The sequence below is a fragment of the Musca autumnalis genome, unplaced genomic scaffold (genome assembly GCF_047663935.1).
Source record: "Musca autumnalis isolate F117 unplaced genomic scaffold, ASM4766393v1 scaffold_5, whole genome shotgun sequence".
Taxonomy (NCBI): domain Eukaryota; kingdom Metazoa; phylum Arthropoda; class Insecta; order Diptera; family Muscidae; genus Musca; species Musca autumnalis.
The window spans coordinates 144371219-144443307 of record NW_027412088.1 but is presented as its reverse complement, the minus strand read 5'-3'; positions in this window follow the sequence as shown (position 1 = coordinate 144443307).

The following is a 72089-nucleotide window of genomic DNA, read 5'->3' as shown; positions in this document are numbered from 1 at the left end:
CAATTGTAAGAATTCTTTTAATTCTGAGCCCTTCAACTGAAATTCGAAAAAAACTCAAAATCATAGTAACTAAGCCATTTGGTCCTTGGGTGGTTTTTAATACTTCCGCATATTCTTGCATTTCTAATCTCCAATAATCAGCGTCACAATCAATTTTAAGTGGTGTAAACGACATTTTTGTAATTACCTTATTGTCTCATTTGTTAGTTCTTTATGAAGCACGTCCTTCCATAAAAAGTGTTTCTCGAAAATCGATTATAACTTTCAATGTTAAAAATAAATAATAATTTTCAATATTTAATTATTATTACTATTTTTTCTCCACGGGAACTTCCATGTCATTTGCATGTTAAGCTTTAATTTAAATAATCTATTTAAAATAGTTTCATTTTTTGTTTTATTTTCCTGCTTCATCGCCTGAATAGAACGAAATATTTTTACACGCACACACATGGCAATGTTTGCAGCACGCAATTGATGAAATTCCGTTTGGAAATTTTAGCCCTCCCCAAAAGACCCCAATACGATGAGAGTTCAACAATAAACATCCCCTCCAACAAAGGAAAACAAATTGGAGGCAAATACTTTAACCGCTGACCACCACCGCCAGAATATCGGACGAAAAAAACTAATCTTTTTTTTTTCAAATACCCATAGGGTAGGAGAGGAAACGCGCACCGTTTTTTTTTATTAATTTTTTAATTCAAACTAACTTCCGTTATAGCTCCACGACAAATTCCGTACCGTTTCGAACAAGCGCCACTAACAAACTGAACAGAAAATAGGCGGGCTCCATTGAAAATTCCAACGGACTGACTGAAACAGAAAAAACACAGCAGAGAGGGAGAGAGTACGAGAGAGAACCCTGCAGCGCAACCCAGTAATGACGTTGACGCCGCTAAACAGACAAACTAATGGTCTGAGAGCGTTAGCAGCGCAGCAAACAGGCAAATAGTCGGACCACAGTTTATGTATATTTTTTTTGTTGTGACGCAACTATGGCAACAGAAGCAATCAACAGCAGCAAACCAACAGGTTTGATCAAATTTGTTGTTGTCCAACTAATACAATAAAAAAGAATAATGGAATAAAAAAGTACACATCGTGGTGGTGTTGGTTGGTATCATAAAAAATGTTTGCTTGTCCTTGCGTTTGGTTGAATGATCTTTGGAACTAACCATAGAATGAAATTTGTTGTTGTTTTGTGTAAAATCGTTTAAATTTTAAATTCACCAAGTCAAAGGGAAGTTCGGGTAGCTGATATGAATTTTTAATACATTCGTAAAGGAAGGAAGTGGATTCTGATGGAACTTTAACCTTACAAATTGTAAGAAATAACTGTGAAATCTTAAAGGACTGATAGAGACAATCAAGATGGAGATAAATTGAAAAACAAGATGGAGATAAACAATGACGAGAAGTGTGGTACTTAGTCCAATGATGAACACGAAGAGAGCATTTGTATGGCGAACGTAAAGGCGAGTGCTCTTCTGGTTCATTTATGACTCTTTGTTGTAAATTTAGAAGCTCTAACTACAAATTTCTTAGGGCCAAAATCTCATCTCATTGCTTAATTTCACGCTTTCCAAATGTCAAGGAATGTTAGTGTCATCTTGCTTTTTCGCGGTCGTTCCCCGCTATAATTTGGCTTCGACAAAGCGAGAATTTTGATTTTATTGAGGCCCTTATGCCGTTGAATGTGTATATCAAAGATCCCATAGAGGGTTTGAGACTAGTGTCGTAGTCCCCGATTGACTATAACCGGAACTAATTTACAATATAACCTTTCTGGAGTTTTGGAAACTTACTTAAAGCAAAATACTCCACAAATGACTTTAAAAGATAAAGATAGTAGAAAGACAGAGATAGTAGAACCAGTTGTTTGCATAAATCATCGGCTCGTAATGTTAAATATCAGGCTAAAGAGTCACAGTTGTATTCGATCCCCGTTTACCATATTTATTTTACATTTTAAATCAGCCAATGAATTTGCGATAGCATACATAGTTGCCAACCAGAATGGGCCTGTTGGTCGCCGGACTATAAAAAGCATATGAAACCTTCAAGATAAAACTTGGCATCACTTACGAAATCGTCATTTGGTTGCCTTTTCAACGGTAACTCTAAGCTCAATGGAAATATTGTGGTTGGCATCTTAGCAGGGTTTAGCACTGAAATGTAGCGGTGTAAGGGACTCAGTATATTTGAATATACCTCCTAGGATGAAGGTTACTGTGAAATACTTCACAACGAAAACCTTGCTATGAAGATCTTTGAACCTTGGTAAAGTTTAGCTTTAAATTATTGTGGTGCTAAGGACTCGGTATATTCGAAGCATGACATTCTTGCTTAAATCATTTCTGATAAAAGAATAAAGATCGGCCGAGGCAATGGCTGATAGACAAGGTTGTTTTTTGGCTTTTACCAGAAACTACTTAGACAAGAAAGCCATCCGTTTATGTTCCGATGCTTTTGTCTGTGCAGTGACCAAAAAATAATTCTTCTTACTTAACCAATTGCAAAGCTGATCCATGTTGGAGTTTGTGAACTCTTGAGGGCTACTATTAACTCCGAATTGTAACAGAGGTAGCTGCGCTGTAGCTCAAATTGCCTAAAAACTAGGGTAATCTTCGAAATACTGGCGCTTCTTAGAGGTATAAAATTTTATCTTTAAGCGAAGGATATCTAAAACTAACTCCCCAGTAGCACCGGTATTATGTGTGTTGCCGCCAAAGTCTGATGAATTACCATAAATGTAGAGGGAACTCCTTAAGCGAAGGGCATCTGAAAGTCTCAGGACTTACCATAAATGAGGAGAGAACTCTATCGTCTATAATAATTGGAGTCCTGTTTTTTACCTACCAATTGTGATACCTAGTTTTTAGAATTCTTGGATCAGATAGATGTGTATTTTTAAAAACAAAATCCTTCAGACGACATATCTCTATCATTAAAGTGGCTAAAAGCATCATCGGAATATTGGATCGAATGAAGTACCTTGCATTCTTAAAAGCAAAATCTTTCGAACGTTATATGCCAACCATTGAAGTAGGTAAAAGAATAATCGGAATATCGGATAGAATCTTTCACAACATAATTCGACTTTTTAAGATCAGATAGATGCGCATTCTTGACAACAAAATCTGTTGGATGGCATATGCCATCAACGGAATATCGGATAGAATGAAGTACTTTGGTATCATCATTTACAACAGAATTTTGTTGGGCCGGATAGATGTGCATTCTTAAAAACAAAATTCTTCAGACAAGATGTCCCTACCATTAAAATTGGTAAAATCATCATCGGAATATCGGACAGAATGAAGTACCTTGGCATCATCTTTCACAACAATATTAGATTCCTTTGGATCAGATTGATGTGCATTTTTAAAAGCAAAATCCTTCAGATGGCATATCTCTACTACTAAAGTTGGTAAAATCATTATCGGAATATCGTGGAATATCGTATAGAATGAAGTACCTTGGTATCATTTTTTAAAACAAAATTCGACTTCTTCTTAAAAGCAAAATTATTTGGTAGATGTACGCCAACCATGAAAGTAGGTAAGAACATCATCGGAATATTGGATAGAAAGAAATACCTTGGTACCATCTTTCACCAGAAAATTATACGTTTGATTATACGTACGATAAGTGGAATAGAAGAATTTAATTGGATAGGTCACATGTTGCGAAGGCCAAGCAATAATGTCTCAAGAGTATGGTAGTAATGGAACTCGAAAGGTAGTCGACAGTTCTATAGACCAAAGAACACGTAATGCAAGGTGATCATAAGTGTTCCAACTCATTTAAAAAAAGCAACAAATTTCCTTAGGATATAAAAATAATTGATTACGATAAAAAAAATTATTACGATAGATAGAATAAAATTAAATTAGTCTACCATACCAATTGTTCCTTAAAAAGTCCCCCCGCGAAAGCTTCACTTGAGTAAACATCCCCAAATTGATTTTTATCGAAATGTGTAGTTTTCTTCTTGTTTCAAGTTTGATTTTATCTCCATTTAATTGATTGATGTTATCATTGAACAACATTTTATTTGGGGCTGTTTTAATGTGCGTGGGCCTACCAATGTTGTTGTTTTATTTGAAAAGTTATCATAAAAAATTCAAAAGATCTTTTTTGATATAAAATTGAAGTAATATTTTTATGATATCATTGAAATTTTGATAGACAGATGGTGATTTTATGTGTTATGCTGAAAGAAGTCTATTTCTTTGCAAGGGTAGGAGGAAGTATCATCATAAAAGTGATGATGTTGAAAGACAACAATAGCTAATTTAAAGTAATATACATTTGTTTATATTTTATAGATTCAAACAATTTCTAATATCTCGAAATAAATCAGAAGAGCTTGGCACAAATATCAAAAAATAATGTCAGAAATAGAATACAAAAGGCTTTAACACCATGAAGAGCAGAAATCTGTCAACAAATTAACAACAAAATTTCAAAGGCGTAACTCCACATTCCTAAGTAATTGTATAACTTTCTCCAATTAATTAGTTTTAGGCCTTATGACCTCTCTAATGGTAGTCGTTTCGACTGGAAGCCTTCGGAATAAAAGTCGATAAATATGTAGAACAGGTTTAAAAAAGCTGGAAGTGCATTCTTAACCATCCATTAAAGTTGATAAAACCATCATAGGAATATCGGATAGAATGAATTACCTAGGTATCATCTTTCGCGACAAAGTTCTACTTTTGCCGAATGGGGTTGTCCCAATTTGATGCGGTTGATACGATTCGGAGGCAGATATTTCTTATTGAAAATACAGAAAAGTTCCAAGTTCTACGCCAAATTATGCCCTAATGCTATAAACGTCGGTTAGGGGCAGTCACTTGTAAACATTAAATTTGCATTTCCAAGGCCTCTACCAAATTATGTACCATTACTTCTTCACAAGGAAGATTTTTGGGTAGCAGAAATGAAAACAATAATGCAACGTCTTAACGTAATATTCACAAATGTCTCAAATGAATTTGTATGGAAATTGTCCATCACAAACATTATCAACTGTGAAAAAATATATATTTTTTCATGAAAATATGAGAACTAAAGTTAAAAGCCAAATTAGAATCTATAAATATTTCGATTTTACTTGCGAACAAATTGCCTGGATTTATTAAAGCAAGATTCGGATTGATCAATTTTAATGGTATGGAAGAAGTTTTGCCTTGTGCAACCTTAACCAAGATTAAACAATATTGCATTTCTCGGGAGAATGTCCTGTTTTGAAAGTGTTTAGAATATACATAGCTTATAATACGGTTTTATCGTTTTAATGGGTAACTCTGTGTCGAGTTGGCAGAGCCATCGACAAATCTGAGCTCATGTGCTAACATCCTTTATCATTGATGGGAATTTGTAAAAATCTGGACTTTGACATATCAATTTTATATTAATAGGTATATTGTAAACAGATTTCAAAGATTGGGATTTAACCATATTTCTGAAAGGCATGTAATGTCAATTCCCGAGTTTCCGAAAATATATATATTTGAATTCTTCAACTTTTTTAGCAGACTTTGGGCGAATTTATGTGACAAATCTTCAAGCCATTTTGTTTTTTGCTTGGCCAATATTCTAACTAGATTTTTAGTGACGTCTTTGTAATCTCTATTATCGCTAAGTTTAGGGGTATCCTGATGATAGGTTTGGAGCAGTTTTTTAAGAATTTTTTTAGAGACAATTATGGTATATCCAAAATGGTAAATCTATCGCTAAGATTTATAAAAAATCTGGACTTCGACATATTTTAAACAGATTTTAAAGGTTAGGGTCTTAGTCATGTTTCTGAGAGGCATTCAATGTCAGTTTTCAAATTTTTGAATATATATTTGAATTCTTCATCTTTGTTTTCAGACTTTGCAAATGTATGTGGCAATTCATACAGTCAGTTTTTTGGTTGGACCATATTCTAACTAGATTTTTAGCGACTTTTCTTACTAGACGTTTTGTGATACTTTTGGATCAGTTTTGGAATATACGTGGAATCTGCAATATAGTCACATTCCGGAGAAGTAATAAAACTATATTCATATGTTTGTAAAACTTATGTGAAGTTTAAGAATATTTCGGTGCTTTTCAAAGGATCCTAATAGTTTCCCATTAATTCTACTTATGTCCCAATCATGTTAAATTTTCTAGCTGCACTTAAAATCTCGACAGCTTCACATTCTCAGACTCTAATCTGACTCAAATAATCATAATAAAGTCCCTGTTAAATCATATGTTACCTTCAAGTTTATGGATTTTGATTCTTTCTTAGTACACTTCCCATCTCCGACATTAGAAGTAAATATTGTGTCTTCATAATTTTTTCAAACATTTCAATTTCTCTTCCAGAAGAAAGGATTTTAGGACATAGTATAAAGTTTACAATACCACGAAAAATTCCGTTATTTTCAGAGGTGTTGTATATAAAACACTGGCTTTAAGGTGCGAAAAAAAAAATCTCGCAGCAATACTCAGCTGTTTCTTCGGCTTTGGAAATCTTTTTGGAGAAAAGTGGGCGTTTGTGTATTTCGTTTGCTTTTTTGTTTGTTCAATAAAATATCACATCTGTGTTTAGCACTTTTTTGTTAATTATTTTATTTTAATTTAAAATTTTTTTTTGTGTTATATTCCTTTGGTGTGAAACACTTCTTGTTTATATGTTACGAAAGTGAAAACTTGTTCTATTTTTGTCTTTTCTTATTCATTTCCATTTTATTTTGGAGTTATGTATTTCTATTTTGTCTTATTGGAAATTATTTAGTTTACGGAACCGTAAAAATAGTTTTAAATATTTTTTTTAGTTTTTTTTCACGCTTTCGGAGCTGGTGAGCCATGTCCGTTAACGAAGGCTGAACACGATCAACTGTAACGGAATATGAAAAACCGAACACTGACTTGACAAAATGTGAACGCAACTCACTATAGGAAAGACAACGGACGGAACGCAACGTGAAGACCACGACGGCATACCTGCTGCTGCTGTTGTTGCTAATAGCGGATAGTGGTGGTGCGTTAAATTGCTATCGCACAAACTGCCAACCGCAACCATTTAGCTAGCAGACGCAGTACATGCTAACTCTCTGCAACATATACAAAACCACAATCCTGTTGCATGGCATATGCCCCCAACTCCCAAAGGCAAGTGATAGATAGGCTCACTCTCTCGCTGCTGCTCCCTTCAAACACTTTAACAACAAAAAAATTGGGCGCCAAACATTTGGCTCCATGTGGTTTGTGTTCTTTATTTTAGAGGTGACATTGTTTAGTTGACACTTATGCCACCACATTAATTCGATTTCTACAAATACGAGTGTGTGTGTGCAACCTATTCTAACTTCACATAACATTTTTGTTTTTTTTCTAAGGCTTTGGGTGACCACAAACCTAAATGTGTATCATTACATCTGAAGCTCCACTTAGAAGAAAAAAATTCTACCCCACACTCCTTCATGTTTGTCGCTCACTTGACCAACTTCTTCTCATCCGTTCCTAAACGTCAAACTATTTGTCTCTTTCTTTTCTATAACCAAAATTACATATTTGTCACCATTCCTGCTGATTAATTCATTCTCTCTTTCTAATGGAACATCAAACATGTTGTAACCTCGTGTTTTAAGTTTGATCTGAGATAGATAGACAAGAATGTCACCTCACTGACACACTGAGAGTGCTTAGTTGCAGCGCAGTCGTTGTTGTCGACTCGCCTCTGCCTTTATTGGCGTTTGTATGACTGCATTATGTTGTTTGCCCTCCTAGCTGACCACAACGACACTATATTTTTCCGTTAATTTCCTGATCATATGTTTTTTGTTAGTGGGGCTATAAGATGTGTTGTTTTCTACTACAAATTTTAAAATCACATAAGAATAAAAAACTCCAAAATACGCCACAATTATGAGATTTTGAATCTAGAACTCTGCTGTTCTAAAAAAAATGTTTTAAACAATGAGTGAAATGGTTTTTGAAATTTAACAAATAACGGACAAAGACTGTTTTGTTGGCTATTCGGTAAAAATAATATCAACAAAAATATGGTAGCAGTTTGGATTAACGAAGAGTTCTGCGAATTCTACAGTGGGTGTCACTGAAAATGATCCAACCTGAAATAAAGATGTAAACGTTGATAACTTGGAAACACGTCTAGATTTTTTAACAATTCAAAAAAAAAAAAAAAATTAGCAGAAAGCAAAAAATGGGCATTTTAGAATTGAGCATTTAAAATGTTTCTAAAAACTATTATTAAAAAAGTGCAAGAAAATTTGTTCTGTGCCCTGACTTTTACCCCTATCAGGACAATGCCAGACTACTCTAATATAGGGCAAGTCTGGCTAGTACAGAACTTCCCATATATCGTTATATTGTTTGTACGTACTCCGGACATAATCCTTAATGATTTTTCATAGTCATTTATTGGAAAATAACTTCAAAAACTAGAAATTTCTAGCCAAATTGCCTACAAAGGGACACTAATCACGAACCTGACTAAATAACGCCAGGAATATTATTCTTTCTGCCGGAATCAAAGGCACTGAAAACGAAGGGAACTAATTATTCCACCAAATGGCATAAAAAGCCAACAATTTGGAAATTCTCAATCGATTACTGTAGTGCATCATTTTAAAAGCTCAATTTTAAAATACACATTTTTTGTTTGCCGGTTAAATTTTAGTATAACGGTAGTGAAAACGGAATATTTTTGTATGCCATCTTAAAGAATTTTCAGCCTACAAAATTCTTTTTTAAAATGTTAAAAAATCTCAAATCATTTCGAAGTTATCAACATTTACATTTTATTTCAAGTTGCATAATTTTCAGTGACAGCCACTGTACGTAGATACAGTTGAGAAATAAGGAGGAAGAGAGTTTTTTTTTTTTTGAAAAACTGTAGTGATGCACCACCATAATCGATTAATAGTTTCCAAATTGTTGGCTTTTTATTACATTTAAATAATCAGAATGGTGGAGTAATTGGTTATCTATCGTTTTGAGTAGTATTTTCATTGATTTCGACAGAAAGAATGATGTTCCTGATGTAATTGTGTCACGATCGTAGTGTCCCTTTGTAGGCAATTTGGCTAGAAATTTCTAGTTTTCGAAGTTATTTTTCAACAAATGGCTGTGAAAAATCATTAACGGTTATGTCTAGGGTACGTACAAACAATTTAATGATTTACATATATGAAAAGTCCTGTATCAGACAGTCTTGCCCCATATTAGACTTGTCTTAACGGCATTTTCCTGATAGAGAAAAAAATCAGGGCTTTGGAGCCGGAGTCTAGCAAATTATGCTGGAGTCGGAGTCGTTAAAAAAAGCTCGATTCCGACACCGGGCAAAATTCTTTTTTCTACATTTATCATAAAATTTTTTTATATGATTTTTATATATTAGAGAGATGAACATTAATTATATTTTGGTGGATCGTTTATTTATTTTATAAGAAAACTATGAGGAAACATGTAAGCAAAGGATGTATTATAATTGGTTTTTCAATCGATTTCTTAATATACCATCAAATGTATGGCAAAACTTATATGTATACACATTGTAATACTCTTTTTAGATCCCACAGGATGTCAATGTTCCTGTTGTACATGTTAAAGGCCCCTACTTAAATGACGATCTAGTCATTGCTGTAATATGTATATTTCACTTATAAAAAACTTTCTTAATTGTATATTTTTTATGTGGTTTTGATTTTTAATTGCGAATTTAACTCATATTGACCAACATTTTATGATATTTTGAGGAAACTGAAAAACTTAGAGAACCAACCTTAAGGTCGCAGGTATAATATGAAATAACGCTGTAATTATATCGTCCTCTGTAGCTTTTTTTGCAAATTTTTACTCCGCTCCTGGAATAACGTCTAAATATTATTATGATCTTCAACAGGAAAAAATGTGTTTATATGAAAGGAAAGATATATATTTTTCTGTCGCCACGATATGGATCACAATGTTATGTTAAAAAAAAATTACGTCCTTATCCCTCGTATATAGTTGACTTTACCTATCAGGAAAGGTCGAACAGTCACTTGGCTATAATTTTATGTACTATGTACGTATGTAATATTTTTTTCTTTCAGTAAGGACCTTTAACATGTATAGCAGGGACACTGTGATATGCAACTTATCTCTTGATATCGATGTCAAATGAATAATACTCAAGTTTTGTAATCAAATGTGTTTTTGAGTATTCGACTGTGACATCTGAAATGTATACTTTATTACATTACATACCTTCCTATATAAGAATGGCATTATGTGGGAAATATATTGGGATCAAAGTGTAGCCCTTACCGATTAAACTGAGAAATATAAAGCATTTAAAATATAATTTTTTATAAAATTTAAATGCAAAATATTTTTGGACATAAAATTGGTTCGCTTTCAGTGTGAGTCAATTTAGTTACTAGTGATGATGTGAAAGTATTTAGGGCGTGAATAGGACCAAAAACATAATGCTTTATGGGTCGTAATAATTGTCCGATTTCTGGTATCTTATTATAATTGTGAAAAAATTCGTGGAAAGCTAGTGTCCAGGTGTAGTGGTGCAGGGTACCATATGATCGGCTCCATTCTACTGTTGCTCTCACTTGTTTTGACTTATTTGTTTTTTATAGAAGCCCTGCAAGTCTTCTGCTAGAAGTCCTACTGGTCTTCTCATGGTATCTTCTATGAGAGGACCTATTAGATTACTATGAAAGAGCTTGTGCTCTTCTATAAGAAATTCTACTGACCATTAACATGAAGACCAACATAAGTCCTACAATCTTTTATGAGGAATCGTACTGGAATTCAATGAAGAGATCGGAACAATTGCTATGAAAGGAGCTACAGGTCTTCTACATTCGTCTGCTGGCTGCTGTTTTACCATAAATCTCGAAAGTTAAAAATGTGAGGACTTAAGTTAAGTACTACGTACATTTGGATTGGATCCAGTTTGAGACCTGGGGCTGGATTCTTGTTCTATGAACTTTTAAATTAAACAAGTGAGCAAAGGCTATAGTCGGGACGGGGCCGACCATGTGATACCCTACACCACTACCCCTGTGCATAAACTTTTCACTGGTAAACATTTCTTTTAGGGAATATAATCCGACTACCACCAAAAATAATATGCCTTTTTCTCTCTGGGACCCCCATAAGCAACCAAAATTTCGTGACCATCCGATCAAAATTACGACCTGTAGCTTGATTGCGAAGGTAATATATTGATTGTAAAGGTAATATTTTCTTCTTCCATTGACAGGCTTTGCCGTTGGAATACCCCTACTAGAAGCCGATATATTCACAAAGAATAAAACTTTGAATTTGTCTCCAAATGAGTTTTTCCCCATTCCAACTATCCGACTATCACCAAAATCAATAGGCTTCTTCCTCTGTGGGGCCCCCATCTACCCCCAAAAAATTCGTCACTATCTGATCAAAATTCCAACTTGTAGCGTGATTACAAAAAATGGAAATATTGGGTATATTACTGAATTTTGCAATATCTCGGTTTGCTAACTTACGCCAACGTACTTTGCAGCAATATAAATGGGATCTTTTCTTCTTCTATTGACGGGTATTCCTTTTGGAATACTCCAACCAGAAGCGGAGATATTCGCATAAAAAAAACGTTGACTTTTCTCCACATAAGCTTTTCTCTTTTATTATCCGACCATCACCAAACTAAATAAGCTTCTTCCTCTGTGGGACCCGCATCAACTCCCAAAAAATTCGTGATGATCCGATCAAAATTGCGACCTGTAGCGTGATTACAAAAAATTGGAAATTGCCATATCTCTGCTATTTGACCACCTACGACAACCTGCATTACATCCTTGTAAAAGTGATATTTTCTACTTTCCTTGCCAGGTTATGCTTTAGATATACCTCTTAAAGAAACAGAGATATTGGCTTTGAAATAAAACGTTGACCTTTTCCCAAATAAGTGTTTGCCCATTCCGACCCCTGAATATTATCCGACCATCATCAAAATCAATAGGCTTCTTTCTCTTTGGGACCCCCATTAACCCCCAAAATTTCGTGACGATCCGATCAAAATTGCGACCTGTAGCGTGATTACAAAAAAGTCGGAAAATTGGATGCATTATCGACTATTGCCATATCTTTGCTGTTTGATCACCTACGACAACCTACTTTACATCGTTGTGAAGGTGATATTTTCTACTTTCCTTTCCAGGTTTTGCTTTTGATATACCTCTTAAAGAAACAGAGATATTGGCTGTAAAATAAAATGTTGACTTTTCTCCAAATAAGTGTTTGCCCAGTCCGACCCCTAATTATTATCCGACCATCACCAAAATCAATAGGCGTCTTCATCTATGAGACCCCCATTAACCCTCAAATGTTCGTGACGATCCGATCAAAATTGCGACCTGTAGCGTGATTTCCAAAAAAAAAAAAAATAGAAAAATGGGATGTATTACCGACTATTGCGATATCTCCGTTATTTGGTTACCTACGACTTTGCTTTTGAAAAGTTTTCAACCAAAGCTGTGATATTCGTCAATATAATTAAAATCGCAAAAATGAAAATTGGGGTTTTATATGCTACTATTGTGATATCTTCGTTGTTTGATCACCTACGAGCACCTGCTTTACATCATTAGAAAGGTGATATTTTCTACTTTCATTGTCAGGTATACCCCATATAGAAGCTGAGATATTCGCTTTGGAAAAAACCGTTGTCATTTTATCCACCTAAGTTTTTTGCCCTTTCCGACCCCTAAATATTATCCGACCATCACCAAAATCAATAGGCTTCTTCCCCTACGAGACCCCTATCAACATGCAAAATTTCGTGATCAAAATTGCGACCTGTAGCGTGATTACAAGGTTTAGATGGACAGACGGACAGAAGGACGAACGGACACACTTAGCCAGATCGACTCAGCTCGTCGAGACATTCATTTTGGTATATATAAGGTATAAACATATTTTCTTTATAATACACGGTGTGCCTTAACCAAATTTAAATGGAAGGTGCTTACACCTGGAAATTTTTTGCAGATTCTCAAACTACAATGCTCATAGATGAGAAATATCAAGAAACAAAAAAATCGCCGGAGGGATTTACGTATAAATCGCGATTTAAGTTCACATTTTTAGGGGTTCTTTAGGTTTTCACGATTTAGGTTGGAAACCGCGAGTCCTACGTAAATGAGCTTAAAATTCTGCACAAGATCGACCTTTATGATATTTTCGTAGGTTTTACCGTTTTGAGATATAGAAGTTCAAATTAAGACAATGCACTGACTGTATCGCCTCCTTATAAAACAATGTCATTACTGCAATTTCCCAAATTAAACTTATATATCTTGAAAATGGTATAACCTAGGAAAAAATAAATCATCCAGTCTTGTAGAGAATTTTCACACCTTCAACATTTTTTTAGTCCCATTTTGATTTATTTAAAAATCCCTCCGGCAATTTTTTCTGTTATTTTATTTTTCTTATCTATGAACATTGCTGTTTCAGAATCCGCGAAATCTTCCCATGTATAAGCGGTTTTCATCAAAAGTTAGTTAAGGCATGATATTGTTTTATAAGGAGGCGATACAGTCAGTGCATTGTCTTAATTTGAACTTCTATATCTCAAAAACGCCAAAACCTACGAAAATATCATAAAGGTCGATCGATTTTCACAGCTACAACATTTTCTTTATGTCCATTTACATAGGACTCGCGGTTTCAAGCAAAATCGTGAAAACCTAAAGAACCGCTAAAAATGTGAACTTAAATCGCGATTTATTTGAAAATCCCTCCGGAAATTTTTTGTTTCATGATATTTCTCATCTATGAGCATTGTAGTTTCAGAATCTGCTAAAATTTTCCAGGTGCAAGCACCTTCCATTTAACATTAGTTAAGGTGCACCGTGAATATTTTTCATTTGACATTTATTCCCTTTATAAAAGTTTTCATTTCAAATTGTCATAGAACAAGAATTGAGCTTCTGGTCTTGAATTGCTTTCCGCATGTAGTATTTATGAATCGGATTACACTTATATAAAATTACAACTTTTGTCATTTGAAAAGTGTATTAGACAATCCAAGGAAGATTTTGTCTGCGAAATCAATATAGAGCTTTAGGGTAGGTTATTCATATTTGACACAGAATTTTTGTCCAACCAAATTAGCTTAAAATTCACATATGGGTTCCTGTTAGGTACATAACCTCTTTGCGGAAACTGTCAACATAATTCCAAATTTGTGTAGCCCATTAGGTTTGACATATTTTCAAAGCTTATAGATTTTCTCATAGGGGAGGGTATACAAAGTTCCTTAGAGTCAAACTTTACGTCAGTTTTACCTGCTTTAAAATGATACTTGTTCATACGAGTACATATATTTCGAGAAAACCGACTGAAACATTCTAATTTGTTTCTGTTGCTACGTTTCGATGTTAGATACATAATCAATATGATACATAATCATATTGCATTACAGAATACCTTAGGGAAAACAACATATTAGCAAGTATAGTAAAAAGTTGAAAAATCGTGAATTTTTCATTCATTTTCAGTAGTATAGGAAACTTCCCTCGGAGTCGGAGTATTGAAAAAAAACTGACCTGGAGTAGGAGTCGAAGGAAAAATGGCTCGACTCCGATGCCCTGCATAGAACACAAGCTTTTGCACTTTTCTTTGCAAATAGTTTTTAGAAACTTTGTTAACAATGTCGTGAACATGTTTGCTTTGTCCCGTGAATTTAGCTTGAATTTGATTGAAAAATTTCAAATGAGACCAACATAATGATCGGGATAATAGTTTGGATGTTATAGCCAAAATAAGCACATATTTGTGTAACAAAAAATAATTTTTGGTTTGAAAAAATAGTTTTCACATGCATTCTAAGTTGAAAGTATTAGCAAAAATCTATAGGAGTGCTTCTTTTATTTTTCTTGAAACTCCCAAGAAAATGGGAAAATGCTTTTCGATACCGTATGCTAAAACTTTAATACCTTGTTGGTCAAATATAAAACGAAACTTGCGATTTTTACCAGGTACAAACCAAACTTACAACATTTATCTGCATAGGAAACTTCGAATATTGTTGCAGATGGACTGCTGCATATTAGCTATTTTCATCCATAATTCGATAATAAATTGTCATAGTTAATCGTATCCATCACATTTTTCTTAAGTATTTCGGAAGTTTGTCCGACTTTTTATTCATACAAAATTTTAGTGCAAAAATAACAAAACAAATTTCTAATTTATTCCGTCATTTAGGTATAAATGGCGCCTGTCATTTATACCTAAATGACGGAATATATTAAAAATTTGTTTTGTTATTTTTAAATCATTTTTTAATATTTGCATATAAAATTAAATATGAACTTTGCATACTGTATATTTTGAAAAAAGTCGGATTACATTAAAAATTTTGTAAGTTGCTTTTAAATTTCCTGGATACTGAGTAACATTTTACAAGTATTATGCAATCTACTCACTGACGTCCCTTCGTGTTAACTTTTTAGTGACAATTTTTTTTTTTATTTTTTATGAGCTCTTCAAGTGGTGTCTTAGGACACGCCGTTCGGACTCGGCCATAAACTGTAGGAGCCATATCATTGAGCTTAATGTGAATCGGGGTGCATTCATCGATATGAGAGAAGTCTCCCTTGTCCCGCATGGGATGTTTGTGGAACAACTATTATTATTATTAAAAAATTTATTAGTCCTATTTGTTCCTTTATATCTGTGTGAAATATTTATTATTTTACCAAAAAAAAAAAAAAAAAAAAAAAATACATTTATTAACATTTTGTTGTTGTTTTATTTAGGAATTTATCTTAAACATCTTAAAAACTTTTTCGTTTTCGTTTTTGAAAACGGCTTACCAATTATTGTACCAGCCGGAGAATAAATAACAAGAATAACAAATGTTTCACACTTATATAAAGGAAAATTTGTATTGACAAATTAAAAAAAAAAAAAATAGAAAAAACAGTAATTATTCGAATCTCACTACCAAATAGGACTTACAATTTTGTAATTAATCGTAGTTTACGGGGGGAACTACAAAAGTTTTTCGGTCTAGAAACTGGCGTTTGACATTTTTTGGAAAGTTTGACAGTTTTAAGCCTAAACGAACTCAGAACAGTTTGACATACGATCATGTGTTGTGTTGATTACAGTGACTTGAAAAATCATTTTGCAAAATAATATGTAATTTACTTGTGAACACTTTCGTTCACTCATTTTTCACTAATTCGACGTGGATAATCACGGCAAGAGTTCATCGATCAAATTAAATCTGTGTATGTCGATAAAGGGCCATCCTACAGCATTATGAAAAACTAAAAAACGAAGGTCGTGAGGGTCGACAACAACGGCCGTTGTGTGAACGGATAATGCAAGATCGTATGATATATACCGTGAGATAGAGGCACTCTTGGGCATTTTTTCCACCAATTAACATTTGATATTGCATGAACACTGGCCGCAAAAATGGATTTTTCTTGCTAGATCCAGCAAAATTGGTTAGTCGCCCAAAGGAAGGATATTGTGGTGGATTGGTGCAAAGACATTATGAATAAAAACAATCGCGGTGCTTCAAATGCCATTTATAAGATCATCACAGACGACGAATCTTGGAGCTATGCTTAGGAGCTCGAATCAAAACCGGAATCGACCGTTTGGGTCTTCGAAAGTGAGCCAAATCCAACGAAAGTTGTTCATGTAAAAAACACTTGGAAGCAAATGGTCGCCTGTTTCTTCGGCAAAACAGCCCGCTGCTTGAGAAATGTAGGACGGTTAATGCTGAGCGGTACAATTTGCTTGCCTGAAGTCTCCTGGGAAATTCGAAAAACGAACAAGAGATGACGAATCATTCTGCATCATGACAATGCGAGCTCTCACACCTCGATTCAAACCAGCGCACAGTGGTCGAAACCACTGATCTAGCGGCGCGAAATTAATAACTTGGAAACGAATGAAGATATCTTTCTGAAATTTTGCACAAACTCAATCTGTGTCTGTGGGTAATTATGTCCTAAATATGAACAACATAGGCAAATATTTTGGTATAGCCCTGATATTCGATATTTTGAGGATTTAAGCCACCTTTTCCTTCCAAATTGGTTGTAATTTGGTACTTAAGGTTCCTAGTGATCACTAAATCTTTCCACCAAAAATTGTGGACATAGGTCCACGTTTGGGTATAGGCCCCTTTTAAGGTGCCTCCCGACTTTCAGTAGTTTGGGAATTTAAAGCTACATTTTCCGACCAAATTAGGTGTAATTGGGGTTCCCAGTGGACACAAAAATTCTCCACCAAAAATTACGATAGGTCTATATTTTGATATAGCCCCCATATAACCGTACCGACAGATTTTGGGTATTTTGAGGATTTAAGCTATTTTTCAAGTCCATTTATCAGCAAGATTTGCAGCTATTTGCAGCTAAATTTTGGTTATTCGGAATCTAGGGAGTCCAATTTATTTATTAAAAAGTAATTGGACCGAACCTCGGTGGACCTTTGTAGTTACGCTCCATCCAAGAAAAGTATATTGCACTAAAACATACAAAAAATAATAATTTTTGAAAATTTATTGCTTTATAACTATGTAACTCCAGGCCCCAAATTTAACTTAAACCCTCCCCTATCAATAAAAAAATAAACTTTGTTTAGTTTTATTACGAATTTATTTAACAATTAAACAAATATGAGATCAGGTTTTTAGCAACAATTTTATTAAAATCTGATCCGTCAAAATTTCTTGCACTTGACACTGAATAACTGAGTGAATAACAAAAAAGTAAAAACAAAATCTTAGCCAGCAGAGTGTCTGTAATCGATATAATGAAAAACATTTCGCAATTTTATACTTTGATTTTTTGACTTTCGCGCCGCTAGATCAAAGATTTCGTCCTCTGTGCAGCGCCTGTTTGACCGGACAAAATGTGGAATTGATCATAGGTCATAGGCGGTACATCCCTGACTGGGAATCCAATGAGTTTATTGGATTCCAAAATATCCAGCAAAAAGGCGTGGTCAACGATTTTCGTCGCCAGCGGATGCTGTAAAAGTGTTCAAAACCATGTTTTGGATGTGTCTCAATTGGAGTGGAAAAAGTGCTTTAATAATTGGTTGGAGTGCATGAAAAAATGTATAAATCATGCTGGAAACTACGTAAGAAAACAATAAAATTTCTTTTGATGGTAAATATTCCCGTTTTCATTGTTAGGCAAGATAGTTATTGTGCAGTCCTCGTAAGTTAATCGGTTTTGGTTGCGCGTGAATTCTTCAACGTATAATAGTTTCAGCTGCTGAGGATTGTTGACTTAACAAAATTTGTGGGTAGAGAATTTTCACTGCTAAAACTGTTTCTTTAGTCCCACTTCGATAGGACTTACCGTTTGCAAGCAACATTCTGAAAACCTAAAAAAATCAGCAAACAATTACCAGGTGTCGGCGGTTTTCATTTAGTTAATTAGGGGCGTTGTCCCAATTTGAACTTCTATATCTCAAAAACGGTAAAACCTAAGAAAATATCATAAAGTTTCATATTGTAGAGAATTTTCACTGCTACAACATTTTCTTTAGTCCCATTTGCCAAGGACTTGCGGTTTCCACGTAAAATCGTGATAACTTAAAACAAGTAAGAAAGGTGTTAAGTTCGGCCGGACCGAACTTGTTATACCCTCCACTACGAGTTATATCTAAGAAAAATGGAACAATTAGTTTCCTTTCGTTCGTGAAGAAGATTAAATACCAAATTTCAGCAATTTCAAAATACTGAAATTCGGTACGTACCGTTCTATGGGGGCTATATCAAAACTTAACTTACTTCAAAGAAGACTAAATACCAAACTTCCGATATTTCGGTAAGATAATGTGGGTAAAACTTTCAAAATAACGAAAATCAAGAGGTTCGCTTCTATGGGGTATATAGAAAGACTAGGACTTATACTGATAATTCACTTCTGGAATATTTTATAACCCAATATAAATAACAAATTTCAGTCATTTCGATTGACGTCACAAATAGACGTCAGGTACCGTTCTATGGGGGCTATATGGAAACGTCGACTTATACCGACGAATTTCAGTCGGAAAGGTTTTTACCTCCAACGTAGCCTAAATACCAAATAACAGCCATTTCGGAGGAATGTTGAGGCCACAACTTTTAAAATAGCCAAAATCGGGAGGTATTGTTCTATGGGGGCTATGTGAAAGCGTGGACCCATACCAACAAATTTCATATGGAAGTTGTATACCCCAAATGAAGACTAAATACCAAATTTCAAAAATTGCGGTGGAATATTGATGCCACAAACTGCAAAATACCGGAAATCCGGAGGCACCGTTCTATGGAGCCTATATGAAGGCGTGGACGTATACCGACAAATTTCATATGGGAAGTTGTATACCCCCAACGAAGACTAAGTGCCAATTTTCAGCCATTTCTAAGAAATATTGAGGACACATCCTTCAAAATACCGATAATCGGGAGGTATTGTTTAATGGGGGCTATGTGAAGGCGTGGACCTATACCAACAAATTTCATATGGAAAGTTTTATACCCCAAATAAAGACTAAATGCCAAATTTCAACAATTTCGGTGAAATATTGATGCCACAAACTGCAAAATACCGGAAATCCGGAGGTACCGTTCTATGGGGGCTATATGAAGGCGTGGACGTATACCGACAAATTTCATATGGGAAGTTGTATACCCCCAACGATGACTAAGTAATAAATTTCAGCCATTTCGGAGGAATATTGAGGCCACAACCTTCCATTTTCCCACCAGCGATTTTAGTTGGTCACTATAGGGGTTTTAGGGCTTTAGGGCCGCAGACGGTTGTTTGTTATTTCATTCTGCAATATTTTTCCATAAAAAATACTGAAAGTACTTTAAGATGTGTTCCTTAAGACCATATTGTGATCTTTTAAAAATGTTTGGTAAATTTCTTAACACAATTTCATTTCATATGTTTTAATTAGCTCAACGTCGGATCCTTTAGAATGAGTTAAAATCGTATCTTCAAAAATAGAAAAGAAAGTGAGAGTAGGGTTTCTATTCGATTAGCATACGATTTTTGTTTCACTTCAACAGAAAGGCATGTTATGAAGGGGCAGAGCTGTGGAGTGAAATCAATAAAAAGAAAATTTCCATATGAAGAGGTTGCAGATAAATCGATGGCGATAACATTTCATCGTTAATTTCTAGTGTTCGTTCCCTCTGGCTTAAGAGCCTCTAAGCAAGGGGGTGGGTATCAGCTTACATTTCTTTCAGTTCAATTTTGTAGATAATTTCCTAACCGGCGATAACAGAGGAGAAGAACAATTTTTATTAGACGATTAAAATGAACATAAATTAAAAATAACTACTGGGACGGACAACAAAAAAAAAGGAGCATTATCTCTACCCGATAATCTATGGTAATGATTATGATTCAAAAGAAAAAACTCACAATAATTAAAAGAAAGTATTTTTCTCTGACTTTTGAAAGAATATATTGAAGATTTTGGAAAATTGTTTTGTTTTTCGATTTTGAATGTCAAACTATTTACATAATTTCCGATTTCGTGTTAACCAAATTAACTTTTCTCTTTCTGTTTTAGAAATATCAACATGTTTTGTTGTTTGTGTTTAATTTGCATAATGAAATTGCCTGCCTGCCTTTTCACAATGAAAATTCTATAAATAAATGAATTAAAACAATTTTTCATTTTTTTCGTATTTCTGCTGTAGATAAAGAAAGAAAGGCATCAACAACACTATTTGTTGTTGCTATTGCTGCTGTTTTGTTGTCGTTTCGCCACCGAGCTTCGATTACTGTCAACCGTATTGACATTTCGATGCAAATTGAAAACAAAAACCTAATCAAACAACACTCCTTGCAAATGATATGACACAGGGGACTGACTGTCTGTCTGACCGAATGGCTCTGGTTGGCTCTACTAGCTGGCTGCCCCGACTGAATTTTAAAGAAGAGGGTAAACACATTGTTGTACTTGTCGCCGTACGTAATAATAATTGTTGTTGCTGCTAACTATGACCAAACTGCAACGCCAATGCAGTTCAGGTCTTTCCAAGTGAAAAGAGACGACAAACGAAATACCACAACAACAACGCCAACACCATCGATGATGATGATATCGGCAAACAACATTAAATAGTTTAACGTTTTATTTGATTTAAGCATTTCACTAAAAATTTGTACTCGATGCCCATCCAAAAGCAAATCGGTAGACAGACAGTCGTACATACATATGTACATATGTATATTAAGTGTGTATGTAAGTGTTCATTTAGTTTAAAGGGCGGACAGACAGCCACAAATAAACGCGTACTACAACTACGAATTACTTACTAGTTGAAAAAAATGCAACAACACCAAAATCCGAAACCAACCAACAACTAACCATCGTGCACCACAGCACTAGCAGCAGCTAACAAATCTGCCTAGAATACCCAAGTACTATTGCGAGTAGTAGTCGAATATGTCTGAAATGCATCTAAATGCCGGGCGCGTCACTGTCACACACAGTGCCACACTCACTCAACTCACATAAACGCCTGCTTTTTTGATATAATTCATACAACATGCACTTGGATATTAGGGTGATACGAAATGGAAAGGCTTTTTTGGCTATATATAGGGTCAAAATTTGGGCCAACATTGAGCCATTCGGGTCATTATCGAAAGAAGTATGGCGAATAAAATTATGATGACCCTCAAAGACTACTAAAAATGTTAGTGCGAGAGGTGTGTGAACGGCAGGCCCGAAAAATATTAGCTTTGTTCCCTTACTTTTTTAATGGTAAAAGTGGGAAAAGAGAAAGCTGTCAAAAATGCTCTCTCATGACCAGCTTTACCCGAAAAGTAAAGGAAGGGAAAAAATGGTAGGTCTGGTAACAATGTCAAAAAGAAACATACAAATTTAATTTTTTTATTTCACTTTTTTTAATTTTCTTTTGTCAGCGTTCGCTTTTTTCTTTTGTTTTTGTTAATTTTTGTCTTCAATGTCAAATAATCGTAAAAAATGTCGAAAAATCAGTTCTACCATTTTTTACTCGAAGAAATTTGTCTGGTAGCCTGTGGTTGAAGAGAAAGCCATTTTTGTTCTCACTCTCTTAAAAATTGCTTCCAGTTTTTCCATTTTTGTGGGTATTCTCAGGCAAGTAAAGGAACACAACTATTATATTGTAGGCATGATCACAGCGACTACCCGTATTTAAAATTTCAATGCGACCGGATTAAAGCTCAAAAATGTGACGTTGTGCAAAGTATGTACCTGAAGGAATGCATCGCCTCTTGGAACTGGTTCTAATTTTAGACTTACAAAAAAGTAACCAGAATCAAAAGAACTACCTTCGATCAAGAATTTTAAAATAATCTTCGAGCATTCCTTAATCTGCACTTGAGCGAAAATGTTTAACTCTTGTTGGGGAGGTACCGGATGTCCTTTCCGATATAGACGTTCTTGGAACTTGATTTAAGTTGGAAAAAAGGTATCATTTGTAAAGGTTGACCCGTGTCAGTCACCCCTTCGACAGTTACAGTCAACACCAGCTATTTTATGTTTTTTATACCCTCAGAATTTATGCTAACGAGGGTATATACACTTTCATACGGGCAAAATGTGCCTCATCGAAATAATGGTTTTAGACCCCAAGTATGTTTGGCCAAAATCCGATTCAGCCAATTTGGAGTTTATTTAGCCATGTCCGTCTGTCTGTCTGGCTGGAGAGCACGATAACTCTCGAACTGATCAACCGATTTGGTCCAAAATTTCACTTCGTCATATTTTGTCCAAACTTAGTTTGAGTTCGAAGATGGGCAATAGCGGCCCACAACTTCCGGTACGTCCCCCCAATATTTAAAAATGTAGCTAAAATGGTATGCATGATATCTCTTGAACGGGTCAACCAATTTGGTCCAAACTTTGGATCTTCTAATATTTTGTCTAAATTTAGTTTATCTCGGCCCGTATCGGTCCTCTCCTTAGGGTACCCCCCACAAAAGTTCAACATTTGTGTCTAAGTGCAGATTAGGGTCTGTTCGAAGATCCTTTGGAAATGTATACCGATGCTCTTCGTTGTTGTCCTGTTTACAGCGATATTATGTTTTCGTGGACAAGTCCATGCATCCTGGCATACTGGTCCAAAAGTTATACGATGACCCACTGAAATGACTAGTGGTCGTCTTCCCAAAATAGAAAAATTTCAGAAAAGACTCTAAATACATTCGAACTGTCCGTAGATGAAAGTTTCAATTCACATAGGCTTAGGGTATATCTCTGTCGGCAAAGGCGACTGATACCTTTTTACTTGTTTTAGAGCATTTGGAGCATTATATCAGTCAGCACGGATAAAAAACACTATATCGCCGTAAACAGGACCACAATTAAACAATTCAAAACGATACTCAAACTGGAAGGTACCGACTTCACTCGGAGGCTAGCGGTCCATTGTGCTCATCCTGAAAACAAAGACAAAGAGGATAGGTGGCGGAAAGGAAGAGGGGATGACAAATAGGACGAGAGTAGATAGAACAGAGAGGTAGGGAAGAAAAAGGGAGTTAATTGAACTTAGGCTAGGATGACCAGCATTGCAGGGATCTTCAATACGTTAACAGGGCCGTGGGATCTATGGAAGAGAAGTAAGAGATATACAATTTGCCTAGAGATTACTGAGCTTGTCAAGGAACAAGCAAAGCGATGACTTGCCTTCAGGATCATATTTTTCAACAATTGCTACCAGAAGATCATCCTCACAGGTCTGGGTGGCTCAAGTGGCTACTCACCAGAATGTTTTGTTGGTTTTTGGCCTAGCCTACCTTTGCAGGCTTTTCCAAGTTGAGCTCCCTTAACTGTCTCTCAAGCGGCCAACTTCGCGTACTAACCCGGATGAGTCGACAGGCGTTCCACCATCCCTTTAGCCCCTGGCTGTGGATCCTAAGTACACCTGACCCCCGTCACGCACGACAGTTGTCAAGAGGTTGTCTTCTGACCATTAGCCAGTTTTGAGGTTGATGGACCGTCAGTAGTAGGGTGACGTAGGGGATGAATGATACCAAGGAACGGTCTTGACCGGCTTTAACATGGCAAAGCCCAGGACTTATCTTGGTCCCTCATTCATCTCAAGTGGACACTGACCTCCCCGTGGTGTCACCTGGGGAGCTGCCTTTAACACCTGTTAAAGGTAGTGAGCTAATATGTGCCGCGCGTTCACCCATAAAAACTTGGGTTGGGCGTTGGGCTAGTAACTCACCCCGTCAAAACAGCTTACAATGAAAAAACAAAGAAAAAGAAGAAAAACAAACACCTCTAAAGTTGACGACCCCCGCAAACGTATTAAGGACCATGATCTGCGAATCTGCACCTGGAATGTCAGGACTCTTTACAGAGTAGGTGCAGTATACGCATTGGCGGATGTACTTAACAAGTACAATGCTTATATTATCGCCTTACAGGAAGTGCGATGGAATCGGGCAGACGTAAAGATCACAAACGATTACGCAATGTATTATAGCTGCCATGAAACGAAGCATGAACTGGGTGTTGGATTCATGGTAAACCGGAGGCTTAAAAATCTTGTATCCAGTTTTACTCCGGTTGATGAAAGAATTGCCACAATCCGTAAAAAGCAAAGTTTTTTAACATCAATCCGAAGAGACCGAAGAGAAAGACGAACAGACCAAGGATATATTCTACGAGCGCCTAGAGAGAGTATATGACCTCTGCCCTGCCCACGACATTAAGATTGTTCTAGGAGATTTTAATGCTAAAATTGGAAGGGGAAATATATTCGGTCCCACGGTCTGCAAATTCAGTCTTCATGAGGTAACATCCGACAACGGAATGAGGCTGATTGATTTTGCAGCGGCAAAGAACATGGTAGTGAGCAGCACCAGATTCCCAAAACAAAAAATCAGATTGATCATGTTGTGATAGATGCAAGACACTCCTCCAGTGTGTTAGATGTCCGATCGATTCGAGGTGCGAACATCGATTCGGACCATTTCCTTGTAGCAGCCAAGGTACGCACTCGTCTTAATGTTGCGGCAAAAGTGCGATTTAACACAGGACGGAAGCTGGATGTCGAGAAGCTGCAAACACAACAGACAGCACAAGCCTACTCCGCTCAACTGACACGCATGCTGGAAAACAGCACTCCTTGTCCCGATAATGTAGAAGCACGTTTGCAAAGAATAGCCCACTCCCTTCAGACTGCCGCAAACACCATACTTGGGTACCAAAAACCTCCACCTTATGGTACGATCAGGAGTGTTGTAAAGCTACAGAAGAAAAGAACGCGGCATATAGAGCAACACTGCATTCAGTAGCAACACGAAGAACGAAAGAAACTTATCGGGAGAAGAGGAGAGAGGAAAAGCGTATTTTCAGGAGAAAAAAGAAGGAGCAAGAAAAACGTGAGCGTGAGAAACTCAAGATGTTCAGGAGTCAGAATGAAGTCCGAAAATTTTACCAGAGTGTAAAACACCAGACTGAAGGATATGGTGCAGGCACATTCTCCTGCAAAGATGACCAAGGGAATCTGGTAACTGATACAGATAGCGTACTGAGGATCTGGAAGGAGCACCTTATGAAGCTTTTGGTATCGAATATGGATGGCGATGAAGATACCCCAGAACCAATCATAAATGACAATGTTGAATGTCTACCACCTAGCCAAAGCGAGGTTACGACAGCCATTAATTGGCTAAAAAACAATAAGGCAGCAAGAGCTGATGGACTTCCAGCCGAATTGTTCAAGACCGGTGGCGAAATGCTGGTAAGGAGTATGCATCAGCTAATTTGCGAAATTTGGCAGGAAGAAAGCATACCCAACGATTGGAACCTCAGCCTACTATGTCCCGTACATAAGAAAGGAGACAAAACGGCCTATTCGTCGACTATAAGGCCGTGTTCGACAGCCCAATTAGAGCAAAGGTGTTTCAGCCATGTCTGAGTTTGGTATCCCTGCAAAACTAATTCGACTATGCAGGATGACATTGGCTGACAAAAGATCAGCGGTTAAAATAGGAAAGAACCTCTCCGAGCCTTTCAACACAAAACGAGGTTTCAGACAAGGTGACAGTCTATCGTGTGACCTATTTAATATCCTACTGGAAAAGGTCATACGAGATGCGAATATATATACGGCCAGAGACAAAAACAGCACGATATACAATAAAGATGTAATGTTGCTTGCATACGCAGATGACATAGACATAATAGGTAGATCAGCGCGAGCCGTAACAGCCACCTTTGGAAAAATTGAAAAAGAGACTGCCAAAGTGGGTCTGGCAGTCAACGGCGATAAGACGAAGTTTATGCTATCAACACGCAAGTCGTCCAGTAGACTCGGACCAACTGTGGATGTTGATAATTATAAATTTGAGATAGTAAATGACTTTATCTACCTCTGCATCGCCATAAATAAAACCAACAATATAAGCCTTGAAATAAAGAGAAGAATAATATTGGCCAACAGATGCTACTTTGGTCTAAATAAACAGTTTAAAAGCAAAACCACCTCTCGTCAAACAAAACTTACACTTTACCGGACACTAATACTACCCGTTCTTATGTATGGATCTGAAGCATGGGTACTTGCGAAAGCAGATGAGGCAGAACTTGGTGTGTTTGAGAGAAAAATTCTTCGAAAGATTTATGGACCAATATGCATTGAAGGTGAATACCGACGTCGTATGAACCACGAGCTATACCAGCCGACCGACATCGATATAGTAAAACGTATCGAACTACAACGATTGCGTTGGTTTGGCCATGTCAGCAGGATGGATAAAGATGCTCCCGCCAAAAAGGCATTTGAATACGAGCCACTCGACGGTATACGCCCCAAGGGAAGGCCAAAACTCAGATGGAAAGACCAAGTTGAAGAAGATATCACAAAACATGGCGTTCAAAATTGGAGAAGTAAGGCAAAAGATCGGTGCGTTTGGAAATCTATTCTTAGTTCGGCTTATGGAACAAGACGTTCTGTTTAGTATAAAAGCCATCTAAGGACCGTCAGTAGTCGTATCAGTCACCTAACATCCCACAGAATCATCCTTCCTCCTCGAAACCGATCTAGTTTTCCCCGAGCAGCTGGACTTGTTATCTTTATGCCAGATATGACAAGATATCCGGACAGCTTCAGACCACCGTTTTTCTAAGGTCCGATGTAGCCAACGCAGTTTTTGGACTTGTGACTACCTCAGGGTCAGGGAGCGGAATCAGTTCGATAGGTAGCGAGCACATCTCAACGTGAAGTTATTTCCTTTCGAAACGCTTCACGTAGCGAAGCTTCAACCTTATCTCACGGATTCCCGCTTGTGAAAATTCTCCACGAATTTGGAGCAATATTTTACAGCTCGTTGGTAGGCGCGTCGGTCTTTTGTCTCCCGGGCCTTACTACTCTTGATGGTTGCGGATGCGGGAGGGTGATCCATCTCTTCATCCACAGTCTCATCTGTCAAGGAAATGGTGTCCATCTCATCGTCAGACAGAGCCAATGTTTGGTATAACCCCCCACATAACGGTACCTGCTCTAGTGCAAAAGCCGTTTTATACTTTTTTACTCGTTTTTTTAATAAGCCTAAAATGCATTTTACACTTGCACTTAAAACAGGTGTTTTGGGAGTTTTCGTCATTTATTTGACATTGTTTATTGTATGGAATTGACAACTTATATGATGCATCTTCTATAAAACATGTTAAATGTAAAACGCGTTTAACCCTATCTCATAATAGTGCAAACGTATAAAATACTGTATCATTTGTAAGCAGCACATACATACATCCACATTCGGAGACATACGAGTACTTTTCAAGAATGTACTTTTTTGCTCCTTAATTTTTAAATGTTGTTTTTAATTCGTTCAACTTTTGTTTTCTACAATGTTGTTGTTTTTTCTAAAAGTGGAAAAAATTCACAAGAAAAAGCTCACCACCGAAGTATGCCACAAAGCCAGAAATGGATATCGTGAAAAAACAGCAACAACACAACAATGAAAACTACAACAAAATAACTAAAAATAAGTAAATAAATATTTAAATCAATAACACTTGGGCTTGGGGGAATATAATAAAATAGTTAAAGTACACTGAAAAACAAAAACAAGTAAAAAGTTAAGTTCGGCAGGGCCGAACTTTTTATACCCTCCAGCATAAAACTTTTTATACCCTCTAGCATAAAAAATTCTTAGCTAAAGTGGAATAATTAGTTTCCTTTCCTGTCCACAATTTTAGGTACAAACTACGAATACCCCAAACACTTATATTATATAATCTAATCAAAACTAATCTAAACCAGTAAGGAAAGGATCAAAGTCGGGCGGGGCCGACTATATGATACCCTACACCACTGTGAATATGTAAAGTATATATGGGAGCTATATCTAAATCTGAAACTATTTCGATCAAATGTGGAACATTTATTTCTAGACCGAATTCAGTCACAGATTCTAAATTTTATCGAAATGGGACATATATAGAACGTTTGGTGCAGCAAATACATAAAATCGGCCGCAAATATATATAGGAGCTACATATATCCAAATTTGAACCGATTTCGATCAAATTTGGCACATTTATTTCTAGACCAAATTCAGTCACAGATTCTAAATTTCATCGAAATCTGAAATAATTGATATCGGCCGAAAATATATATGGGAGCTCTATCTGGACGGATTACGATATTATTTATTTTATATTTTTATCTGGGGCCTATATAAAGTGTGGGCCTATTTTGACGATTTTTGGTGGAAAAGTTTTGTAACTATTGGGAACCTCAAATGTCAAATTACGGATATTTCCGTTTAACTAAGTAGAAATACCGAAAATCGGGAGGTACCGTTATATGGGAGCTATACTAAAACATGGACTTATGTTGACGATTTTTGGTGGAGATGTTTCGCGAACATAGAGAACCTCAAATGTCAAATAAAAGCTAGTTCTTGTAGCTAATTGTAGCCCTCGTTATATGGAGGATATAGCAAAACATGGACTTATGTCCATAATTTTTAGAGTAATTTTTTTTTTTTTGGTCACTAGGAACCCTAAATGTCAAATTATAACTAATTCTATCTGAAAATGTGACCAAAAACGTCAAAATACCCGAAATCGGGCGGTACCGTTATATGAGGGGCTTTACCAAAACGTGGACCGATATAGCCCATCATCGAACTTGACCTGCCTGCCAACAAAAGACGTATCTTCCCAAATTTTCAGCGTCCTATCTCCATTTTTGTGGATGCTAGAGTGATTACAACAGACGGGCTGACGGACGGACATACATAGACTCAGAATTTACTTTATAGGAAGAATATATACTTTATAGGGTTGGAAATGATTATTGCAATGCGTTAGAAACGGAAAAACAAACTTAATCTACCCTCCATACTATGGTGGTTTATACCCTCCAAACGATGCTTTAAGAGATTGATAAGGGATTGTTCACTAAGTAAAACAGTGTTAAGCCTAAGTTACACTGGTCCCTAAAATTCGAATTTTTGGAAAATATGAAATTTATTTGAAGGATATGCAATGTCATTTACTCGTTTAATCCCCCGCTTTACTAAGCCCCCAGTTGGTTTAAATGTTGTCTTCGATCAGTTCTCCATAACTGGCAAATTGTTTTTTAAAGAAAAACCTAATTGCCAGGGGTTTTTTCTATAGAGGCCTGTCGACCATAAGCCGTCATATAATCTTCCCAATATTTCTCAAAGTGCAAATTAAAATCTATTTATGATTTTGTAAGCGATTCCAGGTTGTCTCTCATTGCAAAAATCTGTCTCTTTCTCTATAAATGGCTGATTGTGTTGTGGATGGATGGATGGCTTCTTCGATTCCAACTGGGACCATAGATACCGGCTATCGACCATCAGGCACTGACTGTTTGTTGTGTTACGTTAATTCGTTTAATAAGCTTCTGTTGTAGATTTGGTGTCCATGGTGACGATGACGTTGATGATGGGTAAAGAATTGTTTTGTCATTACCGGTGTTGCTCTTCTTCCTCGGTACTTGGGGGAAAATTCTTTGCTAACATTTATGGCTTGTTTGTGAACAACATAAGTAACAACTAAACAAAAAACAAATCAAATACAAAATAAAAACAAAAACAAAAAGAAAAACACACTGTTGCATTTATAACATTTTGCCAACAACAGCATTGCTACTCATTTTACACCGAAAAGAATCTGCCAACTGCTGCAGATTGCAGGAATGCAATATGCTGGACACAAGGGGATAGAGATGTCGATATGTGGTACGAAGAATAACATTCCGGTATGGCGAATAACATTTTGGATCATTATGTCAGGAAACATTGAAAGAAGCATTGACTTGCCTAAAAATATTATATTAGAGTTAGCAAAGTATCGTTATGCTAAGTTCACATTTACGAAATCCACTCGATTTCAACTGTCAATTCCATAGCTCAAATGTCAAATTAAATCTCATCTGGATTTCGTCTGACGTTTAACCTATGGATTTGACAGTTGAAATCGAGTGGATTTCGTAAATGTAAACCAAGCATTAGTCCGATTATAGTGTAGATTGTTGTCGTAAAACAAAAGTTACGTCGGACACCAAATCTACTTATTTAGGTTATCTGTCGGGAATTATTAAAGAAATAATTGCTTTTGAGTCCGAAATAAAGTGATGTGCAAAGTTTCGGCCTAATCTGATACTCGTACTAATTAGTAATTTAGTTGTTCTTGTTGTAACAGTGTTTATTATTGTGTGTATGCGTGTTCGTTCTTCTGTCAATCTGGCTCTGGATTTATCTCCAGTTTTAGGAATGTGGCTGCTTCGAAGGGATGTAACCACAGATCCATTGGAGTTAGATGAGTAGGTTTGGCAGGGCAGTTGAAAAGGTGCAGTGTGTCGTGCGGGCCCATGCCGCATACTGGGCAGATGTTTTGCACGGAATATAAGCGACTGCAATATCCAGAACGTAGTTGAGCCAAAACAGACGCTTCTCAGCTGCGATAGATGGGGAATGTACTCCGAGGATTTTATTCACACTGTACTTGCTTATGGCCTATTCAGACCTGCCTGATACGCCTGTTGATCTAGGGGTTCTCCCCCATATTGTTGGACCTAATCTCTAGATCATGAATATCCTTCCTGATATGTAATTAGCCTGTACGATTCACATTTGCTGGCATACTTGCCTGGCTTCGGTAGCCGGACCACCCTGTCCATTTTCCAGACTTCGGAAACAGTGAGGGTGTTTAGCGACAAGTTAAAAACTTTAGTGAGATACTCCACTCCCGGCTTATCAAGCTTTTTCAGCATTACCATGGAGATTTCATCAGGGCCCAAAGCTTTGGATGATTTAGCGTTCCTGACGGAATTCGCAACATCATCCATTGTAAACTGGGGTGGTTCATCGTCGGCAGGATGAGACCTGATGCGACGTAGTACTCTTCTCTTCGCTCTGTCACTCCCGGGTAGCTCGACAAACTGTCGACTAAAATATCTTGCGCACCCCTTCGGTCAGTAAACATACCGTCGCCAAACGTGATTGAGGTCCTATCTTCCCCCATCCGGTGTTCGAGAGTGACTTAACCGTTGCCCACAATTCACTTATTCCGGCTACAATGTTGCAATTCTTCAGATGATTTAACCAATTGTTCCGCTTATGCTCGCCGACCGGCCTGTTAACTTCCAGAGTAAGCTCCCTGACTCTGTGGTCATTGGGAGCTGACTCTGGAAGTTAATCCCGTCGCCTCTGCTGGGAAGTTTGGTCTTACTTCGGGTATTCGACCAGCAGGAATATGGCGACCGGCTGCAGCAGTGATGATGTCTCGGAACGTCCTTTCCGCTACCCGAACATCAGAAGGATTGGGCAGTTCTCTGAAGCGGTGATTGGTGAACTCTCTGAAACTCGGCCAATCAGCTTTCCTATGATTCACGAACGTGCGGCGTTCAGAGGTGATGAAATCGGGTAGTCTGCTAATGGAGACAAATATGGGGAGATGGTCTGATCCAAGGGAAATGACACGATGGTTATATCTGGCGAACTGTGACACTGTCCGTGCAAAACGTAGAGCTATCAATCTGCCCAGCGCTGTACCCCTCTGGTCGTTTCCGAGGGCCGAATGCCACATCTCATGATGGCATTAAAGTCCCCCAGGACCAGACGATTATGACCTTCCAAAACGGCCTAATGTCAGGCTCGTAATCTGATATACATCTATTTCTCGGCGGCATGTATACGTTCAGCAACTATATCTCGGCAGTTCCACATCTGACTGCTACCCCCATACATTCCATGTACGGGTCATTAGAGACAGGCTTAAGCGAGATAGGTCTATATTGGACAGACTGGTGTAATAGGAAAGCTAATCCTCCACTTCTGGTGCGATCCTTCCTTAATACATTGAACTCTCTGAAACTCGGCCAATCAACTTTCCTATGATTGACGAACGTGCGGCGTTCAGAGGTGATGAAATTGGGTAGTCTGCTAATGGAGACAAATATGGGGAGATGGTCTGATCCAAGGGAAATGACACGATGGTTATATCTGGCGAACTGTGACACTGTCCGTGCAAAACGTAGAGCTATCAATCTGCCCAGCGCTGTACCCCTCTGGTCGTTTCCGAGGGCCGAATGCCACATCTCATGATGACATTAAAGTCCCCCAGGACCAGACGATTATGACCTTCCAAAACAGCCTAATGTCAGGCTCGTAATCTGATATACATCTATTTCTCGGCGGCATGTATACGTTCAGCAACTATATCTCGGCAGTTCCACATCTGACTGCTACCCCCATACATTCCATGTACGGGTCATTAGAGACAGGCTCAAGCGAGATAGGTCTATATTGGACAGACTGGTGTAATAGGAAAGCTAATCCTCCACTTCTGGTGCTATCCTTCCTTAATACATTGTAACCGTCACAACGTTGTAAGCTACAGTTGTTGTTGAGCTTGGTTTCTTGCACCGCCACGACCTTGATGTTCTTCCGACTCATGAAATCTACTATTTCCTCGATCTTACCTCGGAGTCCATTGCATTTTCTGGGATTGGCACAATAACGGATGGTGTTAATTGCTGCGTGTGCAGTTGCTGTTTTGGGAGGGCTGTGTTCACGCAGCATGCAGCAACATAGTCCCTCACGTGAACAAGTCCAGAGCAACGCCTTAGATGCACCCACTTCCGACATCTATTGCATCTCACCGAAGGTTGGATGTGGGTGAAGATGTGGATGTGACAAACCGAGCACAAATACGTTGGTCATGAGTTTTCCTCCGTCCCGGAACGTACCAAAAGAATCTGGAGCAGGCATTCCGGGCTATGCAGCTGCCAACACAGAAAAACGAAACAAATACAAACAAATGTACACTGATGTAACAGCCGCTGGCCGGAACACGTATGTTCTGTTGTTCTGGATCAATTCGGTATTAGAGAACCCGCTACCGTGGGATTGAGGTCAAAACCGTCTGAGTCTTTCGTATTTCACATTTCACCGCTGATACTGGCTTGCTACTGCGGCGGGCGTTATTCTTACATAGATACTTTAGCTTTCTGTTCCAAATGGAAACTGCGGTATTCTCTCTCTCACAGGAACGCCGATTGCCTGTTCGTAGACGTTCCTAGTACTTAGGTTGTACGAGATCGTAGCAAGTAGTTATAGTTATAATAGTTAGCCATTGCAATCATCGTTCCCGATCATCATTAGCCGAGTTTCCCTTCATCATCGGTCGAGTTCTTGAATCATCAAACAACACGTTCCTGATCATCGTAGAATCAGCTTCGTCGTTCCATACCAGAGTAAAACACGATCATCAACATCCCTCGTCATTATGGAACATCATTATGAACATCAATCAACAGCATCTTTCCCAGTCATTCAAAGCGGTCATTCACCCTTATCACCTGCCTTGCTACAAGAATCCATAAACCTACCATTTTATCGGATTTCATTGGTCGAGAACGTACTAGTCAATCATCTGGGAGAAAACGAGTATTTTATTTCGTAAGGAGTCCCTGGACGCGATCGGACATATCCAAGCCGACGAGAAAACCACTTTATATTTCCTGAATTCCACGTACGACTGGTGTCCATACATATAATTGACTATCCACCGTTTCAAGCTGGGCCGGATAATTGTCTGCTCAATGTCGTCAAACAGCGTGGATTGGCTGACGGTATCAAAGGCTATTGATAAGTGATGCGTCAACATCACTGTTCTACCACACTCGGTCTCTGGTTGAGTCCTTGACAAATATATGTGGTGATGGCGTGCAGCGCTGTTGTCGTGCTGTGCTGCTTACGGATCCATGCTGATGTTCGGCAACTGAATGACCATTTCTGAGGCTGGGAAGGACTAAGGCCTCAAGGGTCTTTGCTAGAAGGGACAAAAGCGATCATCATTATGAACATCAATCAACATCATCATTCCCAGTCATTCAAAGCGGTCAATCACCTTTATCACCTACCTTGCTACAAGAATCCATAAACCTACCATTTTATCGGATTTCATTGAACGAGAACGTACTAGTCAATAATCTGGGAGAAAACGAGTATTTTATTTCGTAAGGCTTAGCGGATACTTATGGAGTCACTGGACGCGACCGGACATACCCAAGCCGACGAGAAAACCACTTTATATTTCTTGATTTCATGTTTGTATTTACTGAAATTAAGCTCATAGACATCCCAATCAAGTATTGAGTTTCGTTTTACAGACTTTGTTATGTGATTGGAGTTACAATTTCCATGTGAAATCGTCATTGAATGACATCCCTAAATGCACCGACCAATGACATATCTTCATCACTGGATTTGAAACTGAAATTCCTTTGTGTCCCAGCTAAGAATTATGTGGTACTGGAGGCGGTAAGGTTTCGTGCTGTACTGGTATCTCATAAGGGGACCTGAACTATTTACAGATTTCTTATGTTTGCTGGTATACAACAATCTTACAAACAGAGGAACAAACATACATGTACATATATGTATGTACAAATATATGTTATTAATTCTACTACTGTTTGCTGCTCCAACTCATTAAAGTTCAATTCTTAAGCTTGATTGAGTTTTGTCAACGCCAAAGAATGACAAAAAAACTCAGAACTCATACTTGCCACTGATATAACGAGAAAGTCCGACAGTCAGTCTGTCTGCGTGTCGTCTTTAGTCATATCATGGTGACTTGTTCGGATATAAACTAACTACTACTACTAAGTGGGTCGTTCATACTTTGGAATGATGACAATGGATGGATGGATGTGCGGCTAGCTGCCTAGCTGGCTGGCTGGATGGTGATGACAATGTTCTTGTTTCATTATTCTTTTGTCCGTCATATTGTCCATTGTTAGTGTTAGACCTTTTCGTTGTCGTTCGTTTGTACGTTCATAATGAAAAGATCATTGAAATGAGCTTAACGGTCATGATGTTTGTACAAAAATATGTGTCAATATTTCTCAGAACTGGTGTTATTGGCTTTGATTTGGTATTATATTCCCAGTGAGTATTTTTTTTTTTGCTTTTTGGTGTCAAAGAAGTATTTAGTTGTTGTAATATGGTCAATTTACTAATTTCTAATGTTTAGTGATATTGGGTATTAGGTGAAACTAAACGGAAATTGGGCAATAGGTTGATGAAGCGTGGAAATTATTTATTTCTTTTGGTTAATAAGTTGTGGAAAAACAGTGGAAACGAATGGTGGTTAATAAGTCATAGAGAAATGAGTCGATGACACGTTAAATGAAGTTTGATAGCGAAGAGTGATGGAATATGGACCTAATAGGAAACTGTTTCTCTTATTAATGGCCGACCGATCCTATTTAACCTGTACAACATGGAACTTCCTTTATATTGAAAATCATATTAATATCTGGTGCTGGTAAAAATGCTGGCTTTGTCTGGAAACCCAATTATATTCCTGTAAATCGCATGTTCAAATCGTTGGACTGGCATTAAATATCGATTTTGAATCGCAATAAAAAACGAAAGCCTTTTGACAAATATTGGTTGTTATTTTACATATTTGAATAAAATAGTTTTGAATAATTGATTTCGTCTTTAATCAAAATGCACTTAATGTAACCATTTGTATATGCAGACAGACATTGAACTCTTGAGGGCCAATAAAAAATTCCACTGCATCGAATGCAACTTGCTGCAACCATTAAAGGTCTGACATAATTTTATTTTCACTGACAGTAGGCGACTGACAGCAAATGTAAGTTAAGGTTCAGTGTTAATTTTATTACTTTTTTCTATTTTGGTTGGATTTCAAAAACAAACGCTGAAGAGTCTTTACCGAAGACGAAACATGCATGTCACATAGTGGTGGGTGTGTGGGTTCGAATCGTCGGCTTTCCTTTTTCACTTGCATAATAGATCATAAAGCTCGATTAAAAAATTAAAAAATTAAAAAATTAATCTTAAAAAAATGATCTTCGCCTAAAAAAGGCAAAAAATTTTCAAATAAATAAAATCAGCTGAGCCAGGCTGGGGTTTGAACCCACGTCCTTGAAAAACACAGGAAAAAAGTGTAGTCACGGCGTGTTAGCGTTCAGAGCCAAACTCATAACTTTCAAAGGCAGCGCTAAGCGTTTGTCATGAAAGCACAACTAAATGGGAAAATCCTCATTGTTGTTGTAAAATACAAAACAAAAATGCATTTGAAAGAAGAAAAGTTCGAGGACATCGAAGCCGCTCCACATCCGATATGTCTGAAGAGTCTTTACCGAAGACGAAACATGCATGTCACATAGTGGTGGGTGTGTGGGTTCGAATCGTCGGCTTTCCTTTTTCACTTGCATAATAGATCATAAAGCTCGATTAAAAAATTAAAAAATTAAAAAATTAATCTTAAAAAAATGATCTTCGCCTAAAAAAGGCAAAAAATTTTCAAATAACGCTCTTTGAATTTCAATGCATTTCTCCCTCGGGGGGCATGGTAAGGTGAATTTTAAAGCTTAGACATGTATGTGACCGTGTTTGGTAATGCAAGTAATTTTAATATGAACATACATAGAAACAAAATATTTGGAGAAATGGTAACAGGTGATTGTTATTTGGAATAAGAAATTGTGAAAGACACGTGTTTAATAAAACTATTGAAACTTTTTGTTTCAATGCTTTGGGAAATTAATAATTGACATTTAACGTTGTCAACCCAGATGAAGGCGTGCTAAATTTTAATTGTGTTCTAACTTCTAGGTCGAGTAACTTTTCCATTATTTGCAGTAGAAAGAAGGAAAGACTAATCGTCTATAGTCTTCAGGTAATGAGTGATTCTCATCACATCAGAATAAACTGCAAATAAAATAAGTAAAAGAGAGTCAGTCGGGTAGGTATCATAAACAGTGGTCCTAATTATTCCACTGACGGACGCAATCAACACAGTTGACACATAATTCTTTTTATATTGCAAGAATACCAAAAATGTATGAATTTGGCCTGTACCCATGTATGGGGCTATACCAAAGTGTGGACCTATGACTAACATTTTGTGGAAACAAGTATTTTATTTAGAAACCATTTTTAAACTACAGATCAATCTATTTATAAACTAGCTGAATCCGGTGCGCTTCGCTACCCCGAACAAGGTACATTACAAAGCAATGCCAATAATTAAATTAACTTTAAATGCTACCATTGTTATACCCTACACCACTATATGTGGAGGGTTTATACGTTGGTTTTGGCCAAAAAGTTTTTAACGCATCGAAATAATGGTCGTAGACCCATACATATATATACCAAAATTAATGTTTCGACGAGCTGAGTCTGGCTGTGTGTGTCCGTCCGTCTGTCTTTAACGGGTGTTAAACTTGATATGAAAGAGGGACCAAGATGAATCCTGGGCTTTGCCATGTTAAAGCCGGTCAGGACCGTTCCTTGGTATCTTCCATCCCCTACGTCACACAATGTCGCGAGTTCATACTAACTGTGGCCAAAAATAGAAGGAGTTGTCGTAGGTGCATCAATTTTGGTACACGTACATATTATTGACTTACAATCTTCAGGACAAAAAATTGGTATTTTGAATGTTTTAGACACATTGACCAACCGAAAGTATTCAAATTTTGTGGTTAGTCTTCGGCAGAGGTATCAACCATTCCAACAGAGAATTGTGGGCTTAGGTCCACATTTTGATATAGCTCCCATACAACGGTACCTCCCGATTACCGGTATTTTGAAGATTTTAGCCTCATTATTACACCGAAATTGCTCAAATTTGGTGTTTAGTCTTCGTAGGGGGCATTATACCTTCACCTTGAACATTTTCTGCATAGGTCCACGCCTTCATATAGCCCCCATAGGACGGTACCTCCCAATTTTCGGTATTTTGGAGGTTTTAGCCTGATAATCACACCGAAATGGCTGAAATTTGGTACTAAGTCTCCTTTGGGGGACTTATAAGCTTCCACCAGAAATATGTCGGTATAGGTCCTCGTCTTCCTATAGCCCCCATAGAACCGTGCCTCCTCATTTTCGGTATTTTGAGTGTTGTGGCCTCAATATCCATCCGATATGACTGAAATTTGGTGTTTAGTCTTCATACTGTTTGTGAGCATATTGAATATATCAAACTCATGTCTTTATATATGAGAAATTTCCTTTAAAAATTTTTTTGACCGATTAGTGGTCAAAAAAGGTAAATTTTTTGTAAAAAATCGAATTTTTAATTTCGCTGTTCACAATTTTTTTAAAAATTTATATTTTTAAAATTCACTCGTTTGAATGCAAGATTATTAGGTACTTAATAAGCCCACAAAAATATATAATGATCGCGCTATAGCCAACACCGCAAAACGATTTGTTAACAAGTAGGAAAGTATTAGTCAGCTGAGCCGATAGAGATATACCCTCAGCCACGTACCCGAAGAAAAAAGTTAACACAATACTTCTGTAGGTTTTTTAGCTGTTGGGAAAATTTTCCAGGATGGAAAGGGCCGCAAAAAACTACATGTTGCAACAAAATTCAGAATGATCCAAGACGAGTCCTTAAACTGCATTTTTTCCAAACTTTGGGTAGGGTGTACCCGCAGGAGTGATCCGATGTAGTACTTTTGCGGACCTAATACAAATCTGTAGGAAATAATAAGATTTACAAAGTTTGAGCTAAATCGATTCCTCTCTTAAAGGGTTATTTTACACATTACTCGTAGCCAGTTTAGGTGGTGCCGGTAGGATTTTCTGAACCTTTTTGGGTCATTATCTCAGGAAGTATGGACTTGCCCACGAAAAAAAAAATTACAACGTCGTAACAGGGGCCGCAAGTGCAACCTGTTGCATCACAAATTAATAAGATCAGAAAGGAGTTGTTCAACTATATTTTTTTTCCAAATTTTGTGTGGGAGGTACCCAAATGAGTGGACCGATATAGTCCATATTAGAACCCGATCTATGCCTGAAAGTAATATTACCAATAGCAAAGTTTGGCTCAATTCGGTTATTTCGCCCACAATCTTGGCGAAAAATGTTGAACTTATGTGGGGGAGGGAGGTTCCGGAAGGAGTGGACCGATATGGTCTATCTTCGAACTTAAACTAAGTTTGGACAAAATATTGAAAGACCCAACATTTGAACCAAATATGTTGATCCATTCGAGAGTTATCGTGCGCTGCAACTACGACACATGGTATTATATGGGTTGTTTGCAGTTTTCGTGCTGATTTCCGAGGAAGTATGGACTTGCTCCTGAAAAAAAATTATATCGTCGTAATGAGGGTAGTGAATACAAGTGGCTGCAACAAAAATCAAAGCGATTCGAGAGCAGGCCTTAAACTGCACTTAAGCAAAATTTTGTGTGAGAGGTACCCGAAAGAGTGAACCAATAGGGTGCATATTGGAACCTCATCTATGTCTGGTAGAAATGTCACGATGTGCAAAGTATGGACTAATTCGGTTACTCCCTTCAAGAGTTATCGTGCGGACAATTTTTCCGAACATTTTTGAACTTTTGTGGGGGAGGTACCTGAAGAAGTGGACCGATATGGCCCATCTGCGAACTTAAATCAAATCTGGACAAAATATTTGGATACCCAAAATTTGAACCGAATCGATTGATCCGTTCGAGAGTTATCGTGCGCACCAGCCAGCCAGCCAGCCAGACAGACGGACGGACATTGCTAGATCGACTCAAAATTGTCTGAAACGGATATCGTACAAACATACTTGGGGTCTAAAACCATTATTTCGATGAGGCACATTTTTGGCCGTATCAAAGTGTAAATACCCTCTTTAGCCTAAAGGCTGAGGGTATAAAAAAGGGGGTATCCTCTCAGTGAGGTGGTCGCTGAAAAAGAAAAATGACACATTCGTCTGCAAACCTCTGCAGCTGGGACCTTTATATATTTGAAGTACTCACTTTTTACTACTCATACGGCAAAAATATCGATATACACTTAATTTTTGCTAATTTTCGCGTATTTTTCGCGATATCTAAAAAATTAAATATGTATGTCAGATCCTTCCTTGGATAAATGTAAACATTTTAAGACAAACGCGGAACAAACCGCTTGTAAATTTGTAGAGTTTTTGATTCACGTACGAACGCCATTTGAGTTTTATATCATAGAAGAAGAAAAATTAATTTATAAATTACTTATTCTTGGGAGTTAACTTTAAAAGGGAGCTATACCCAAATGTGTGGACATTCGTTCTAGTTTTTTGTATGATGATTTTTGTCGCCTGAGAACGCAAAACGTCAAAAGACAGCGGAGTTAGACGAACCCGCGAAACACGTCGAATTATGGATGTATCTTAGGGTTATGACTATTTGACATTTTTTTCTCAAAAATTATTTCCTGTAGCAAGAATGAACGAACTTTTGCCTAAACGCAAAAAAATATAGGTTAGAAATATGTTTGGATCCAAATAAATAAAAGTTTGTTACTGGTTGTAAACAAATATGTATATGTTTACAACATTTTCTAACAAATATCATACAATTTTATTTGTTTGGGTACCAACATATTTTTTATGGGTGGAGAGAGGATCTTTGTCAAAGAGCGTAACCACAGGGCTCTCGCTTATTTAATAATAAAGAGCTGTGTGTATGATGCAAAAAAACCGCAACTTGGTATATAATGTAGTTGATTCAGAACCCTTTGCTGAAGATATTTCCTGTGTCAGAGTTTCAGACAAAGTTGGACAATTTTGTAAAAGTCTATAATATAAAATAAAACTATAATTTTGTAACAAAAAAATTCTTAGGCTGTATCCTATATGACGATTTTTTTTTCCGCTGCAACAAACATTTTGAAGAAAATTATTTCTTAAAACGGAAAGTACACATCGCCACCATTCCACTGAATATCATATCTATGTATTTGATTATTACCAAACTCATACAAATTGCGTTTAAATTCTGCTCTGAGTTTTAATCTTTTTTAACATTTCTAATTTTGTCTTCGAAATTTTGATTTTAACTTCGAATTATACCGCGAGTTTTGAATATTTTTGAAAACAAATTGCACATCCACAGAATTTGTGTTCTTTCTTCGAATAAAATTAGAAAACTCGCGTTATTAAAAGTGCAAAAATCAACTTTTTGCCTAAAACCCTGTCCAAATTACCTATAGTGCACTGGCACCTCAAAGTTTCCATAGTAATTTGTATGGGGCCAAAGGTGAATTTTCACGAAATTGCTTCAATACAGTTCGTGTTGGAGCGTATAAAAAGTTCGACCCGGCCGAACTTAACGCCATTCTTACTTGTTTTATATGTACTTCATATTTCCCGAATGGTCCCAAAGTTCCGCCCAAGAGGTGTTCCTGTACTATATGAACGATTATTAACTCCTGTTATTGGTTTTATGTACAGTCATGGATTGGAGGTATTTAGCTGTCGTTAAAGCCCTGAGATTGTATTTATTCTTGTTTAATATTCTCATTAAAATATCTTCGTTCTAATCATCAGAATGTAAACCAAGAATGTAAAACTGATTCAGTTGGCACTTTATAGCCTTTGTATTATGCCTCGCTGTTATCTGTCTGTCCATATCGGCTTTGGTGATAAGTGTTTACGACACATTAAAAAATCAATTTCTGAATTATCATTTTTAAGTTACTTATTTTTACAGTTTCATATTTTTAAATAGTTTCTTGGGGTTTAGTCGGTTCGTGGTGCCCCATGAAATAATCATCAGCATTGGATGAGTGTAAAGTGAAGGACGGCGGCAGCGGTAATGCCGATGATGATGGCAAAGTTCAAAATTCATTTAAAATAAATATTTAAAAAAAATTTCGTATGTATTGCTTTCTTCGACTGCCTATCGATGTGTGCGTCCGTGTGTGTGCTAGTATTTTTGTTTTAAATCTCAGTTTCACAATTTTCTTATCAGTTGAAAAAACAAAATAATATTTAAAATGTCCATTAAGACATTCATTAAAACAAAACGAACAACAGAAGCAGCGACAACGACAGCCATAACACAAATCACTAAATATTCAAAGTTATTGAGAGGTGGGGGGAGAAGATTTACTGCCAGCCATAACCGTTAGCCGCTCAAAAGATTAGAAAAGGTTTCCAAAGGGTATCAAACAAAAATACCAATCTCTAGAAAATAATGAATATTAAAATCTAGAACAGCTTCGGCAGCAGCAACAGGTCTTGCATAATTCCTATCTGTGGCTTAGTAACAAGCAAGGGAATGAAGCAACATTTTCGATTCAGTATTCCTTTATTAAATGTTAATTAGAGATAATGAAGAAGAATGAAGGTACTTTGGTCGGGGTTATACTGATAGGGCTCTTTCTCAAAATGAAATAAAAATGTCGCATGTGAGATGTTTTTCATTTTATTCCTGGAAATCCTCAAGCATAATCTGGAGATCTTGAGGTAGCTAATACGAAAGAAGGAAGTTGAAAATCTCATACCTTCAATATAAGAACAGCTACTGTTGCCCTTCTGGGATAATTTCTTCCCATAAAAGCTTTTGGTTTTCATAATCATTCTATTGTGGTCTCACTTTATAAAATTCCCAATTAACGCTGTGACATTTTTCCTGTGAAGAAATAAAGGTTTCTGCTTTCCATGCCCTCAGTAATTTCTAGATACACATTTGTTTTTCAAAAAAGAAATCAACAACAGCTAGGCCCGACCGCATTAAACCACAACGGCTCAACCCGTTCGTGAAATACCTATCAACAGACCAGATGGTGTCCAACGCAAAAATCAAGTGTTTGTGCGATTGTGAATTTTGAAATATGTAATCCAATTCCAGGCCAGTCCAATGAATATTCAAATCGTTTGTTAGTAAGTTCAATGTAAATTTTACCAAAGCGGTGGTGCGGATTTGTTCTTGTCATAAAAAAGTGATTTCAGCTCAATTAATTCTTTCATTTTTAATATTCATTTAAATTTATTATTTCTGTTTTTTCTTTATGTTGTTGCTGTTGCTGCTGCTGTCAATTAAAACCGGCCTCATGTAATTTTCATAATTGTTATTTATTTCATGGAAAAGTAAACAAATCGAATGCTAGTTAAAATAATTAAAACTAGTTTACTTTTTTATATACGATAGAGTTTTTATTCGAGCTACACTTGGGACTCGTTACAAAGACGAAAGTAGGCATACAAAAATTGATTTTACATTACAAATGTCAAATATGTCACATATCACAGATTTAATCAAAGATTTTGCATACTTAAAGAAGCAATGTTTTTCAATTCTGTTCAAACAAAAAACATAATATGATAATACATAATTTCACAAATCACGTTGAGGCCTTAGTGTTGCTTTAAATAATTATAAGCATTAATAAGCAGCCTTATCTAGTGTAACACCCCTAAGTCCTATTAAACAAAATGATTTCTAGTTTATTTTTCTTGGCAAAAGAATTTTACACACCTGTTGGTCACTGCACACCAGGACTAAAAACTTCTGTACAAGTAGAACATGTCAATAAATAACATCTGGTGGGAGAATTTGAGAAATCTGTTCAACCGGTTATATGACAGAGAATAAGTTCCTTATTCAGTTCTTTTAATACTGTCTTGTCTGAATGAATTCCATTGATTGTAAGATCTTGTGGTATACTACATAAAAGTTTCCGAAAGTAAGACAAAAATTAATTTTATGCTGTTGAAGAACAGCTCGAAGAATCAACAAATAAGAATGGCGTTCAGTAGGGCCGAACTTTTTTTACCCCCCAACACTAATTGTCAAGACCACATCAAGACTTATTCCTAGGGGAAATGGAATGTGCTAACTGAACAAGGTTTAACACCAATGAGACATCGATGTAATCTATCCATTCACAATCCGAAATACCTTGTTACAGTCATTCCATTTGGACGATGCGTTTACAACCTTCAAAATAGTTAAAATCTGGGTCATACCAAAAAAAAGAATATACTATTTTTTGTGGAGACTTCATCGCTGCTGCAGCCGTTCGCTAATACCTGAAAAGAAGACTAAATTTCCCAGACTTATTAAAAACCTTTGATACTGTCAATCACTCCACGCTGTTTGAGGACATTGAGCAGACTACTTTCCCGCCAAGTTTGAAACATATGTATGTGTGGACGCCAATCGTACTTGAATTTGAGGAACAAGAAGTCCAAGCCCATTAGAGTGAAATAGGGAGTTCCTCAAGATGGGGTGATATATCCGCAACTGTTTAACCTCTACCTCTCCTGCATTTCACTCCCACCAGATGGCATTGAGATCGTAACGTATGTTGGTGATTGTACGATCTTGGCATAAGTTACCTTGCCTGATGTCGTTTGTGAAACGCTGAGCTCCTATTCGACTAATGCGCCACCAAATCTAGGGCCTTTCTGTTGACCACATGGACGTTAGAGGTCAGTGTCATAGTCGATGGCAGCAGAATTCCGACCAACAATATCCCAAGATTTTAGGGGTCATATTCGAAAGCATATTCTCATCGGCGAATATAAGTGCAACGTGATGGAAAAATATTCAAACCTGTCAGAATGCCGCACTGAGAACTGCAACTTGGTGCCTTCTCATGACTTCAGTGCACCATCTTCATTAGTAGACAAAGATTCTTCCAATAGAGCAACATAATGGCATGCTTTCGTTGCAGTACTTGTTCGTGTTTTACTGTGAGAACCATCCCAATCACCATATTGTGGATTGGACTCCCCCACCCAGGCATATCAGGAGGGATCTTCATGATGTAGGAGGACAAACCAAAGTAGTTTCAATCCCAGTGCATTGGCTGCCAACCCAGCATCAAAGCGTAGGTTTCATGCTGGTACAAGAACAGAAGTGTAGTTTTGGCTCAACTACGCTCGGGATAGTGCAGTTGTCTTAATTTCTATAGATTAAGGATCGTTGCCCCCACGACACACTGCACCTTTTCAACTGCCGTACCAAACCTACTCAACTAACTCCGGTAGCTTTGTTGCTACAGCCCACATTGGGCCCAATGGCAGGTTTCTGAGGCAAAAAGTCTAGTTTTGAAGTCATATATTTGTATAAATTAGTAACGGGATTAGATTCTTAACACTTTGAGCCACTTAGAAACAAAATCATTTCAGCCTGGCAACGCTTCGTGGTCACATACCGAGCTGTCAAAGATATTGCATGTTACTTTGTAAAATTTTATAAAAATTTATCCAACGAAGAACAAATTTGTTTCGCTCGGCAATTAAAAACCGCTGATTTAATAAACAGTTTTTTTAATGGATAAAACGTGTAAAGGTATATAAATTAATATTCTGATTAAGAAATAAAAGAAGTTAGATTTGGTAAGGAATATTTGAAGTAGACTTGTGGTGTATTTTTTGTGTAGTTCGTATTGTAGTTTAAATAGTTTTTGGAATAAAACTCGCGGTATTGCGACGTATTGTCGAAACTATATATATCTGATAGAAGGTAATAGTGAGTACTATATGTGTAAAAAAATTTCATGTCCGTATGGATCCGAATACTTATAGAAAATTACTTACAGATAGCGTGACACTTAAAAATGTGGATATTTTAATTTATTAGATTGGGTTGGGACTGGACGATGCTCAATATGACACAAGTCGCCAAATTTTATAGTAATCTTATCCGAGTTACACCAAGCATTGAAATCTTCAATATTCTAGATCTTTAAATTTAATAACTGGTACTACAAACACCTACTAAATTTCAAGATCTTAACCTGTAATTATAAAGTTTTCAAATAACGGACGCGATCGCGGTTTTCTACTTCCAAAACATAAATTTATGATAGAGGTCACAATTACTATTGTTTTGTATACCAATGCGTCTAATAATCTCTGAGATTTCGCGTTTGGCTAAAACTTGTTGTGGGGGAGGTCCCCCACCCCCTCCATTTTTCGGTATAAAAAGTACCTTACGATCTATTCTCAGACCTTATGAATCTACAAACAAAATTTTATCAAATTCGGTCCAGCCATTTCAGAAGATTTATATTTCGAACATCATTGTATACCTGAAAAGGTTTCTATATATATGTAGATATATATCTGAACCGATCAGAGCCAAATTTTCAGGACCTGATTCTAACCTGAACAGGATTTACCATATCAAATTTTAAGGCGATCGGATGCAAATTGTGACCTTTGTGGAGCTTAAATATAAAATCGGATTAAATCGGATGAAACATATACATGAAAACTATATCTATATCTGAACCGATTCTTACCAAATTTTGCAGAAGTACTTTTATGCCCATTAAAAACATTGGAACGAAATTTGATAGCTCTAGCTGCTTCCAGTGACTTGTTGCCTCAAAAACCTGTCATTGGGCCCAATGTGCAGCCCATCGAAGCAGCCACATTTCTAGAACTGGAGATAGGCTCAGAGCCATATTAAGCAGAAAAACGAACATATGTTGTTGTTGGAAATACCGTGGGGGTGTCTTGTATTCCGACGACGAAGTTGGAGACACGCTGGGGGATGATCTGGCACAACCAAGCAGCAACATAACCCTGATCGCAGTAGTCCTGGATGCGACTAACACCAGATCAGTCTCGAAAGTGCATCCATTACATCTCAATGATGTTGACATTTAGTTGAGCTCGGAGCAGGAATTCCGGGATATATTGCGACTCCCATGGTGAATAAAATATACGAACACAAAACATAGTGGTTCCACTTGTATGGAAAAGAGTGCAAAAAATAGTTCTAATCGATCTTCAAATTTTAAACGTAGGTTTATAACAAACCAAAAAGACAGAAAACCACTTTTAGTGGATGTAGGTTCATAGATGGGTATAGCTACAATAGAAATGTACCGCCCGATTTTTGGTATTTTAACGTTTTGGCCAAATTTTTCAACCGATTTGGATGTTATTTTGCGTTTGAGTTCTGAGTGAATAAACTACCTCCTTGCAAAAAATATTCAATATACATAGGTCCACGTGTAGACATAGCCCCCATATAAATGTACCCTCAGATTTTCGGTATTTTGACAATTTTAGCGACATTTTCCAACTGAGTTGGCGGTAATTTGGCATTTTGAGTTCTGAGTGAACCAAATACCTCCACGCAAAAAATGGTCAATATCGGCCTACGTTTAGGAATAGCCCACATATAAACGTACCTACCGATTTTCGAAATTTTTAAGATTTTACTAACATTTTCCAACCGATTTGGCTGTAATTTTGCATTTTGAGTTCTGAGTGAGCAAAATACCTCCTTGCAAAAAATGTTCAGTATAGGTCCAAGTTTGGGTATAGCTCCCATATACACGTACCTCCCGATTTTCGGAATTTTTACCATTTACAGGCGTGGTATAAGAGGAATGACTTAACGGGTGGCAGATGGGGGCAGCTGGACTTTTTTTAATCGTAAACAAGAGACTTTCCCCTGTGTTGGCGTGATACCAGTGTATTCGAAACCCAAAAAAGAAAGAAAATAACACAATTTGTGTATGTAATTTTGTTGTATGTCTATTTTCAAATATTTATTTGCAAAGTTAATGAGATTCAAGGAAACAAAACTTTACCTTTGGTGTGTGTTAACGACAAGAGCGAAAAAACAAGTGAAGTTGCAGGTGGGCAGAATAACGATAATAAGGCCGTGACAATCAACTACGACCGCAGCATTGGGAAGCGACCCTCTGCATCCGAACTATGCGAATAAGGCTTTCCAGGAGAGGTAGTAGAAAAGAGCGAACTCTCTCCTACAATCCGAAATAGGCGAATAAGGCTCCTGGAAGAAGTGCAGAGAAGATTTCCCCATAGAGCTCGAAAGAGCGGCCAATTAACGTAGTTAATTGGAATGCTGGGAAGGGGAAACAAAGTATCGAACATATAAATACATACATTGGCGTAACCAATGTATCGAACATATACATACACCCTGCATTTACAAAAAAATTCGAGACTCACAAATGCTCACAACATTAGTAAAACTCAACATAAGTTAATAGCAATTATATTAAAAATAGCAGAAAAAGTCATTTATAAAAAATTTATTTTTAATGAAGTTAGAAAACGAATTATGAATTTGTTTTTTTCGTAAAACCATTGTCAATGCCATCACCCATAAGTTTCATTTTGAAAATTGCACATTTACCTCTCCAATTTTTTATAATTTTACTCATTACGGATGTATTTGAGGCGCTCAGCGCCAAAACGGCCTAACCCACATTTTCAAAAAAATCAAACTGACTATGCTAGACGAACCGGAACCTTTTGTAATATATACTTAAAAAATCCCCAATTGCATAGGTTAACCCTATGTTATTCTACATGCCGTGAACTGTTTTTCCTTTACTGAAAGTTTGAAAAAATGTGGACGCCAAAATGGCCTAAGCCACATTGGCAAAATCGAATACTGGAAATAAAAAATGCGTGTGGGTTAGGCCAAAAACGCATGTTACGTTTTAGTCAGGAGTATATTTGAAAAATAAAAAAAAAAAATAAATTTTCGAGAATAATTTGTAAGTAAAAACCAAAGGCTATGTAAGGTTATAATGTGGTGGCCAAAACCGTAAGATTGGAATAAACACTATTTGCACATACATGGTCAATAATTCGGCCTTCTCAGTGGAACGGATTGACTACAAATTTTTAGTGTCTGGCCATTCATGCCTACCATGCGATCAAGATTTTGGTCTCATTGAAAAGGAAATAAATATTATAAGGGCTTTTTTACGCCTGATGATTGGGATCGTGTAATCCTCACGGCAAAAAGGGAACCATGTCACTTGGTAAAGATGACAACAGATGAAATAAAAAGCATATCCTCAATTGAGAAACTAGTATCAAACAGAAAAATCTCCGAAGGCAAGACTTCAAAAGTTGAATGGCTTAAGATTCACTGCCTTCGATTCCAAAATGCGAAGAAGAAGTTAATATCCCAAAAAGGAACTCCAGCAAGTACGTAAATTTTGAATTGGAACCGCTTTATCCGGGAGGAAGATTCATTAAAGCTGCAAAGTTTAAGGATTTACAGAAACTCAAAGGGTAAATCATGAATTTTATAATAATTTAAAAACAAATTCGAGAGCCGAAGATGAAGATATCCAGGAAGAAGACCAATAATTTTTATTAATATGTATCAATTAAAACGCTCACAGTTATTTTTATTATTCATCTGCATAACTTTTGTTTTAATAAATGGAGACAAAATGGCGTAACCCTCAGTTCCTATCAATATATATTTTTTAAATGGATGCCAAAACGGCCTAAGCCACTTTAATTTTTTTATTAACTGATTAAAACAGTCTTTATCTATGTAAACTAATACCTAATGATTAACCTAAAACAAATATTACATCTAGTATGTATTTATGTTTAATAAAAAAATTATAAAAATATTTTAAAAACTTGTTTTCTTTCAACTTCGTTTTTCTCAGAACCATTTCTATGTGGGTTAGGCCGTTTTGGCGCTGAGCAACCAATTTTTCGTTTTTACAAATCAGAACTTCTTCGACTTAACTTGGCTTATAACCGCTGTAAATTTACAAAAAATAATGCTGGATGTTAAACATTTTATATGTTTAGAGAATATTTGTTTCAATCGCAATAAATTTGTCGCCATCAATTTTTCGATTTTTGTCCACGGGCGGAACCACTGTGCAAACGCTTAAATGTTGAAGTGACGGGCCCTGGTCGAAAAGTCCTCCGAGTCAGTCCGGTGCATAAAACCGGACGCCGTGTGGTTCGGTAGGTAAGACTCTTTTCTTTAGTCAATTTAAAATGTTAGTGTAATAGAACTTTATATGCATTGAAAGGAATGATATTTTCACAGAATGGTAGCTGAGGACTTTCAACCCCAAATTCCTCAGTGAATTGTTCGCCTAACTATTTCGCTCATGAACTATACAACTCTATTCCCAGTATTGTGGTATATATTATATTATTCAAGCAAATCATATCTTTCAAATAAAAACAAATTTTATCATAACATTTAAATGTCTACACAAATTAAAACCAAAAACCACACACAAGGATATCCAATCACGGTATTAAGTGCAACAGTTGTGACTTCTGAGAACAACAAAAACAAAATAAAGATAACGAAGTCAAAATATGAAATAATTTAATTAAAAACCACATTCACACAACAGTCACTACACCACAAAAGTAAATAATTTAAATTGTATCTCAAATTCACATTTTTGCTTAAACATGTTTTTTTTCAATGAGCTATCCGTTTTGAGTTAAACATTTATCCGTTGTTTCCGCATATCGTGTTGAATTTTTGTTTTAATTCGGTAAAGTGTATGACTCAATTTACAATTATGTGTGGGAACAAAAATTGAAATGAAAGTATAAGGAACGAGGGGTAAACAGCGATTTGTTCCTTCCTCTTGAATTGCTAATAATCCACCATATCCCTTTTATGAAACACAAATATTGATTTGCAGGCATTTGTAAATTAGGTGAAATCCTGCAAATATACCATGTTTCGCTTCCAATCTGTCTAGGCGAAACAGTATTTCACAAATATTCTCATTGCTTTGCTTTACTTGATTTCCTTGAGTCAAATTTCTTTCAAGTCAATTTCCCACAAATGAAATAAAATTTTAATGCAATTAAAGCAAAATTTTAAAGTTATTTCTCGTCTGTCGGAAACATACGGAATAATTGTGAATGGTGCTGGTAATTGAAGTCTCACTAAGCACGTGAAAAAAACGGTATTGCGATTTTGTAAGGCATATTTTTTTCTTCCAACCATATGAGAACCATAAGGTGGCAAAATGCCACTGTAAGCAGAAAAAATATCAGAATAAACGAAACAAAAAAGAAATATTTTTTTAAAAAAAATACGCAAATTCACACTACATTTAATGAACCGTCTCTTCAGCACAAAGAAAGAAGGAAACGAAAACTGAGAGTTTTTTTTATTTATATTTATATCTGAAATATGAATGAAATAAAAAATTAAATAATATGAGAAGTTCCTTTTTTATTGTAAATTGAAGGTAATTTACTAGGTTGTCTTAGTAAAATTCGGAAATAAAGAAGAATGGTATATACACCAGGGCTATGACTTTTTGACCTTTTTTCTCAAAAATGATTTCCTGTAGCGGGAATGAATGAACTTTTGGCTTTTAATGACTAAAATAAGGTTTATTTTATTTAAGTAAAAAAGGTCCCGCACAAACTACTTCGAAAATGTTTAGTTTTGAAAAAAAAATATTCTGAAATGACAAAAAATATTTCAAAAAATTATTTTGCCACCAATGAATATTATTGACTACTAGCAAAGTGCCCGCTACTTCGCATGCGGAAAGACATGTAAAAAAAAAAAACAAAAAAAAAAAACATATGGCTAACACTGAAAATTTTGTTGCACTAATACCAATTTTAATTAATATTTAATTTTATTTAAGTGCTGTCCGTACCACTTGTGTTCGATTTAAAAAAAAAAAATCAGACGTATCTCACCCTTATGATAGTAAAGCGAGCCACATTTTTTAAGGCATTTTAATTAAGGGTTTTTTGTCATCAGTAGGTAAAACATTCTTGTAAACGAATAAACCCAAGACCAATTTTCCTACCATTTAGTACTTTTTGTAGACTTATAGTAGGTATTTCCAATACCATTTCACCTGGGTATAACCATAAACATATAAAATATACCTTCTTATATGAACCATTTATACCAACCGCGAATCTCATTTCCAGCTCTTTCAGTTCTTGCAAACCCAATAACAGTAATTAACATATAAGCTTCGTTCCAGTACTTTTTTAATGATAAAAGTGTCAAAAGAGCAATCTGTTGAAAATGAGTCCAACACACACATTTTTCCAAAATGTACGGGAACGGAAAAATGGCAGAAACGTCAAAAAAACTGGAACAAATTTCAAAGTCGGCGTGTCAGCCAATCGGAAGCCGGCAAACATGTTGCACATTTTTGCTCGCTCAAATTTGTCGTGTAAAAAGTTTCTAAAGAGAGAGCCATTCAGCGCCATTTTTGTTCAAAGAGAAGTGAACATTTTGCAACTTTTTTGGTGTACGGGAACGCATTTCGGGGAAGAATGTTCAAAATGTGTTAAATGTGTAAAAACTTTTTAGTTCTGGAACAAAGCTATAAATACAGCATATGAATTTCCGAAACCTCCTCCTAAAGTTTCAAAAATTCCTGCTAACCCCTTTACAGAATATCAAATTATATCAAATTCTGTGCCATTTAGTACTTTTCATAGTATGAATTACCAAAACCATCTCCATATCTTAACCCACATACCAACAGTTACTCCAAGAACAAATTTTAGAATTTCAGCTCTGTTCCTACACCAGTTACAACATTTAGACCGTTTAAGTACTTTTCGTCAATTTACTTACTTACTTAGCTGGCCCATTACAGAACATTTGTTCCATAGACCGAACTAAGAAAAGATCTCCAATTCTCTCTGTTTCGTGCTTCGCTTTTTGGAATACCGCGCCTTGTCATCTCTTCATCCACTTGTTTGCGCCATCTATTTCTTGGCCTGCCAATTCTGCTCGCACCGCCATGTGGCTCGAACTTATACGTCTTTTTAGCGGGTTCATCATCGCTCATTCTTATTATATGGCCTAGCCATCGCAATCGCTGCATCTCGATACGTTTAACTATATTGATGTCGTCGATATTCACCGTCAACGCAGATCGGTCCGTAGATCTTTCGAAGAATTTTTCTCTCAAACACGCCAAGCACTGCCTTATCTGCTTGCGCAAGTACCCAGGCTTCGGAACCATACATCAGCACGGGTAGTATCAGTGTTTTGTAAAGCGTTATTTTTGTTTGACGAGTTGTGATCTGTTGGCCAATACAATTCTTCTTTTTATTACACAACTGTTGTCGTTTGTTGTGTTTACGGCGGTGCCGAGGTATACGAAGTCTTTTACTACCTCAAAATTATAGGAACCAACTTCAACATTTGGTCCGATCTCAATGGACGCATTGCGCGTCGACACCATAAGCTTGGTCTTCTCGCCGTTTACCGCCAGACCCACTTTAGCAGATTCTCCTTCGACCTTCATAAAGATATCGGTTACTTCTTTTACTGATCGTCCCATGATGTCTATATCATCAGCATAAGCAAGTAACATTTGGCTATTGGTGTAGATTGTGCCACTTCTTTTGACGTTTGCCTCTCGTATAACCTTTTCTAGCAGGATGTTGAAAAGATCACACGAAAGGCTGTCTCCTTGCCTGAAACCTCTTTTGGTACAAAACTCTTCGGAGAGGTTCTTTCCTATTTTAACTGAAGATCTTGTGTCAGTTAGAGTCATTTTACAAAGCCGAATGAGCTTTGCGGGGTTACCAAATTCAGACATTGCTTGAAATACCTTTGAACGTAGCGGGCTGTCGAAGGCTGCTTTATAATCGACAAAAAGGTGGTAGGGGTCGATCAGCATCTCTTGGGTCTTCTCGAGGTAAATATCTGGTCAATGGTGGACTTGCCAGGTCTAAAGCCGCATTGGTATGGTCCAATTATTTCGTTGACTATGGGATTTAGTCGTTCGCACAATATCCCTGACACTATCTTGTAGGCGATAGGGAGAAGACTTATGCCCCTATAGTTGGAGCATAAAGTCTTATCTCCTTTCTTATGGACGGGACACAGGATGCTCAGGTTCCAATCGTCGGGTACGCGTTCTTCCTGCCAGATGGAGCTAGTTAGCCGATGCATACACCTTATCAGCGTGTCGCCTCCGGTTTTAAACAGCTCGGCTGGTAGGCCATCAGCTCCTGCTGCCTTATTATTCTTAAGCCGGTTTATTGCTGTCTTTACCTCATCTTGGCCGGGTGGTATACATTCAATACTATCTTCTGGGATTGGATCTGTGGTATCTTCGTCGACTTCGCTACTATTGGTTACCAACAGTTTGGAAAAATGATCTTTCCGTATCCTGAGCACACTATCTGTACCAGTTACCAGATTACCTTGCTGGTCTCTACAGGAGGATGTGCCAGTTCCAAAGCCATCAGTTTGATGTGTCACTCTTTGGTAGAATTTGCGGACTTCATTCTGTCTCCTGTACATCTAGATTTGTTCACACTCCCGTTTTTCCATCTCTCTCTTTTTCCTGCGGAAAAAACGTTTCTCCTCTCTCCTTTTCTCCCGATACCTCTCTTATGCGCTAGGCGTTGCTTACTTACTTACTTACTACTTACTTAGCTGGCCCATTACAGAACATTTGTTCTATAGGCCGAACTAAGAAGAGATCTCCATTCCTCTCTATTTGTTGCTTTGCACTCTGGAATACCGCGCCTTTTCATCTCATCATCCACTTGTTTGCGCCATCTATTCCGTGGCCTGCCAATTCTGCGTGCACCGCCATGTGGCATGTATTCATACGCCTTTTTAGCGGGTTCATCATCGCTCATTCTTATGATATGGCCTAGCCAACGCAATCGCTGCATCTCGATACGTTTAACAATATTGATGTCGTTGTATAGCAGATACAGCTCGTGGTTCATGCGACGTCGATATTCACCGTCAACGCAGATTGGTCCGTAGATCTTTCGAAGAATTTTTCTCTCAAACACACCAAGCACTGCCATGTCTGCTTGCGCAAGTACCCAGGCTTCGGAGCCATACATCAGCACGGGTAGTATCAGTGTTTTGTAGAGCGTTATTTTTGTTTGACGAGATGTGGCTTTGTTTTTAAACTGCTTACTTAATCCAAAGTAGCATCTGTTGGCCAATACAATTCTTCTTTTTATTTCACAACTGATGTCGTTTGTTGTGTTGACGGAGGTGCCGAGGTAGACGAAGTCTTTTACTACCTCAATATTATAGGAACCAACTTCCACAGTCGGTCCGAGCTCAATGGACGCATTGCGCGTCGACACCATCAACTTGGTCTTCTCACCGTTTACCGCCAGACCCACTTTAGCAGATTCTCCTTCGACCTTTATAAAGGTATCAGTTACTTCTTTTACTGATCGACCCATGATGTCTATATCATCAGTAGGGGATGGAAGATACCAAGGAACGGTCCTGACCGGTTTTAACATGGCAAAGCCCAGGATTTATCTTGGTCCCTCTTTCATCTCAAGTGGACACTGACCTCCCCGTGGTGTCACCTGGGGAACTGCCTTTAACACCCGTTAAAGGTAGTGAGCTAACATGTGCCGCGCGTTCACCCATAAGAACGTTAAAAACTTGGGTTTGGGCGTCGGGTTAGTAACCCTCCCCTAGAAAAAACATCCTACTATGAAAAAACGAAAGAAAAGAAAAACAAACCCCTCTAAAGTTGACGAACCCCGCAAACGTTTTAAGGACCATGATCTGCGAATCTGCACCTGGAATGTTCGCACTCTTTATAGAGAAGGTGCAGTCTTCGCATTGGCAGACGTACTTGAAAAGTACAAGACCGATATTACTGCCATACAGGAAATACGATGGATTGGGAAAGGCGTCACAACAACACCTAAAGGTGACGCACTGTATTATAGCTGCCATGACGTAAAGCATGAGTTTGGTTGTGGATTCGTAGTTAGTCGGAGACTAAAACATCTTGTATCCAGCTTCACTCCAGTGAATGAAAGACTTGCTGCAATTCGAATAAAAGCTAAATTCTTCAACATCAGTTACACCAATAGTCACATGTTACTTGCTTATGCTTATGCTAGGCGTTGCTACTGATTGTAAAGTAGCTCTATATGCCGCATTTTTCTCTTCGGTAGCAGCACGACACTCCTGGTCATACCATGGATTCCTTGGTGGAGGTCTCAGGTACCCAAGTACTGATTTTGCGGCTGTTTGCATGGAGTGGGCAATGTTTGCCATTGTTGTCCAGACTGTTGGGCCAAAGATATTCTCCTTTCCAATTTTGGCATTAAATTCGCCTAGTATAATTTTAATATCATGGGCAGGGTAACGGTCATAAGTTTCTTCTAAGCGCTCGTAAAATATATCTTTGGCCTGTTCGTCCTTGTCTTCAGTGGGAGCATGAGCGAATTGCAGCGAGTCTTTCATTCACTGGGGTGAAGCTGGTGACCAGATACAAATCCGCAACCAAACTCATGTTTTGTGTCATGGCAGCTATAATACAGTGCGTCACCTTTAGGTTTTGTTGTGACGCCTTTCCCGTTCCATCGTATTTCCTGTATGTCAGTAATGTCGGCCTTGTACTTTTCAAGTACATCTGCCAATGCGTAAACTGCACCTTCTCTATAAAGAGTGCGAACATTCCAGGTGCAGATTCGCAGATCATGGTTCTTAAAACGTTTGCGGGGGTCGTCAACTTTAGAGGGGTTTGTTTTTCTTTTCTTTCGTTTTTTTCATAGTAGGCTGTTTTTTCTAGGTGAGGGTTACTAACCCGACGCCCAAACCCAAGTTTTTAACGTTCTTATGGGTGAACGCGCGGCATATGTTAGCTCACTACCTTTAACGGATGTTAAAGGCAGTTCCCCAGGTGACACCACGGGCAGGTCAGAGTCCACTTCAGATGAAAGAGGGACCAAGATAAATCCTGGGCTTTGCCATGTTAAAGCCGGTCTGGACCGTTCCTTGGTATCTTCCATCCCTTTCGTCAATTTATGGTACGTACAGTGGCTCCAGGCGAAAGTCGTACACCTAATGAAATTGTTTTAATTGACTTATATCTCCGGCACAAAAAGGGATATGAAGAAAGCATTTACGCAGCCTTTTAGTGCATTTAGTCGACAATTTAGAAACACGATATAATAAAATAATCAACCCGTTTACATTGTTGAAAAATTAAATTAGCTAAAATACTAAGAATTTTAACACCAAGCGAAAGTCGTACAGCAATTATAAAGACAAAGTATTTGTTAATATAATTAATTCTAGTACATGTTCCTGTTTTTTGTTAAATCTTACGATCGATTTAGTGTAACATCTGTGCTTCTTTACAATTGAGAGGGTCAATTCTGGAAACTTGTATCAGGTTAAGTGGGAAAGAAGCGTAAAAATGAAATAAAAATTATTTTTATGAAACAACATGAGAAAATCATTTATTCAACTTTACAAAAACAATTTTTTTAGATTCAGCAGATATCGAAAATTAAAACTGCAAAACTATTCAATACCTTGATGTCTACTAATAAGAAAAAAAAAACACATATGAAATTTTTAAAATAACTCAAACATAAAAAAATAATATTTTCTTTTGGATAGTTTAATACCCGAAGTGCAAAATGAGTTGATTTTTAGTGTCCCGACATTCTAATCGTTTGAGAAAAATATTTGGAAGCTTATTTTTCCAATGTGCAGTCAAATTTTTACAACATAAATACCTTGTCAATTGGTGATAAAAAAGGCGTAAAAAAGCTCCACATAAATTTATCCAAGAGCGATGTTTAGAATATCAAAACAATAGCGATGAATGCATAAATTTTCTTAAAAGCGTGTAATTTTCATAGATCCAACAAGTTCTCTGCGAAACCTGACATTACATTGTGAAAAATCCCACAAATTGCTTCATGTCTAAAATACGAATAATATAACATAACGCATCAGTGTATTTGTGAGTGTGTCGTGCTTATCTTTCAGATTTGAATCTTTGTTTTATAATTTTTTTGAAGTCATTGGGAATCAAACTGTGAGATTTTATAATTAAAATGAGTTCTCACTACCTGGCGAATAATGCATTGGTCAATGTAAGCGTTGTTCTTTCTGCCAAAACTCTGACTTCAAGCATAAAAGCTGATAATTTGCGACCACTGGTATTAAATAATTGTTTCAATAACATGGGTTGGCTGGACTGTAGTTCAAGCTTGAACAATAAATCGTCTGTAGTGGTTCTATAAATGGAAAATGACTCCAGACGACTTATACTTCCAGACATTCTTATAGGAGAGATTTTCAAAACAAACGGCGACATATTTTAAACTTCAGCTGTTCAAAACTGGTCGAAAATATTCTAAATCGATTGCAGAATTCAACTGAAACCAGAAATATGCCGAAGGACGATTTATATTAATAAATATTTTGTCTTTATAATTGCTGTACGACTTTCGCTTGGTGCTAAAATTCTTAGTATTTTAGATATTTTAATTTTAAAACAATGTAAACGGGTTGATTATTTTATTATATCGTGTTTCTAAATTGTCGACTAAATACACTATAAAGCTGCGTAAATACTTTCTTCATATCCCTTTTTGTATCGGAGATATAAGTCAATTAAAAAAATGTCATTAGGTGTACCACTTTCGCTTGGAGCCACTGTATGTATTTCTGAAAACACGTCCATATACCTATGTAACACACTAATACTCACCCTGACTCCAAAAAATAAAGATTCCAGTTCTATCCCTACACCAAACACCAAATTGGGTACTATTTAGTAATAATTGTGGTACGTATTTCGACAACCATATATCTTAACCCCACGCTGACATTATTGATTCCAAATCTCAGGATTTCAGCTGTATGCGTTCATTGGTCCACCAAAATCCAAATTGTACGAAATTAAGTACCATTTTGTAATTTTCGTGTCCATAAGTAAAAATTTCCAAAACTTCCTCAATCCTACACTTCACCCAAATCCTAATTGTACTAAATTTAGTACCATTTAGTACTTTAGGTGCCCAAACTTTCTCAATCCTACAGCCCAAATTTCACCCAAATTCAAATTGTACCATATTTAGTACCATTTTCGGGATTTTTGCTTTATCCGTTCGAATTTAGTACCATTTAGTACTTTTCATACCCATAAGTATGAATTTTTAAATCTCCCTCAGTGCTACACTCCAGCAGTAATCTTAATTCCAAATTTCAGGATTGCAGCTCTATCCGTTCACCCAAATTTAATTGTACCATATTTAGTACCTTTCGTACACATAAGTATGAATTTCCACAACTCCATTAATCCTACACCCCAACAGTAATAAATATTAATTCCCATGGTTTAATAAGAAAGGTTAGCTTAAGCTTTCGAAACTTCCTCAATCCTGTACTCCTGTAATTCCAAATTTCAAGATTCCAGCCCTATACGTTTACCGAAATTTAACTGTACCAAATTTAGTACTTTTCGTACCCATAATATAACACTCCAACAATAATCATAATTCCTAATTCTAAGATTGAACGGATAGAGCGTTCTCCCAAATCCAAATTGTACCAAATTTAGTACATTTCGTACCAATTTCCAAAACTTCGTTAATCCTACACTCGAATTTTGGGCGAAGTACCGGAAGGAGTGGATCTGCAAGAACCACCTTCGAATTTTATCTAATATTCGAAGAAATATTACAATATCCGAAGTGTGGACGGACGCAGTATTCGGTTCGAGCTATCCAGCCACTACATATTGCGGTATATGTGTTTTTACAAGTTTCGGGCTGTTTTCTCAAGAAGTATGGACTTGCCCTTAAAAAAAATTTTTCCGTCGTAACTGAGGCAACAAATGCAGGTTGCTTCCACAAAAATCAAAGTTATTCGAAAGCAGGTCTTAAAATGAACTTATACGAAATTTTGTGTGGGAGGTACCCGAAGGAGTTGACAATATAGTCCATATTCGAACCTGATCTATATCTGGTAGATATATTAGGATGTGCAAAGTATGGACCAAATTGGTTACTCTCTTCAAGAGTTATCGTGCGCACAATTTTTCCGAACAATTTTGAACTTTTGTGGGGGAGGTACCTGAAGGAGTGGACCGATATGGCTTTTCTTCTAATTTAAATTAAATTTGAACAAAATATTATAATTGTTCCACAAACATCCCATACGGGACAAGGGAAGCTTCTCTCATACCAATGAGTGCACCCCGATTCATATTAGCTCAATGACAAGGGACCTACTGTTTATTGCCGAGTCCGAACGGCGTGTCCTAAGACACCACTTGTAGAGAAGTTTTACATGGCTGAAATACTCAGGGTGTGCATACCATTGCACCACGGTGGCACCCAAAAACAAAATATTACGAAAGCCAAATTTTGGAGCAAATCGGCAGATCCGTTCGAGAATTACCTTGCGCTCCAACCACTACACATGGTGTCATAGGGCGTTTTTTGCACCTTTCAATCTATTTTCTGTGGGAGGTAACCGAAGGAGTGGACCGATTGAGTCCATATTGGAACCTCACCTAAGTCTGGTAGAAATTTCACGATGTGCAAAGTATGGACCAAATCGGTTACTCCCTTCAAGAGTTATGGTGCGCACAAATTTTCCGAACATTTTTGAACTTTTGTGGGGGAGGTACTGGAAGGAGTGGACCGATATAGCTCATCTTCGAACTTAAACTAAGTTTGGACAAAATATTACGAAAGCCAAATTTTGGACCAAGTCAACCGACCGTTCGAGAGTTATCGTGCGCTCCAACCAGCCAAACAGATAGATAGACAGACGGACATGGCTAAATCAACTCCAAATTGTCTGGAACACATTTCGTCCAAACATACTTGGGGTCTAAACCCATTATTTCGATGAGGCACATTTTGCCCGTATGAAAGTATATATACCCTTGTTAGCATAAATGCTGAGGGTATAAAAATAGAAATTACTAATTCAGAAAATGCATTTTTCGAGTTAGGCCACTCTTTGTGTAAATGAGCGATATGTAGTGTAAAAGATACATAAAAAAATTACCTTATATTCTTTTAAATTTGTATAAATAGTTGTCTGAAATATAAAATGCCGAATACAACGGCGGTTGCAAATACCTTTGAGTGGTCTCTTTTTTTATATTTTCTTCAAATTTAAACCATGAACAGTTCTTGGAGGAAAGTGCTAAATTGGACACCTTCATTTGGCATAATTATCACAAAGCCATTTATCAAAGTTTATATAATGAACCGTATTGTATTGTTCACATGCTGGTATTTTCTACTGTTCAAGAACGCGGTATCTAAACTAATTTCATTGAAAATTTACTCTGATAAATGTCAAATCGTCTTTTGTATGTAAACAAATTGAATGCTAACAATGTTGGATCATTTTATTTGTGTGCAATGCGTATTCGACACCAAACAAAAAGGAACGAATCACAAAAAACATTCAAATGAAAGAGAAATTGACTGCCACGAAATTCACAGTTAGTAGACAAAAGTATAAAACATAATTTGGCTTGTATAGAAATCTAAAGCAGAAGAAGAAAGATGATGATGAACAAAAAAATTATTAATCTAATATATTAAGGCTGTCACTTTGTGTGAAAGTTTATTAGCAAAAATCTTCCCGAAGAAGAAGAAGAAAAAAAACTGCAAACTACTTGTGTCTAAGCATTGAGTGCCACCACGACCAAATCATTATTATGCAGATGATAATAATAACGACAATAATAATGATGATGACGGCATTTGAATAAGTCCAAATAGTGAACAAAAAAAGTGAAAGAAAAAATCTCACACACGAGACAGCGGAAAGAATGACCGACCGCGCAGCATCAGGCAAAGAAAATAAATGTTCTTCTTTAAGTATAGCAAATTAATGCAATTTAATTGAAATGTAGTGCGATTAATCAAAAAAGCAAAAAAAAAAAAAAAAACACCACATTCAACATACATACAAGTGTGCATATTTACATATGTACCAACAAACTTACAATGCTCAATCACAAAGATACACACGTACGCATTGTGCCAGCCTAAGTTCTTTCTACCGATCACTGATCTGATCTCATGCCTGTCTTCCAATCTTGTTGCTTTACTAATCAAGATGACAATGATCAACATCGAGACTGATGAGGATCCAGATGATGTTGCTGCTGATGCTGTTGCAGCTGATTATGACACTGCATGCATGAATGCAAAATCACTCGATAAAATTGTGGAAAATTTAATTAAAACAACACCATCGCAAGTGGAGTTTTTTTTTATAAAAAATTCAACGATAAAAGAATCACCCGCTTTTTACAAAGTGCCGTAAAATCTGCACTAGGTTTTCATGAATAGGAGTGCCACAATGCTACTAAAGAAAATAATGCGAAAAACTTTCGGTCAGGTAATACACATATTTATTGGAGAATAATAACGTAGTTAACACTGAAGTACTACCAGATTAAAGATCTCAGTACATAAGCGGCTGGTTTTTTACTTAAGTAATTTCTGATAAAAACAAAAAAAACAAGTAAAAACAGCGTTAGGTTCGGTCAGGTCGAAATTGTTATACCCTCCACCATGAGTTGTATTGAAGTAAAATGGAACAAATTTCAGCAAGTTCGGTAAAACAATGTGGCTAACCTTCAAAATAGCGAAATTCGGGAGGTTCCGGAGGAGGCTATACCAAAACGTCGATCTATACCTACAAATTTCTGGCGGAACGGTTTTAGACTCACAGAAGACTAAATACCAAATTTCCGATACATATTTCGGTAAAACCTTCAAAATGCCGAAAATCAAGAGGTACGGATATTTTATAACCCCATGGAAGACTAAATAAGAAATTTCAGCCTTTCGGTTGGATATTGACGTCACAACCTTTAGAATTACAAAAATCGTTAGGTACCATTCTATAAGGGCTATATCGAAACGTGGACCTATACCGACGATTTTCAGTCAGAAAGGCTTTTACCCCCCAACAAAGGCTACATACCTGGGTTGCTATATGAAGACGCGAACCCATATTTCTGGAAGAAAGTTTTATACCCCCAACGAAGACTAAGTACCAAATTTCAGCCATTTCGGTGTGATAATGAGGCTAAATGAAGGTGTGGACCTATACCGACAAATTTCCTATGGAACGTTTAATTTCCCAAAAAAAAAAAACCAAATACCAAATTTTAACCATTTCGGTGGAATATTGAGGCCACAACCTTCAAACTACCGGAAATAGGGAGGTACCGTTCTATGGTGGCTATACTAAGGCGTGAATCTGTACCGACAAGTTTCTGGGAGAAAGTTTCATACCCCCAACGAAGGCTACATACCAAATGTCAGCCATTTCTGAGGAATATTGAGGCCATAACCTTCAAAACACCGAAAATAGGAAGGTACCATCTATGGGGGATATATGAAGGTGTGGACCTATACCGACAAATTTCTGGGGGAGAATTTTATACCCCCAACGAAGATTAAATACCAAATTTTAGCCATTTCTGAGGAATATTGAGGCAAAATTTCAGTTATTTCGGTGTTATAACGAGGCTAAAACCTTCAAAATACCGAAAATCGGGTGGTGCTATTCTATGGGGGCTATATGAAGGTGTGGGTCTATATCGACAAATTTCATATGGAAAGTTTAGTAACCTAAATTAAGACCAAATACCAAATTTCAACCGTTTCGGTGGAATATTGAAAATTGGGAGGTAGCGTTCTATGGCATCACAACCTTCAAAACACTGAAAATCGGGAGGTACCGTTCTATGGCGGTTATATGAATGCGTGGACCGATATAGACCATTTGCAATACCAAACATCCTAGGAGTAATACAAACTTCTGTACCAAATAACAAAAGCTCTATCTTAAAAATTGCGAGCTGTATCTTTATTTCTACAGACGGACGGACAGACGGACATGGTTGTATCGACTTAGAATTTTACCCTGTTCAGGAATATATACATACTTTTTAGGGTCTCCGATGAATATTTTGATGTGTTACAAACGGAATGACAAATTTAATTATACCCGCCATATTATGGCGGAGGGTATAAAAAGGCAATGGGGAGTCTAGCTCGGAATTGGCTAGGCCGTACTTTATTCGTTTACCGGAAATGAAATGCTTATGCTTATGTACCGAAGCTTTTACTGTTTATGGGAGTTTGCCAGTTCACCTACCAGGAGCATCAACACCGGTAGATGATCCTACTACTTTGTTCTCAATCCGACGGCAACGGGTTTTTTTCGCACCGGATTGACCCGGAATCATACTACACCCGTGTTCCGGCCAGCGGCTTCCACCTTCGTGTACACATGTTTGTATATGCATCGTTTTTCTGTGTTGGTAGCAGCATGCTCCGGTTTCTTTTGTTGGTTTCAATTCCTGAAAATGCTACTTTTTGCAATTCAATTACAATGGACTCCGAGGTGAGATCGAGGAAGTAGTGGATTTTATGAGTCGGAAAAATATCATGTTCGCGGCGGTGCTCGAAACCAAGCTCAACAACTGCAGCTTACAGAGTTCTGATGGTTACAACGGACTAAGGAAGGATCGCACCAGAAGTGGAGGTGGGGGAATTAGCTTTGCTATTGCACCAGTATGTTCAATACAGACCTAACTCGTTTAAGCCTTGCTACAATGACCCGCACATGGAATGGAATGATATCAGAACTTAGACACTCAATTAGCATATCACTTACCAAAAATAACCGTTCTGTGGAACACAAAAATGTGAAAATGTTCAAAAATATTGCTAAGTGCAAAGTGAAAAGTTGATAAATTGTTTCGTGGAATAGGGCCCTGGTCTGACGATTAACGTCACCTGGCAACTTTTCGTTTCTCTTGGATCAGACTATCACCCCATAATTGTCTCCATCAGCAGTCCGATCGATTTCATTATCTCTGAACGCTGCACTTTCATCAATCATGGTAAAGCTAAGTGACCAAGTTTCAGAGAGTTCAATAATCATCGCTTCAGAGATCTGCTGCATCGCTGCGGGTGCCGAAAGGACGTTCCGCGACACCATCACTGCAGCAGCCACTCTCAATATACCTGCTGCTCGAATACCCAAAGTGAGACCAAGTTTCCCAGTTTTCGTCGTGCCATCCCAGTCAGAGTTAGGGAGCTGACACTGAACAAGAGGTTAAATCATTTGAAGAGTTGCAACCGTGGAGCCGGTATAAGTGAAATGTGGGCAACGGTTAAGTCATTCTCGAACACTTGACAAAAAGGAACATAGGACCACAGTCATGTTTGACGACGTTACGCTGACTGATCCGAAGAGATGCGCAAGTTATTTCAATCGAGAGTTCGTCGAGCACCATGGGAGGACAGTGAGAAGAGAGGAGTACTTCGTCGCAATGGATCTCTTCCTTTCGAGGATTAACCACAACAATTTGCAATGGATGATGTTGCGAATGTCATCAGGTACGCTAAATCATCCAAAGCGTTGGACACTGATGGAATATCCTTGGTAATGCTGAAATAGCTGGATGTGCGTGGAGTCGAGTATTTAACTAATGTTGTCGCCCTGTAGCTAGCCTCCCATATCGTTGTCAAAATCTGGAAAAAGGGCATGGTGGTCCTGCTACTGAAGACAGACAAGGATGCCAGCAAAGGTGAATCGTTTAGACCGATTTCGCTTTTGTCACCCGCAGAAAGGGCCCTTGAGACTTTAGTCATCCCCAGCGTTAGAAATAGGTATCCAGTTGCCGAACATCAGCATGGGTTCCGTAAGCAGCACAGTACGACAACAGCGATGCACGCCATCTCCACACATATAAGTCGAGGACTCAACCAGGATAAGCCACTCGGACATGTGGCGATATTTCATTAGGCCTCCTCTCAACCTAACTTGAGGAGGGCTTTGTCTCAACTTTCAGCCAAGAGTAGGTCGGTTCAATTTTCCAACATAAAGAATAGACGATCAATTCTGAATTCAATTCCTTGAAATTCTTTTTTTCCATGACGAAGACCATTCGTATTAATTTTCCCGCCAAACAAATTGGCAACGTTGCTAATTTTTCTTATATTTTACACAATGTACAAACAATTTCTCACACAACATTAATAAAATGAAACAATTTTTGAATTATTGGAAACATAATTGTTAACGTTTAATATTCCTCGATAGAGAAGTTTTTTTTTATGTTTGCAGAACACTTGGCCAATTACTGATTCATGGTTTGGTTCGTTGATAGTTTCTTTGGGTTGCCAGTTGTTGTTGCTGCTGATGTTGCTGTTGTTATTCATTTGCAATTTCCTTTCATGATTATTAATTACAAATTTGTTGCGGCCACTACTGTTGCTTTGGATCACAAACCACCACTGCTGCCAATGACCAATGAGAGTGTGTATCTGAGAGGGAGGTAGGTTCGGTTCGGGTGGTTATATTGGGAAACACATACAATCAAGAAGAATTTATGGCGCCACACGTTATTCAAGTTGGTTGTAGCCTTTAATGTTCAACATTTAATCAAACATCTGATTCTGTACGATGTAATGGATAACTAGACGGACGGATTGAGAGACACAGAGACAGTCACATGTGTGAGGAGACAGGACAGGGTGTTGCAAAAATGTTACAGCAAAATAATAAAATTTAAGTATAAGAATAATTGTCTTATATTCATTCTGAACTTTCAACAATTGAAAATTATGTGAGACTTGAAAATCCGGCGTTGTATTACGCTGTGATGTGGAAAATGTTGAGATGCGGATGCCAACCTTCCAAAAAGGAAGGTCGTCTGTTCGAAACTCAAACGATATAACTTATCGGGTAGGCATTTTAGCCTATTGACAGCTATGTACATTTCCTAAGTATGTAAGTCAAGTAAGCCTTCACTACACATTATAGGTATTGTACCAGGCCACGTTTTGTAAACTCGGATATAAGAAGACATCTTATTGTCGATATGAAATCGGACAGCTTTTTAAGACATCAGAGAAGTCGCTTTTCATGGGAAATATTTTTGTATCTGAATGAATACAGAGTTCACAAAGGAAAATCTGAAAGCTGTCCATTATCTTTTACGTCACAGTGTCCTGCAGACTATGTGTATGCATAGTTCAAGAAATATTGTACTGCATCAATACAAAAATTTATAATGACAGAGTATAAACGACATAGTTTGCATAATGTAATTTCAGCTCTTTTACAACCATGTGTCAAATACATTAAGGTGGTTAAGACACAATGTTAACATATTTTGAAGCCTAATATAGTCGAACTTCTTTATGAGGAACATCTCTATAATGAATAATTCTCTTTAACGAATGTTTTAAGGAGTATAAATATGAGTTCCACCGTGGTGCAATGTTATGCACACCCGGCTGGCTCACTGAATGCCTTGTTCCCAGGCCAGGCAACTTCAAATTTTCAATGGTGTTAAATACCCCTGAGTGTTATGTTGTCGTTATTTCCCAAGTATTTCAGCCATGTAAAGCTTCTCTACAAGTGGTGTCTAAAGACAATCCTTTCGGACACGGTAGTTAGTAAGCCCCATATCATTGAGGTAATATGAATGATCATTGCCATGATCAAGAAGGGACAAGGGAGCCCTTCTGGGATGTTTGTGGAACAATTAAATATGAGTTCTCTCACAAAATAGTCTCTTTATAACGATTTGTCTGTATAAATACAACCCTTCGTCACCAGCAGTTACGTTATAGAGAAGTTCGACCGTATTTGGTAGATTCCTTCTTTTACGTATGTAGTGGCGTATGTTTATAGGTTTATTGTTGTTCAACCCATTCTATTAAACAAAACAAAGTTTACCTACCGCATCTATTAAAGAGGTAATTCAAGGAAAATTGCTTAAAAACATTGATTACCTCGAAGGAATATTAATTACATGGGGTAAACCCCATGATATCCACTAATTGAGAACCATAAACGAAAAAATCGAAATTTGAGCCAAACACTTGGAACTTAGTTTAATGTATTTATATATCATGAATTCTATTGATTCTTGGCAAAGGTACGGTGTAATATATGCCAGAGGCATATTCTCATCAAACCTATACGGTTTGACATCTTCAAAAAAAGAAACACCTAGATTCTACTGTAACAGGATACTCCAACATTAAAATTCACTTCAGGGAAATTAAAAGGAATAGAAAAGAAATGTTGCAATTTTTCGTGAGGAGTAGTGTTGTGCAGTTTATGAAAGAACTAGTTCAATTGAATACCTCGTTAATTAGTAAAAAAGTAATAACAGGAGTGAAGGGACCTAAAAATCTATGCATTCTCATACCTTTTCCACAAAGGGTTAAAACTTTTCCTCTAACTGCAGTTTATGGATAGTTTTGATAAATTACTGCAGGTACTCATTTGGTCCCTCTGCCCTTCGGAGAAACCAAATGCCAACGGACGCATGCACAGTATACGGATAGGGGGAATACCAGTAAATAAAAAGAACACTGGACCATTCTCTATTAAAATTTCGGTAAAATAACTATGGTCGAATTAATTGCACTTCAAGGGAAATTTTTGTGTTTTGTTTGGGGAGATATTCAAAGGAGTTATACGATATTTAATTTTCGAAGTTGATTTAAGTTTGAGAGAAAAGGACCCATGTCAGTCACGTTATTTTAGTCATTGATTATCGAGAATTAATGACTGAAATAATGTTTATTCTGTTTAAATATTGAAGAAATTAATATTTTTTACCGCAGCATACACTTTGAAAATGCGCTTTATCGAAATAATGATTTTAGACCCCAAGTATTTTTGGAAGTTATCCGTTTTAGACAATTTCGAGTCGATTTAGCCATGTTCGTCTGTCTGGCTGGAGCGATAACTTTGGATCAATTGATTGGTCCGAATTGCGGATATTGCCCAAACTTAATTTAATTTCGAATATGGGACATATCGGACCTGTACCTCCCTAAAAAAAGTTAAAAATTTTCGCTAACATGGTGCCCACGATAACTTTTGAACAAATAAACCGTAATATTTGTCCAAACGTAGATCATGGAATATAAGGGTCCACTCCTTAGTGTGTCTCCCACACAAATTTTCAAAATTTTTTGCCAAAAGCGTAGTTTAGGGGCATTTGTGGTATCGGCATGACATTTTTTGCAGCGACGGTACCATTTTTTCGGGGTCAAGTCTATACTTCCTGAGATAATGTCCCAAAAGTTCTAAATAACCCTGCTGTCATCAATTCAAATGACTGATTATGTATCCGATTTGGCCGAGATATTTCACATCGTGCATTTTTTTCCAATAAAACTCTAGCTTACGAATTGAGAATTCAAATTGGCCGAAACTTTGCAAATCGTCAAATTTCTTCCAAACGTACATAAAGTTCCAAGAGGGTATATATCGGACAAAATCTACCCGAACATATCGGACAAAATCTTCCCTCACAAAAGTTAACGGGAGCATCGAGTTTATTCCCATCTACAGTTAAGACAAGAACGGCGTTAAGTTCGGCCAGGCCGAACTTGTTATACCCTCCACCACGAGTTGTATTGAAGTAAAATGGAACAATTAGTTTCCTTTTGTTTATGAAAACGACTAGTTACCATATTTCTGCAAGTTCGGTAAAACAATGTGGCTAACCTTCAAAATACCGAAATTCGGGAGGTACCGTTCCATGGGGGCTATATCAAAACGTCGATCTATACCCACAAATTTCTAGCGGAAAGTTTCTAGACTCAAAGAAGACTAAATACCAAAATACCGAAAATCAAGCTGTACGGTTCTGTGGGTGATATAGAAACCCGCGGCCTATATTCATAATTCTCTTCTGGAATACTTTATAACCACATGGAAGACTAAATAACAAGTTTCAGTCTTTCGGTGGGATATTGACGTCACAACCTTCAGAATTACGAATATCGGGAGGTAACGTTCTATGGGGCTATATCGATACGTGGACCTATAATGACGAATTTCAGTCCGAAAGGTTTTTATTTCCAACAAAGACTAAATACCAAATTTCAGCCATTTCGGTTTGTTGCTGTGGTCACAGCTGCAAAATACCGATAATCGGGAGATACGGTTCTATAGGAGCTATATGAAGGCGTGGACCTATACCGACAAATTTCTGGGAGAAAGTTTTATACCTCCAACGAAGACTAAATATAAAATTTCAGCCATTTCGGTGTGATAATGAGGTTAAAACCTTCAAAATAATGAGAATCGGGTGGTACCGTTCTATGGGGGCTATAGGAAGGCATGGACCTATAACGAAAAATTTCATATGGAACTTTTAATACCACAAATGAAGACGAAATACCAAGTTTCAGCCATTTCGATGGATTATTGTGGCCACAACCTTCAAAATACGAAAATCGGGGTGTACCGTTCTATGGGGGCTATATGAAGGGGTGGATCTATACCGACAAATTTTTGGCAGAAACTTTTATACGACCAGCGAAGACTAAGTACCAAATTTCAGCCATTTCGGTGTGATAATGAGGCTAAAACCTTCAAAATACCGAAAATCGGGATTTACCGTTCACACAAATCTGTCGAGGACTGAACCAGAAAATGGCGTACGACCAAACGGTCATGGTATCTCTTAACCTTTTGAAGGGAATTCACCAAGGCGGGTGATATCTCCAGAACTGTTTAAGCTCTTCTAAAATTCTACACCCTCCAGATGGCATACATATCGTTATGTTAAGCTGATTGATCTTGGCGTCGGGTCCTATCGTCGATGAACAATGTAATATGTAATGTATACATAGAAATATGAAAATCTATGCCGCTAAATCTATTGACACCATCTGGACGATTGAAATGAGGCCCTCCGTGAACATATTGGTCGATGATGTTCTGATTCCTACCACTCACTACCCCAATATATAGAGTGTAACGTTTCATAGCATATTTAGGGAGAAGGTCCGGAAGTCGCTGGACTGCAGCATTAGGAGCCGACAAAGAAACCTTTTTGACCTCTGTAGTAAGTAGTGTGATATGCAAATGTTAGCACTACGCAGAATATTCAAACCTGGCACAACATGGTGTCTGCTCGTGACCTAGTGAACCATGTGCATGATTTTAGGGTATGTGAAGCTCACTCTAGTCAAAATTTCCATTTAAGATATTGATGTCCCATTAGAGGCACAATATGTTTGGCTATAATGCTTTAAAAAACATATGAGGGAAGTAGAGTTTTTCTAAAAATAAAGGATCTGCATTGCGTTTCTGTAACTAGTAACCGACAGAATTAACGACAATAGTCGGTAAGTGGAACTTTTAATTGCCCCTAATTATACCTTCTACCATAATATGGAGGGTATAATTAAATTTGTCTTTCCGTTTGTAACATATCGAAATATTCATCGGAGACCCTATAAAGTATATATATTTTTGATCAGGGTAAAATTCTAAGTCGATATAACCACCTGTCCGTCCGTCCGTCTGTTGAAATCAAGATACAGCTCGCAATTTTTAAGATAGAGCTTTGTAGTTTGGTATAGAAGTTTCTATTTCTGCTAGGTTTTTTGTATTGCAAATGGTCTACATCGGTCCACGTTTTGATATAGCCCCCATAGAAGGGTACCGCCCGATTTTCGGTATCATGAAGATTTTAGCTTCATTATCACACCGAAATGGCTGAAATTTAGTATTAGTCTTCGTTGGGTATAAAACTCTTCCCCAGAATGTTGTCCGTATTGGTCTAGGCGTTCATATAGGCCCCATAGAACTGTACCTTTCGATTTTCGGTATTTTGAAGGTTGTGGCCACAATAATCCACTGAAATAGCTGAAATTTGGTATTTAATCTTCATTTGGGGTATAAAACTTTCCATATGAAATTTGTCGGTATAGGTCCACGCTTTCATTAGGCACCCATAGAACTATACCTCCCGATTTTCGGTATTTTGAAGGTTGTGGCCTCAACATACCTCCAAAATAGCTGAAATTTGGTACATAGTCTTCGTTGGGCGTATACAATTTTCTCCCAGAATTTTGTCGGTATAGGTCCACGCCTTCATATAGCCCCCATAGAACGGTACCTCCGGATTTCCGGCATTTTGAAGTTTGTGGCATCAATATTCCACTGAAATTGTTGAAATTTTGTATTCAGTCTTCATTTGGAGTATAAAAAATGTCCATATGAAATTTGTTGGTATAGGTGCACGCCGTCATATGGCCCCCATAGAACAACACCTCCCGATTTTCGGTATTTTGAAGGTTGTGGCCTCAATATTCCTCCGAAAATGGCTGAAATTTGGTTCTTAGTCATCGTTCGGGGTATAAAACTTTCCCCAA